Source organism: Cyrtonyx montezumae, unplaced genomic scaffold, assembly GCF_038088225.1.
Source record: "Cyrtonyx montezumae isolate F1298 unplaced genomic scaffold, pur_monq_1.0 scaffold_8, whole genome shotgun sequence".
In the NCBI taxonomy this organism is placed as follows: Eukaryota; Metazoa; Chordata; class Aves; order Galliformes; family Odontophoridae; genus Cyrtonyx; species Cyrtonyx montezumae.
The window spans coordinates 78,201,565-78,261,027 of record NW_027072089.1 but is presented as its reverse complement, the minus strand read 5'-3'; the positions used below and the strand labels follow the sequence as shown (position 1 = coordinate 78,261,027).

General features: G+C 39.3%; 2 long non-coding RNA genes across 2 annotated transcripts; both read right to left on the bottom strand.

Moving 5' to 3' along the window:
• Positions 1 to 1,852: 1,852 nt before the first annotated feature.
• On the bottom strand, positions 1,853 to 41,666 carry LOC136058695 (uncharacterized). The gene is made up of 3 exons (XR_010623157.1): positions 41,519 to 41,666; positions 40,470 to 40,633; positions 1,853 to 2,858 (listed from the first exon to the last, which is right to left on the bottom strand). It is a non-coding gene; the product is annotated as an uncharacterized LOC136058695 (long non-coding RNA).
• A 9,364-nt stretch (positions 41,667 to 51,030) lies between these two features.
• Positions 51,031 to 57,697, bottom strand: LOC136059238 (uncharacterized). Its single transcript, XR_010623205.1, has 3 exons — positions 57,383 to 57,697; positions 57,104 to 57,164; positions 51,031 to 51,173 (listed from the first exon to the last, which is right to left on the bottom strand). It is a non-coding gene; the product is annotated as an uncharacterized LOC136059238 (long non-coding RNA).
• Between the last annotated feature and the right edge of the window lie 1,766 nt (positions 57,698 to 59,463).

Sequence of the window (59,463 nt, the reverse complement as noted above, 5' to 3'; positions counted from 1 at the left end):
ATTCCCAAGATTGAGATATAAATGAATATCTCATTGTGGCATAGCCATTAGCAAATTCTATGGAAAAAAAAAAAAAAAGAATCTATCTGGAATACAAGTGCATGATAAAACCCCCAAGTGGACATATTTGACACCTGGGTTTCACATCTGATTTAGAGTTTCCATGTATTTATCACTCCAGGTGGGATTTTACATATTGACCATAGGTAGAACACACCCCATTTTATGATTCCTTTATCTTACCTAAATAGGAGACAGATAGCAACTTCTATACCTGCACATACTTTGACAATAGAAAGCAGTGATGTATTGAAATTCTCCTTATCACCTTCAGTTCCCACACAGGTGTTCTTGGTGATAAAACTACTGAATGATATAAACAACGATTTCAATTAAAGTGACTGTAAGAAAGAAAGAAAAAAGTAATTAAACATTTTCTGAGTGGGAAACTGAAAATACAGGAGTGTCTGAATTTTGTCAGCATGCCCATGAAGCACAGAATCACTGCAGTAATGCTTGCTCTTACCTCTCATTACCTGCGGGTGTTTTCACTTGAATTTTGCATGTTGATAGAGGTTCATAGATACAATAGGAAACTGTATGCAATTCCCTCTCATTTTAGTCAGTGTTATGAAAACTGTGAGAAAACTTTCATCTGTCCACTGAATCCATCTGTCTCCAATGGATTTCATCATAGAACAGATAGAACAGCCTTTCTGCAACAATTCTGAACTGTGCTAAGAAAGCAATTCTCGGAAGGAGAAAATTTCATTCTCAGTTAACTCTGCCCATTACCAGCTAAAATCTTTTTTTGTTGTTGTTGTTGTTTTTTGTTTGTTTGTTTGTTTTTTAAGATGTAATATATAACAGGTAATATCTACTTGTATTTTAACCACTTTTCTTAATGAATGAAAGAGAACTTCAGGATCTTCAAGGCTTAATCTTACAGTCTTTGCTTTGCTGCTGCCTTTGTGCAACAAATTGTACAATTCCAGATAGATAGACAGAGAATTGTGAGAACTTGCGCTCTATGTCACCTTTGAGTATTTTCATTTTAGAACTCCAAGGAATATGAATATTATCTAACCCAAAGAGACCACTAAAATTCTGAGAATAAGCAAATGCAAATCCACTGCTCTAAAAGTGCAGGGCCAAGGCATTGTTCCTCTGAAGCCCATAGCTTTCTGGCTTGCGTGCTTTCTGGCCTTTAGGGACAAAACTGGAAACCACAGCACATGAAGATGTTTTTAAAACTGCACGCTCTGTCACATTTGCACCATCTGCATTTATTATTCAATAAGAGGATTAACTAAGATCAACTAAGATTAGTAATACACAGAAACCTTAACAAAATACAGGAGAACAGAAGACTATTTTGAGAATTCAGAATTAATTTCACAATAAACATTTCAAGATTGTCTGTAGGACTTTCTCTAGAGCACCACAAGCTCATGCTCCCTTATGAGGGCAGGACTCTGTCTTTATGTTTGTTCACATGGCACTACAAGGCTGAGGTGACTGCACTGAACTAGGCTGACTTTGCAATCTAAAGGATGGCATTGCTGTTCTCTTGGCAATTCCCTGCAAAAATTCTGCTGACTTATCAGGAAAAAAAAAAAGTATTTCTAAAAAGGAAGTACTTGGGGAAGAGCTTGGGATTGAGGGGTGGTTTTTTGCTTAGCAGCTTATAGATTTCTGTCTGGCAATTTAATCCTTTCAAAGGAAAAGTCCTCTTTAGATTTTGGGGATATTTTTTTCTGAAATTTTTTTTTCTGAAAAATTTCTGAAAAATGAAAAATTGTGAGCAGCCTCAGACCTATCCATTATCCTTTTATGTCTGCCTCAGGCTTTCTGTATTTGCTTTATATCTCAGACTGTACAAGCCTTTCTGTAGCCACCTTCCTTTCACATCTAGGTGTCTCTCTACCTAATTTCTGAAACTTGGAGTGAGACATTTGGCGAACGAGTTGGTTATATAGGTGAGAGGATAGTGAAAGTAAGAGACTCTTCCCCTTTCTTTTACCAAAGGTGCTGTTTGTAGTTAACAGTTTAAAAAGCTTGAATGCTTCCATAAGGTCAAAACTTGTCTGAATAAGTCTCTTTTAGCACCTACAAGAGTAGCCATGTTAAAGGCAGAAGTTTCTAAGCCCCCAGCATGTCTTTTATTAACACTAGGATTCATTGTACCTCAGATCCCCAATACTTCCTATTTCTCCACACAATATGCACAGTACCAGTAGATAGGTGCAATGTGCCACTTACAGAACTTAACAGGAACATCCTTACAATATCTGCTTAGCAAGAATTGCTTTCTCAAACCCTCTCACAGAGGGTTCTTCATCTGAAATGGATAAGATTAGGATTTCAGATTAATAACACCATTGGCAGAACAGTTATTCCAAGAGCAACTTGTAGAGAGTATCAAATATCTCTTGACTATTCCTAAACCTTCTTGATAAGCATCAGATGTGCTTAACACTTCTCAAGCATCCTCTTCACAGAATCAGGACCCCATTGATATAACCTAACACACATTAACCAAAATGGAATAGAGCTCTTGAAGTGTTTCTGCATTATTTTTATCTGGAGTGCCACAGGCAGTTGCAAAACTAGTCTTTACCCTTGCTGCAGTTCTTGTAACATGAGTGTTGGCTGTGGGTTACTCCTCACACTCCAGCACCACCAGTATTGTCTCATGGAGTTAACTCTTCCTTGCTTTGCTCAGTCAAAGTCCAGTAGGATGCCACCATCTGTCAGAGCCTTCAAGGAGTCATGGTGTTTAAGAATGGATTCTCATGAGAAAGAAGACAATGTGAACAGGAAATAGCCCACTAGGAATCCTTTCTTGGGACAGGCTCCTGTGGAAAAGAACAAACCCTTATTGTCACTATTGCAGTTTTAACCTTATATTCCTGTGCTCATCCTTTGATTCATTCTCTCTCCCCCCACTCTATTCCCATCCTTCGGGTGGGAAACAGGATATTTTGTGAAATTCTTTCCTTCCTGTGTGGGTCTACATGACATCTTTAATTAGCAACTCTCTGCAATGGAAGTGAAAAAATAAAAACACAACTGTCCTGTCGAGGGGCTCATAATAAAGTTGCTTTTTGAGCAGGTATTTAAGGCACCATTTTCTGTCACTTACTAAGATTGTTGATATTATTGTTTAAAAATATCTCCAAAAAGACCCACAAAAATTAGAACACACTCCCCTGCAGAACTTGTGGTCAGGAAGAACTTTACAAAGAGCATCCCTCTTTGTGCCTCACTGAAGAAGAAAGAAGTGATGTGAGAGAGACCTCTGCCTGCTTCCCCAGGCAGAGCTCCAGCCAATTGGTAAAAACTAGACCTGCAGGGAACACTTATTTCATTAATTTACCCTGGGAGCTGATCAGAGTGGAGTGGCCTTCTGTGGATGACTCTTGTGGATGAAAGGTCTTTTCTGAGGGGAAGATTTCACGTTACGGAGGCACAGAGAGCAGTGCTGGCTTGAAATGAGGCCAGAACAGAATAAAATCTGGCACGTTGGGAGGACCTGGCCCTAATACTTCACTGTTTTGCTTTGTATGATGATAAGAATAAAGTTCTGTAAGATTCATCTGGAAAGGCTGTCCTTTAACACCAGAAGTCCAAGTCCCAATGATTGCTCCCAACTCCTGGATCTCTTCTAGCCCTATTCCTTTCTGCCAGACACACTGAGCTGAATTTTCCTTTTCTAAAGATCTAGACTGCTGGTAGGGCTGCACAGACGCAGGAGATATTGATATGGCTTCTGATACACACACACATATGGTTTTATTCTCTGATGTTTTACTTGGCATCTGGGAAAACTTATTTACACCACTACAGAGCAGCCTGCTCTCACTTCATGAAAACAAGCAGTAACCACACAAGGAAAAGCAGGGAAGAACCAGGTTCTGAATACCAGTGTGGCATTCCTTCTGCACCAGAAGTGCAAGGGTGTGAACCAGGAACACTGCAGTGAAATACAGGGTTGTGCTCTTGGCAACATGTTTGACATACCAAAAATGTGCCTGAAAGTTGGTGTGCAAAGCATTGGAGGATCTCACCACCAACAGATCACATCAGGGAGATGTCTCATAGAAAGAAAACAGATGAGAAATCTTCATGCCAAGTTTGTGCACCAAATCTCTCAGCTGCCCTCCCACACTGTCCCTTGGATAAGTTTGTCCACAACCATACCATAATATAAAGTAACTGGAGGCACTTCCTCCTGATTTTCATACAGATCTAATCATGAAATGAAAAAGTGCGTGTTCATATTCATACTGGAACTGCACGTACAAAGTTTGCACACCCCAATCAATTAGCTTGCAGCAGAAAATAGAAACAGCTACTGCCAAGGGCTGAACCCAGCACTCTGAGCAAAGATTACGAGTATGTGAATATTATTAATGGTATTAAGTGTCTTTATCGCATCTTGTAAAGTGTTATCAATCAAACTACAGGTGTTAAGCAGGTAAAAGCTGTAGCTTGAGGGAATAGATAAGAACTTTTTGCTTTGGATCTTAAGCACTGTTCCATAGTAGTAGTTTCCTTTGAGAATGTGTCAGGATATCAAAGTTAAAAAAACCAAAAAATTTCTTTAAAGGTTGGTGGCAGATGAGGGAGGGAATTTTGTAGATAGTTTTAGGGGAAGCATCATAAACATTTCAGAATGCCTTTCAGTGTCAATCTCCTTCCAGTCACAACCAACTGTTGCTAATATTTACAAAACAATCTGCCTTTTTCTTAAACCAAGCATTTTCTGGTGTTACTAATAACTATGTCTTGTGAATATGTGAAATATACATGGAAAGATGGGCAAGGACATGTAAGCCATGAGAGCTTGTCATACCATAGGCACCCAAAGTAAACATGCAACAACATCACACTCAGACTTGTTTGCTAAGCTAGGACCTACACATTGCACATTGTTTGGCTTGCATCAGTCCTATTCCACAGCATTATAGATATAGGTTCATAGGTACATTAGGTTGGAAAGGACCTACAAGATCATCTAGTCCAACCATCCTCCTATCACCATCCCTACCCACTGAACTACTAAATCAAATCCCTTAGTACCTCATCTAAACGCTTCTTGAACAGCACTAGGGATGGTGCCTCAACCACCTCCCTAGGCAGGCCATTCCAGTGCCTGACCACTCTTTCAGAGAAAAAAATTTTCCTCAAATCTAATCTAAATCTTCCCCGGCACAACTTGTGGCCATTCCCTCTCGTCCTGTCATTATTTATCAGGAAGAAGAGGCCCACCCCCTCCTCTCCACAACCCCCCTTCAGGAAGTGGTAGAGTGCAATAAAGTCTCCTCTGAGCCTCCTCTTCTCCAGACTAAACAATCCCAGCTCCCTCAGCCGCTCCTCATAAGACTCGTGCTCCAGACCCCTCACCAGTTTTGTTGCCATTCTCTGAACACGCTCCAGGGCCTCAATGTCCTTCTTGTAGTGAGGGGCCCAAAACTGAACACAGTACTCGAGGTGCGGCCGTACCAGAGCTGAGTACAGGGGGATGGTCACCTCCCTGCTCCTGCTGGCTACACTATTTCTAATACAGGCCAGGATGCTGTTGGCCTTCTTAGCCACCTGGGCACACTGCCGGCTCATGTTAAGCCGAGCATCAGCCAACACCCCCAGGTCCTTTTCCTCTCTACATTCTTCAAGCCATTCTGCCCCAAGCCTATAGCATTGCATGGGGTTATTGTGGCCAAAGTGCAGGACCCGGCACTTGGCCTTATTGAACCTCATCCCATTGAGCTCAGCCCAGCTATTCAGCCTATCCAGATCCCTCTGAAGGGCCTCCCTACCCTCAGGCAGTTTGACACATCCTCCCAACTTGGTGTCATCTGCAAACTTACTGAGGGTATACTCAATCCCCTCATCTAGGTCATCAATTAAGATATTAAACAAGATGGGCCCCAATACCGACCCTTGGGGGACACCACTCGTAACAGGACACCAGCTGGACTTAACTCCATTAACTTCTACCCTCTGGGCACGGCCCTCCAGCCAGTTCTCCACCCAGAGAAGAGTGAACCTGTCCACACCACGGGCTGCCAGTTTCCTTAGGAGAATACTGTGGGAGACTGTGTCAAAGGCCTTGCTGAAGTCCAGGTAGACTACATCAACAGCCTTTCCCTCATCTACCAGTCTGGTCACCCAGTCATACAAGGAGATGAGGTTGGACAAGCACGACCTGCCCTTTGTGAACCCATGCTGGCTGGGTCTGATCCCCTGATTGCCATGGACGTGTCGTGTGATCTCCCTCAAGATCATCTGCTCCATAACTTTCCCTGATACCGAGGTCAGGCTGATAGGCCTGTAGTTCCCCGGATCATCCTTACAGCCTTTCTTGTAGATGGGAGTCACATCGGCAAGCCTCCAATCTTGTGGGACCTCTCCAGATAACCAGGAATGCTGATAGATGGCAGAAAGCGGCTCGGCAATCACCTCTGCTAGCTCCCTCAGCACCCTTGGGTGGATCCCATTTGGTCCCATGGACTTGTGGCAGTTCAGATGGAGGAGCAAGAAATCAATTTCAATGCTAAAACTGAAACCCACCATAAAGTTCCACTAATGCTGCTATGCTATAACTAGACTTTATTGATTCCTCTGGCCTCTTTTACAAGTAAGGTGACTTGGTGTGTTAGGGTCTCAACCTTTTATCTGGGAGTGAAATTATACCTTACCCTATTCCCTATTTGGATACAGGGATCATTGCTCCTGTAACAGCAGCCTCTGCCCAAGGCTGACATATTCCACAGAGTGGTATGATGAAACTCACTAAGCTAGGCCCATTTTCTCTACTATAATGTTTCTTTCTCTCTGCAAGACCTGAAGCAGATGTGCACAACAAGGAAAGACAAGATACCTATACCCATTTCAATCTGAACAACAGGTTTGTGTTTTGGGGCTAAAAATCTGTAATTTGGAGCAAAACATTTTTGTTGTTGTTTTTTGTTTTGTTGTCATTTTTTTCTTAAGTAGCTTACTTTATATTTCTTTCTTGCACTAAGAAGGAGAAGAAATTACCCAAAGACAGGCATAAGAGGTACAGGTACTAAGCAGCGTCAACCGAGATGGAGAAGTAAAAGTTACTTTCAATTCTGCAGTCAGTCAAAGGTTTCAACTCAGTTTTAAGATGGACAAAAGCTGTGCTTGTTGTTTTACAGCCAGGAAGAAGGGCAGAGCTGTACTGAAGGACGTTGTTTGAGGCAGGCATCAGGAAGCAGAGACCAGAAATCTGGCACTGCTTCTCCGGTCATGAATTCCTACTGAACTATTCTGAAATCATGGGAAGTGCAAGCAAAAACCAGTCAGAACAAAGCAAGAAATTTGCTCTGCTAGAAAAAAAGCTCTGCAAAATTTTCTACATATAAACTGGTATCAGAACTACCTGCCTCCTGAAACAAACCACTCCAGATGAACTTCCTCATACACAGGTGCATCTTTAAATGAGTTGATTTTGTCAGCCTTTCAGCTGGCACCTGACTATACTGTTGGTTCAGTTAAAATCTTTTTAATTACTGTATTTTATTACAGTGAACCTCTCCTGCAGTGTCTCAGCTGTCATGAAGAGTATTACGCTATTTTCTTTTTTAAATCTAATTGTATAAATCTATTTGCAAAAGCAATGCCCCTGCAAAGGTGAGAAGTGCTCTGGGTCCCACTGATGATGGGTTGAAACTCAGTTTCTGACTGAGCCCTTCGGATACTGGAGACAACAGCCCTGGAACTGTCAGCCCATGTCGTAGCTATCTCTGTAATCTAGATATGGAGAAGCTAGCTGTCTAGGTTAGCCACAGCAATGAGAAATAAGTGAGTTGACTTATCCCACTCACTAGTCTAATCTAACGGATCAGTCCCTCACCTGAATGCCCAATTCCAGTTACTAAGATCGACTGATTTGAGTAATTAACATGATCTTAACATTTACCTTAAGTGATCTGGCAGTCTGATTCAGATAAAATTTCAGTCTCTGTGCTTTTGATCTCAAATAGACTTCAAAACTAACACAGGCTTTGCTCAGAGTCCAAAATCTCTGTAGTATACTCAGTACTATAACCATGCTCAAGCTCCCTTCCTGATTCCATCAGCTTGACTAAATCTTGCCTTGACCCATCACATCTCTATTGTAAAGCAGGGTCTGAGCTGCAGGACAATGCTAAGGAGCTGAGAGGAGGAGCAACACAGCACTTTCAGAAACTCCTGTGGCTGAAAAGGGGAGAGAGGAAGGATGGAGTTTGCTCTGCCTCCTTCTTTCAAATGCTGCGATTTGATGGATGCTTTCTTATCTCCTGATACATAAAATACTGCCTGTGAGCAATAAGATCAAGAGCCAACATGTTCTTTCACCACAAGTGACAATTACTTTATATAAGACACCAGGTAAAAAATATTTCTACAAGTGATAGCTCAAAGCAACTTGAAGCCTTTAAAAGCTTTCCTTCTCCCTTTTGCTGACTTCACAGCACTGATACAGAGAGAAGAGCTTCTAACACCTGAGGGCACTACACAAGGCACACCACTTCTTTCAACATAAAAAGCCCTCCTTAGCTGTATTTGCTTTTAACAGCTCTGTTTTCGTTTAACAGGTACAACACAGGTACTTCAGAGCAACTCAAAGTACAGACTTTTCAACAGTGACTTAGGACCCTAACTGCAGGTGTGGAGTGCTGAGCTCACTGGTTTTCTGAACTGTGCCAGCTAAGTACACAGACAAATGCCTGGGGAGAATATTTCAAGTTAATTCTGCAACTAACCTCATACAAAAAACTCCAGGCACTTTATTTACAACCTGATGTAACAATATACCTTTGAAAATTGCTTTCTAAAGATATTTCAGCTCACATTTCTACGTTCATGTTTAGGCTATTTTTCTTGCCATTAATTCCCAGTTTTAAAAGGAAGAGAGCTTCAGTGCAAATAGCTGCACACACGCAGCCAGGCTCCTGAGGCCTATTAAAATCATTACCTGTAATTTGCATCTCTCTTTATCATTTACTCTTTACTACTGTTGAAAGGAGTAATGCATAAACACTTTCAAAAATCTGGTCCTAAGAAGTGAAGTAATTTCAGAAGGTGAAACTGAGGTTCTCAACTCCCTTAGAAATGATACTTTTTTTTTTACCTCAAGTCTACAGAAATGCTTGTATATTACCTAAAACCACAAAGTCTGATTTTTATTAGGCTGTGGGTAACACCGGTAGGTTATTATTCTAAGATACCATCGTGGAAAAGCTTCAGTTATAACTTAATTAATTTAAACGCTGTCATTACATTTGAATGGAAGCATTTTACCCAAGCAAAGGATCATTCCTGAGTGGCTATATTTGTACTGCAAAATAAGTGTGGTTCTAGGGTTCAGCTAAGGTCAGCAGTCAGTTATTGTATTAACACTTATGTTATACTGCTGCCTACAGGTCCATATTTAAAGTTAGGGTGTAATGCTACCCTGTGTTTAAACAAGGCTCCTGTCCCAAGCCTTATAAAACAAGCAAGATAAGAAAGGTATGGGAGAAAGTGCCTAGCTGAACCCATTTTAATTTTTTAATGCATTTTAATGCAATCATGTTTGTGAATGTAACTGAATGCATCTCTTCAACTACCTTGTAGCTGTGACAGAAGTGGCTGTGTACAGGAAAGCAATTCAAAAGGAAAAGTATTATTCTGTTGCTTGTGTTAGGGGTACTATGGAAATACTGTGAATAGCAGCCTTCCACACAACAGGCAAGTATCCACTGATCATTGTAGCAAACTCTGATTTACATTTGTGGACAAACGCAAACTTTCTAAAGCAAACATGGGTATACTTTGTAATTTTCATATATGTAAGTTGTACACAGAATTTATGAAATTTATTTCCCTAATTTGTAGTCTACATATTCCCTACATGTTGCCCATGGACATCTAGGGCTTCTCACATAGCTTACTAGTATTTTGAGAAGTGTAATGTACTTACCACCCATTTCATCAAATTAAAAAATAATAATTCTTGGGAATGCCGGGGTAAAGAGAAGAGAGTTCTCATCCTCAGATCATGTTCACAGCTCTTCTTTGTGCCAGTGCCTCTAATTGCCACAGACACATTTTGGATTTTAAAACACTGTCTGAATACTAGAAGATTTCAGTGTAGTGCCTGTAGAGGCACAAGCACATCTACAGGCACTGCCCGTCCTCTTTACACAACTGATTTTGACAACCCACAGTGCCACTGACTAAAGGTAACGCTAATGGCAGCTGAAATGGTGCTCCTCCATGTGCCACAGTACAGTATTTTTCTGTAAAAGGAGATCCCTTTATTTAAACTATTAGCAAACTGCCATCACATAAAGATCATATAAACTAATTGGAATTTTAACATTTCACACTCAACATCCTTTGCACCCTGGAGGTATTCGTCATCTCTAATTAACATTGTCTAATGGTAGGAAGTGATTGCCACTATACAATTTTCTATGTAATGATTGGTCAATTTGTTGTAATATATCATCGGGATTACTGAATTATTAGCTGTAATTACAACCACAGAGTCAATAGCAATGTCACAGCAAGGGTAAGTAAACACTACAGAATTATAAGGGATGGGAATATCTTTCTAACAGCTATAGCATATTAGTATTACAGAGACCACCCACTGCAACAGTTAGGCATGATGATAAATTCCTACTCGGAGAAGGTGGAATTGAGTATTTCCCCATAATGGACTGAAGTCATCTTGGTGACATCCCTTTAAAGCTCCTCTCTGGTTTCTGTCCAGCATCTGTGGAGCATGCATGTTGGGTGGTATAAACTAGGTAAAGACCATGCATCTTGCCAGACTCAATTTTACAGCTTCCTCTGTGAAATCATTCACAAAGATCATACCTGAGGATGTATCTTTCTCACTTCCAAAAGTCTACAGCCTGCTTTCCTACAGCACTTCCATTACCCCAATTCCTGTTTTCAGAAGTGGTATGAAAACTTCCCACAGCTTGTCAGGCAGAGACAGACACTTCATTCTCCAAGGCCCAGATCCTCAAATAGTATTTAGACATTTGTTTCCTGGTATCACTGACATATTATATGATCTCTTGGAGAATTCATCTTAGTTATTTCTGAGAATAGCTCCACAAGGTCCTCTATGGGAGAAAGGCTTGATGGAAGTGAGTACTGCTTTTCATTATACTTTTCAAATAACAGAATATTTGCCCTTAGATGCTAACAGTGGACCCCATTTTTCAAACTTATTTACAATTTTAAAGAATGCTAAAATTTAGGAAAAAAAAATCCAGATCAAGTGTAGTACTTTCAAGGAACCCAAAGAAAGACTATTTTGAGATATTTCAGATTTCAATCCAATTTTCAAGGTGTGTTGGGAAATCACAGAATCACAGAACTGTAGGGGTTGGAAAGGACCTCTAGAGATTATCTAGTCCAACCCCCCTTGCAAAGTAGGCTCCATTATGTTGGTCAGAGTTCAGTGGATTGAAACATGACCAGTAAAGACCAGCATAGACTGCAAGATTCAAAGTCCAATTTAGAGGATCGCTCAGACTTCTAGGTTATTTAGCTGATGTCCAATCAGAGCCTCACAGGTTGAAAATGTGACTTCATCTTTTAAACCAAGAAACAGATCATTAAAATTCAGTCAGCACAATTAACATTACAGCCTAATCTTGCTGAACCAGCTATGGGTTTCAGTCAAGTCACTCTTTTGGAGGAATTTGTAGCCAAACATTTATAATTATTTTACATTTTTACAGCTGCCACAAAAGCCAGAATTCTGGGTAGGCTGTAGCTCCACCAAAACCCAGGGTAGGCCACAACACTACCGGAGGTGAAAACAGCTGGACTACAGCAGCCAACAAGAGCCATCCATCGAGTCACTGCCTGGCTGTGTGCACCTGTTGCCTGTTCCAATAGCCCTTACTTAGCCTGCTTCAGTGGAAAAGAAAAAGGGTGCTCAAGCTTCAGCTACAGTGAAAACAATTTCTGAGGAACAAAGCTGTGGCTGTAGCCCTGCACCCTTTTTTGGAAATTTGGCACAGATGTTTGTTGAAGAAGAGGTCGTGATCCAAGCTGGCTGGGTGACAGTGGAGTATGTTCATTCCAAAACTCTGCAGGTATTCCAATTTGTCTATGATCTTGAAATGAAAACAAAAGCTTTTCGTCTGGATGAGTGTTGAAACATTTATTTCTGGGTTAGTGAAATCGACTTTTCAATTGGGCTTTCAGATCAGATGTGACTGGAAACCTCATCCTGGGGTACTGAAAACTCCCCATTCATCAACACAAGGGCTCTCTGCAAAATGTTTTGGCATCCGAGCAGCAGTATATTTCAGTTAAAATATATTTCATCAAACATGTTCTGACCAATTCTATTCTTGAGATGACATCGTGACACAAGTCTATGGAAAGATCTGTATTAAAAGAAAAAAAAGAAAAAGCCCTCATAAAAATAGAAGACTGGAAAGGAAGCAGAGTAACCATCAATTGGTCAAAACCCATTTGTCAGCAAAATTAAATATAAGTGCAGGCATATTCTGTTTCATCACATACTGTTCCTTCTAGGGGTGAAGGGCACTTAAAGTAATTTCTCTATTTTGGAATGAGACTCTAAGACAAACAGTTTATCTTCAGCTTGGCAAAAGAAAGTTACATTAATGTCCATCAAGACAAAAGTGGTGTGAAACAAAACATTTTACAATTTAAATAGTGTTTCTTCTTCAGCTGAGTATAAACTATTATTTTTCACAGGATGCAATTAAATGTCAGTGCCATGATAGAATAATTCCTGGGAATCTGGAAAACACAAACCCATGTGCACACACAAACATAGGTATGTATATACGAACACACCACGTAGGATCTATACATAGATACATTGGTTTGCACACACAAACCACATCAAGAGTTCCATTCAATTATTCCTCCTGCCTCCTTAATAACCATAGCTACAGTAATCAATTTCCTTAGATGGAACATAACAGGACTAAGCTCTGCAGTCTCTGATCACCAGCATTTTTACAAGGTAATTTTACGTTTCATTTGCACTAGTGATGACAATCAATTTTTCCCCGTAAGAATTTTTCTAGTAGAAAGAACGTTTGAAATGTTGAAAGATTTCCCCAGAGAAAGGTTCTGAAAACAAATGGGAACTTATTTATCTTTTTCAAGATCTTAGCAAGTTGGAAAAAAGGGGGGAAATCTTGAGTATCTCTCCTCACACCGTCACGTTATCAGACTACAAGGAAGTCTGTACTGCATTACATCTGATGAAGTGAAAATTGGAAAAAAAAATAAAACAGAGTAAGTACAATGTTTAAAAGCCAACTCCCTATGTGGTGAAAGCATAACCATTTTTCATTCTAACAGTCTTACCACCTTTTAAGAGGAAGATGAACTGAAACACGATGCACATTTTCCATCAAATTTGAAACAATATTTTAAAAACACATTTCTTCTCATGAGACTTCATAGTTTGCTTTTTTATTTATTTTGAAACAAATTTCAGCATATTCTACTTTGCATTTTGGATTATCTGAAAATTCAAACTGAGAACTTCAAAGCAAGCCATCTCCACAGCCATTACTTTTGCATGATTTTGATCAAAGCCATGGAAATTCCTGGTTCCACCCTGGAATAATGAACTGGTCCAGGTTTCACTTGAAACCCAGCTCTGAGGAGCTGACTTACCTATCTGGCTTGCAAGAATCCTGCTGTCTTCACCTGACCCGAGAGCATCTCCTCAGAACAAAGCTCTCCTCCAACTGGAGTGCATCCATGCAACAGTCTTCATCCTTACTATGTGGGGGGGCATCAATGTTTCGCTGTCAACCTCCAGTTTACCAATCTCCTCCAAGTTCAGAAAGCTCCTTCCTTCTGTGTCTTGAAGATCAAGGTTTTTTAACAATTCACTCACTAGCTGTGTTTGCCTGAAGAGACCCTCCCACTGCTCTTTTATCCTCTGAACACAGGCCAATTTTCAACTACAGCCTGATGGTTGCCTGGGTTAACCTCTGCCTTGTTTCATGAGGTTTAGAAGCCCCAATACACATTTTGAGTAGCGTGTCTGATCACACTCCTCTGGCAGATAACCAGAAAATTAGGAAAGTACCAGCATGAAGCTCCTATCATCTTCTGGGGGAATGCCCAGCAGGCAAGCAGGCAATCCTTATTGCACACTGAATTCTAGATCATCTGCCATGGAGATGCAGAAAAGGCAGCACTGCAACAGTACTGTAAAAACATTATTTCAATGCACATGCAAGGCCAAGCTATGGCGTTCCATTAATGCCATGTTTTCTCCTACAGTGACTTTGAGATGAGCATCCTGATAGAACTTTTTAGTCCTGAAATATGCATATGATGCTAAGATGGCTGTTCAAGATGAAGACCACCCCTAAATTGATCCAGATAATTTATATTCAAGTATTCTGGATTTGAGTTTTCATTTTTCAGTTCAAGGTCTTTTAGCCCATAGATAGTCTTACTATTTTTAAGATACTTTTCCATCACACTGGAGGCCTCTTCTCTCATCAACAGTGACTGCATCTTAAAGCTCTACGTAATAACTCACACAACAAGATATATTTTACTTCAACTTAAGAGTGTCCATCTTTCACTTAAGAGTGTGGGGGTGTGTTATCTGAAAGCAGGTCCAGGTTCTAACGCAAACTTTACACAGGAAAATCCAGGTTGCGTTGTTGGTCAAACCTTCAGTCAGCATAAAACTGTCCCCCTGTATGAGTGAAGCCCTGCAGACTCCTCTAGCTGACTCCGGGGAGCTAATACATTCTATGGACACCCAGAATGCTTGGGGCATAAGTTATCCTTCCTAAACGTGGATGTTGCCAAAACGAGTGGAATTCAAATGAATATATTTTTTGCCTTAATGTTGTATTTATTTATTTATTTATTTATTTATTAGAAAAAAACTAAGCAGGTCAGAATTCACAATTAAATACTCGCTGCTTAGGACTCCATTCTCCCTTAGATATATCATTGTTTTGTCCCAAATCCAAAACATACATTTAACCACCTCCTGCTAAGGTCAGTAGGATTTATTTAAATCCCTGTCCTCCCTGAAACACAGAGAAACCCAGCTCCCCTGTGCTTATATTACCTAAGCTTCTCAGATTTGTTCCACAGCATGGCCTGGGAAAGAAATTATTTCAAGGTGTACAAAGCATCTGCTGTTGACGGCAGAGTAAAACCACTGAGGAGCTGTTGCCAGGGGAATAAAAAAAAATCCCCCAGGGTAAAATGGAACACACAGGAGGAGAAAAGAAACAGGGCTGGAGGTGTAGGGTCCGCCTCGGACTCAGCCCTTCTTCCAGATTTACTGAGTTTAGCATGGGCACAGGGTCTGGCCAAGCTTGCTTATTATCTGTTTGAGACCTCACAAACCTGTTCTAAAAACATCTGCTTTGACTCTATTTCCTGGCAATTTATTACCTGTATCGTGTCAGCTGAGGGCACCCAAAGCTGCTCACTGCTTAGAAATGTGTTTGCCTGTGCAACATCCTCCTGAAGACACCTGCATGGCTGCAGGGAGGAAGGGGTAAGAGGCAAAGGTGTGCCATTTCTTCACAACTTGGAAACACACTGAAATGTTTTCTCACCCACATTGATTTGTTGATCTCCATTTACAGTGCGAGAAATTGGACTACAGACCTGGAGGCAACAATGTTAAAATCTATAAACCCCTCCATGAAGCCAAATCTCCCTGGAAAGCTGCAAGAGATTTAAAAGGAAGGGAAGACAGGCACAGGAGGGGAAGTGTGAGATTGAGGGCAAAAGCAAAGGGAAAGTCCTGGAGCCTGTTAGTCCTTCTGTTGATCCTTAGTCTTAAACCTACTCTTACGTGTTCCGCCTCCCCAGAACCATTTTCTCAGGTTAACATAGCAAGCATGTCCATGCTCTCACTAAGCAACATGACTTGTTAACAGCAATCAGATTAGAATCCATATTTTAGAGCTAGACATGCAATCCTACTTTTCCTCACCTATTCTGGGGTCATGCGTATACGAAACTTTCTCTCCTGCAACTTTTTTCCTGGTCTCCAGCAGAGTCTTCCTTCACACAATTTCAATGATAACAATTTTCTCCCTGTGGAATGACACTGCCAACCTTTGACTCGGTGCTTAAAACTGCTGTTTAGTTTCTTAATTTGTCTTTTTTTTTTTCATTCACCATGACTTGCAGACACATTACACCTACCAAAGAAAGGAACTGAATATTTGAAATGGATATTCCTTAGCATAAGATTTCACAGTTCAGTTCAGTACATGGTGGATAATAAATAATGGTCTTTCACATCCATTGTATTTCACAGATTTTTTCAAACTATTTCAATGGAGGACTTTCCTCGGAACAACTGTTAGATCTAAACCATAGTTTTATGCAACAAAACTCACCAGAAGACAGAGCAAATAACATTAAAGCAGTGGCTTGTCCATATACTAGGCTTATTTTCCAACTAAATTCTGTCTCATCTAATAAAGCTTTGTTTTGAAGCAAGTTCTACTACTACTCAAAAAACCTTTCCCCAATATCACTGTGAGAGTATATTTCTCAAATACTAATTCACGGCATTTCTTTTTTTTAAAGACATGTTTATAGAGGTTGGAAGGAAGTTCAGATAAAGTTGACGCATTGTGGCAATACATATATATGAAATGAATTGTTTTAATAGGAAAGAAGTTCAAGATAATCTCTCAACTCTGTTTCCTTTACTGCTTAAAACCCTTTTGCTCATCTCTGTGAAAGTAATGTTGGCCAATTCTGTTTATTTTCCTTTAACTGAAAGATTTGAACAGTGAAAGCTGAAAATAAAGAAGAGGAATCATGCTAAGCCAGCATATATCCTTGTTTCCGGCTGCAGTTGCCTCAGTATGCAAGTGAATAGGTGATTTTTGCCTTTCTACCTGAGTCTGTGTTCTATTTGCAGTAGCCACCATCTGTAGAGAACAGTTTGGATTTGCTTTGTGCCAATTCCAGATACACTAAGGAGCTGCATGGAAAGAGAATATAACTGTAGACAGCTGAAAAATTTGTAAAGTTGGTGGAAACAGAACAGACTCTGACACGCAGAGGGGAACTCCTCAGAGGTGTCTTATAAGACAGAAAACTGGGCACGTTGATATTATACAACATAAACGCAGTACAACCTCCTGAATCCTAGCATAAAACATGAGATTTTGGTGGTGAAATCTGAGTGGAGATCTGAAATCTGGAGGCTCCCCTTGCCAACATTTCTGTGATCCTGAGGCCTTACTCAGATAAGAAAAAAAAAATTCCATTCCTGGCTGGTTGTCCAAGTTGTCCTTCTACTCTAGTTTCTTGTTCTATTTCCTTTTTTTAGTTTATTTTCTTTGCAAAGAGGGCTAAACAATTAGACATATAGGTAAGAATTTCTGACATGTATTTGAAGGAAAAGAGAGAGACTAGACAGAAAAACTCAAGTTTCTACTGTTCTTTTGTGCAACAGACTAGAAACAGGAGACTTTATTTAAGGAGACTTGGGTATGTTGCTCCAGATCTTATCTTACCTCATGTGCAGGGCACAGACTTGGATCCAAGGTCCTGTGTCCCATTGCAATATCCTATGAAGCAGTACTGAGGACTCCAAGAATGAGCCTAATACAGCCTTACTGCATCCCATCTGGGGTCTGAGTTAGTGTTTCATTTTGTTGAGCAGTTTTACCAGCAGACTTGGAGCTTGTTCCTCTAGGTCAATGATTGGTGTAGACATGCCAGGCTTTTTCCTAACATTTCTGTACTAGGTAGCTTCAGCCAGGCCAATCACACTGACAGCCATCAACCACAAAGCCTGCAACTCATGGTGCACTTGAGCATGACAAAAGCCTTGTAAGATAGGATTAATTATGTTCATCAGGCTCAGCAATTCTTGCAGACTTCATTGGTCTCTTATAGGTTTGGAGTACTGCAGCAGCAAAACAAAAAAATGATCCATGGCTCCATTTCCTAACATCAACAAGAAGTCTTACTAAGAACATACAATCAAGCCATTGCAAGGAAACATGTTCATTTCTGCATTGCACTTGGAGCACTCCCGAGGTGCTCCAAGAGCCCAACTTTGGTCATTCATGAATTGAAATGCTAGCTTGTTTTTATACCCCCCCTGGAAATGTTACAAACTTGAACATTTGGTGAAGCCTTGTACATTTGTGAGCATTTAAATTCACAGTTACTGTTCAGATACAATCCAAACTGCTTTTCTCAGGGCTGCAGATGTGTCCAGTTCTGCAATTTAATTGATTTTAATGTAAGTTAAAAAAAAACAAACGGTACAAAGATACAACAGAATACAAAATGTACTCCTTTGCCAAACAAAAAGACAGTTTGTGTCCTCAAATGTGGGAGTGACTATTCTGCAGTGCATGTCCTTACAGCTTGTATGTGTGAAAAGGGTACCTCAGTTGGGGCTAGGCAGCTCTCAGGGATAGCTATGCTGCACCCCCTAGCACCTTTCTAGCTCATTTTTGAATGCACTGCAGACACAAAGTGGGGTTGGAATCTTTAACGTTCAAGAAGACATTTTTTGCAAGGGCATAATTTCCTTGTTTAAGCTATCTGAGCAGTAGGAAGGTGGAGCACCTTAATAATTTGTTTTTCTCTTGTATTACTGAAATAAAACGCTCAAAATATCGGAGGGTGCTGGAGGAGCGGTCACTCTTATTGCATTCCTTTGCAGGCAGGCATTGCTTTTGCAGGACACCTGTCTGCATGAAACTCTGTAAACGCTTCTTAACAGGTCCCCAGGTAGCAGAAAGAACACAGCTGCTAAAGAGCGTTAATGGCAGGACAGCTGCTTGGCTGACAGAATTGGAACCAGCACGTGCATGTGCTGGGACTGTAAACAGGAATGAATTTTCCTAAAAGCTTTATAAGTAAAAATGTTTATTTTTGGAATATTAGCAAAATAAAAGAGTTACAATGTTCCTTTAATTTTAAGTCAAAACGTAACGACATACAGCTTTTAAGAAGGCTTATTTTATAGAAAAATCTTAAATTGAAACAAGGTGGCTTAGAAACAACTCCAGAAATACCAAGGATTTCTTCTAGATGTGTATATAAAACACACTTAGGCTTTTTTTTTTTTTTTTTCCTTAATGTGTATTAAAATTGGTCATGAAATCCTTCTTTGCATAAACCACACATCAGGTACTGGGGAACCCATTTCTAGCTGCCAAGACTGCCATAGATAAAAAATGCTTGGAGTGTGGTGCGTGGAGATGTTATAAGGTAGGTGGAACAGGCTGTTCACATGCTAAGAAGACAAATCCTGTGATCCTTGTGGATACCTTCCAGCTCAGGATATTCTATGATTCTAAGAAACAGATTTTCTATTTCAAGGACCAGCTCTGAAACGAAGACATCTGATTCCTAGTCTAAGCCACAGCCTTCCTCTAAATCAAATAATTCATTCAGTGCCAAAGTGCCCTTTTTTGGTGGACATAAGCTAGACTTGGGCTCACAATGGGAATTATGAGCCCAGTGAAATACTCAGCATGAAACTGGTTGCAAACAACTGGCATCCTTTTGGAACCTCATGCACCTTTTGCTCATGCATCTTTGTTGCCTTATGTACCTTAGCTTTCACAGCTGTGAAATGGAGATAGCACTACCTACAAAATTTGCTTCACCAGCTGCTGCAGTGATTCAACCAGGAGTGTTTAGAAAGTCTTCAAGCGCCTTTGAAGGAAGCCAAAGCATAATTTGTGTTGGTAAAGAACTCTATTTGGTTTGGAAGGTTCATTCCAGGACAGCAGAACTCAAACCCCAACCTACTTTCCTCACAGTACTTGCAACACAGCACTCCAGACTTTGTCATATGAGCAAGCTCACCTTGTCCTCTTGAAATGTCACTAGCCATCACTACCTAGTTAGAATCCACAGAAACCTTTAACAACCTTCAGATTTCATCCTGTTTCTCAGAGTCTCTCAAAGGCATTTCCCACCATCCCTACTACGGTCAGGGTCACAAAGCAATTGATGTGCTGCATGAAGGGGTGGAAATAGCAGCCCTGTTACCTGCACATAGCTGTTCACAGCTTCTCATCCTGAGCCTGGAGCCGGGCTTAGTTTAAAGTTATTAATTGCCTTTTTCACAGCTGGCACCACAAGCCTCGCATGTTGGCTCAAAGCGTGATGTGATAATTAGGCAGGGTGAGGAATCTTTATAGGTTTTGTTCTTTGGCAGTATTTTGCCTTTGATCTTCTTTGCCCTCCTTTCCAGGAGAGTTATAGCATGCCAGCAGGAGCCGGTCTGAGTCTTTCATCAACCTGGGGGGAAAACTTCTTCCCATGCCCCACAGCACTCTGCTCTAAGTCTTAAATTTTCCATTCAGTTGACTGCTATGTGCTAGCTGTGAGGTGCCTATCATCAGAGAAGCATATATGGTGCACCTTCTACCACAACACAGATCAAATCAACATTTTAAAAGAGCAGCAGGAACAAAGTTCAGTAACTAAATATACAAATAAGCAGGCTTTTGCTAATGCCTTTTCTACAATAATTTGTTAAAAACATTGTCTTTTCTCTGTAAATCTGACAACTGTTTCACATTGGGGCTCCAGAACTTCCCATATTTCCAAAGTCAAACAGATATTTATCTTACTCATTTTGCAGTACTTACTGAATAATTACCAACCAGTTAACAGATGATGCAGAAATAGTTATACAAACGAAAGAATAAGTCTGAGAGCATTTACAGTTCTCTGAATTAACTGTTTCTCTAAAATGATCATTCTTGGGCTTTTGTCACTTATCCCCTCATCCAGATCTGGTCTTTCTATTTGATGCATTCTATCCCTTCTGTCCTAGACTGACATGAAACACAGAGGCAGCAGGCAGGTCTGAATTTAATGAATGTTGCTCTACCATGCTGTTCACCATACCGGGGTTTTAGAAACAGCATAGCAAACAGAAGAAAAATATCTAGGCCCTGGGAAGTCTAAGTAGTGGGAGTTGCTATCGAAGCATATGTAAGTTAAGAAGTGATCAACTGTATGATATGCTATACATAATAAGTAGCTCTCTAAAGCTGCTTTCCAAGATAATTCCCTCCCAGTTTAACCTTGTCCTCTGAAATGAGGGAGACTGCATGACAGCCTGCTAACAGTTTTTGCTTACTGCCATGACTGATTTAATTGTAGTAAATACAGGAACTGCACATCTCCTCAAGTTTCTTCTAGGTAAATGCGCAGAAAATCCCATATGAGATTCCATGTGAGTGTTCAGGAGCTGAAGCTGGTACAGGGGCAGATATCTCACTATTACATCTCTTATCTGATGGCTAACATGTTGCTACTGTTAAAGTAGTTCAAAAGAGTGAGCCCCTGTAAGTATATTAAACCTCCCCTTTGCAAACAACAGGCTGAGCTGTGGCACCTTTTGCCCTCTTGTAGTGCTCTGCCTTCCCTCACCTCCAAACTCCACGCTGTGCCCCCCACAGCAGCTGGCTGAGGTTGACAAGAAGGAGCAAGGACACAAAGCAGCAGCCCACAAGCTGTTGCTCAACAGCAATAGAACAGCAGCACTAAGGTGGGAAAAGGGCAAACAAAGCCAGTTTTACCTAAGAATTATGTAGGAAATCAAATTTACCAAGGAGATATTCCAATTTCAAGATTCAAAGGAAATAAGAGAGTGTTCTTCCATGTAAGTACTAGAATGTCTATAGACTGTAACAAGTCAGCCCTTCTCATTCTTTCATGGATTAAGCTTCAGCAGGAATTTTTAAAATCCACTGCATACTTAAGGATGCTTCCTACAGTCTCTTCCACATAGGCAGGAAACAGTCACAGGAGTGAAATGAGCAATTAACTGAGCTATGTAATTCACTCACAGAATAGTGAAGAAAATGAAGAGAAACAGTGGATGAATATCATCAGATCCTCACAAAAACTTGAAAAGAAACAAAAACCAACAGATGTGCTACAGCTAGGTGGACAATAACAAGAAGAAGTTACTGTAAGGGAAGTATAACATCTACAGCTATAAAAAAAAATAATAATAATAATAAAGAAAAAGGTAGGACATCAGCTACTTCAGCTTAGTACCACATCTATAGGTTTCTTGAATATTTCCATAGACAGTGATGCAGCTAGCTCCCTGGGCAGCCCATTCAGTACCTGGCTACTCTTTTGGAGAATAAATTCTTCCTACAATCAAACCAGAACTTCCCCCAGTGCAGCTCAAGGCCATTCCCTCTCTTCCTACTACTGTTACCTGGCAGAACAGACTGACCACACTTTTCAGGCAGTAGTAGAGGACAATAGGTCTCCCCTGAGCCTCCTCTTCTCCACACTAAACAATCCCAGTTCCCTCAGCCACTCTTTTAAGACTTGTGCCCCAGTCCCCTCAACTGCTTTGTTGCCTTTCTATGAATGTACTCCAGAGCCTCAATGTTTTTCTTATAGTAAGGGGCCAAAGACTGAACACATTACTTAAGATAGAACCACGCCAGAGCTGAGTACAGAGGGACATCATCTCCCTGCTCCTGCTGGCAACACAAGTCAGGATGCCATTGGCCTTCTTGGCCACCTGGGCACACTGCTGCCTCATGTTCAGACAAGCATCATGCCATTGAAGGACATCAAAACAACCAGCAGATGGATTGGGCAGCTAGGATTAAGGTGGATCAGGCAGATCTGGATTGGCAATATAAGGATGAGTTATTTCTAGCGTGGTGGGACCATCATACCTCAGGACATCGGGAAGAGATGCAACATATAGATGGGCTCAAAATCTAGGGGTGGACGTGATCATGGATGCTATCGCACAGGTTATCCATGAATGTAAAACATGTGCTGCAATTAAACAAGTCAAACAGATAGCCTCTGTGGTATGGAGGACAATATATATAGGGAGACCTGGCAGATTGATTATATAATACTCCCACATAATGTCAGGAAACATATCTCATGACACACGTCACCACCTGATATACTATCCTGGACCTTAAAATGCATGACATGGCACCCCAGAAAGAATTCAGTCAGACAACATTATTTATTTCTTAAATAACCTCATAGACACCCGAGCCAAGCATATAATTACCAGGTAAATCACATCCTTTATCATGAACCAACCTCTGGGAAAATTGAATGATACAATGGACTGTTAAAGATCTCACTGAGAGCAATGGGCACTGCGATATTCAAACACTGGGACACATATTTAGCAAAGGCCACCTGGTTTATAAACATTCATGCATCTGCCAATAGATCCGGTCCTGCCAAATTTGACTTGCATACTGCAGAAGGAGATAGAGTCCCTGTAGTACACATGAGAAACATGCTGATTTCAACTGTCAAGGTTATTCCTGCCTAGGCAAGACTATTCATTGGATTGCTTTTGCTCGAGGTCCTGGTTGCACTTTGTGGGTAATACGGGAGCCTAGAGAAATTTGGTGTGTAACCCAAGGGGATTTGCCATTGGCTGAGAATAGCCAATAATTTGAATTATATAATACTGCATGTTATCACTACTAGGGGTGCTCATGCTGTCAACTGTGTTACAGTAAGAATCACAGAAGTTAAAGAAGAATGCATTCTGACCTTTTTTTTTTTTTTTTTTTTTTTCCAAACCAGAGCTTGTTCTAGAAACAATCCAGCACCATGCAAAATCTCTCCTGCCCTGAAGGACTGAGATCTTTAACAGCCTACAGATTTTATCCTGTTTCTCAAAGTGTCTCAAAGGCATTTCCCACCATCCCAAATCCTTCTCCCCAGGGCTTCATCTCAAGCCATTCTCTGCCTAAACTGTATCTGTGCTTGAGATTGCCCTGACCCAGGTTCAGGACCTTGCACTTGGGCTTGCTGAACTTTATGAGGTTAGCACGGGCCAGGTCCCTCTGGATAGCATCCCTTTTCTCTAGTATGTTGACTGCACAACTCAGCTTGGTGTTGTCTGCAAACTTGCTGAGTGTGTACTTGATTCAACTGGCCATATCACCTACAAAGACATTAAATAGCATTGGTCACAGCGACAATCCCTAATGGACGCCACTCATCACTGGTCTCCACTTGGACACTGAGCTGTTGGCTGCAAATCTCTGAGTACAACCTTCCACACAATTCCTTATCCAGCAAGTGGTCCATCTATCAAATCCATTTTTTCTCCAATTCCGTGATTGGCAAGTCTTGTAGGACAGTGTCCACAAGTTCAGGTAGGTGACATCAACTCCTCTTCCTTTATCACTGTCACTGTAATTCTATCATAAGAGGCCACCAAGCTTGTCAGGCATGACTTGCCCTTGGTGCAGCCATGTTGGTTACCACCCCTTATATATATTTATAAGTATTAAGTTTTATTTCTATTTTTCTTTTCTGTTGTAAATAGTTTTGTTTTTTTCTTAACCCACAAGTTCTATTTTGTTTCCAGTTCTCTCCCTCATACCCTCTGGGGAGGACTGAGCAAATGATTGCATTGTGCTGACTGCTTGCCAGGTTAAGCCACAACATTCATCTAGTGGATTGGGAACAATGTAAAAAAGATGAGTACTAAAGAAATTAAAGATGGCCCAGAACTGCATATAAATCAGAAAGTGTAACATTTAAATCATCCAAGAAAGTTGATTTTTCTGGATCTGATAACAAAATCCAGCCACAATTGACAATCTGCAGATTGAGAAGGGCTCCAGGAGCAAAAGAGGACAGCTTTGCATAGAAAAGGTTTCTTACTCTTACCAGTAAGACACTATATCAGCTTCAGTTTGACTATCAACTCTTTTCCAAAAACAGCTTGGTGAAAAATCTGAAAAAAAGTCAATATTATTTTTTCCAAGCTACCAAATATACGATCAGCAAACCAAATTTAACCAAAGTTGATGCTGCAGGAATACAAATTTCAGCCTTCAAAGGAAGTCTAGGATAACAAACTAAATCTGGTAGAAGACATCTGATTTTAAAAGCCCTGTCCAGATGAAATATGGACCATGAAATTTCTTCTTCCTGGAACAAATGCCTAGGATGTGACCTCACAGAGAGAGTGTAGCAGTCTGTAGTTAGTGTTACGGTGATTGGGTTGCTGGTTTTTAAGCACTATTTCTTGATCAAAAAGAAAAAAAGACAAAAAAAAAAGTCCTGAGAACTGTGCCTTAAAGGAAGGTTTAAGCAACTCAGAGACTCTAAAGCTATTATCAGCTTTAAGCACTGTCATTTGGGACAGCATGCAGGAGAATGTTCTACAAAAGCACTAGGTGATCCCTGAATACCATGCTGCTCCCTCTGAAGCAATGTGTTATTATCAAGCTCCAGCGGTTCTCCAACTAAAGCAGCAGTAAGCACTGGACTTATTAACAGACTTGTAAACGCATCAGCACTTAGTATATCCTAAGTTCCTACTTACCACTGGAATCACAAATGCAAAAATCATGAACATCACGAATATTACAACTGTCCAGTCTATACATTCTGTCCTGTTCTCTGAAGACCAATGTTTAGTGATGAGATGCAGCTGTTGCTCAGCATCACATTACTGACATGTTCTTGGGAAGTCTCTTCACCTTTTGTCTGCTTCAGATTCAGCATCTATAAACCTGATAGAATGCACTGAGTTCAACAGAAATCCTTTGTAAAACTACTATGTATTAAAATAAATAAATAAATAAAAACCAGTAAACAAATTGTTTTGTTTCTAATGTAAAGCCCTTTAAACACAAAAAGTGGCTGACTACAGTAAGTTTGGTATCAGACTTCAGTGGAAAGCTCAATTACTACTGATTGAATAGATGAATTTTCTAAAGCCTGAAGAGGAGGCATTTGGGAATTTATTGATGAATTTTTCCTAGTTTGAAAACATCAATTTGTCAAGAAACTATAACAAAATATTTTTTTCTCCAGAAAAGAATCCCTTCACATAGATCTCCCAATTAGAAAAACATTAATAAAAAAGCTTTCAAGATGGCAAAATACATCTTTTTCATATTTGAAAAAGTTCATTCAGGCAACAACTTCAATTCAAAGTTAGTTTTGTTTGATTTTTTTTCTAGTAGTACTACTTCCTAGTAGTTACAGTGAAGCAGTAACAGCTTCTTCAGAAGAGGCCAAGTTAAAGAAAAATGAAAACAAATTTGTTTGCAATTGAGATGAAAGTCACAATTCTGAAACCTTGTGCTATTGGTCAAGGATGCTGTTTCTTGCCCACCTCTAGCCATTTTAACATCAGGTACCCAGCTAGACAAGCACTGAAGCACCACTTCTGACTCTTCCCCTGCTGTGGTCAGAAAGATCACAGGTATTCATGTTGGGAAACTGAAGATGTGTCTTGAGATGCTCTGGTATGGCACAGGTAAGCTGAAGGTATTAATTCTTGTAAAGTTAAAGCATCTACCAGCAAGTTCATAGGATCACAGAACGGCTTAGACTGGAAGGGACCTCAAGGATCAAGTTCCAATCTCCTTACCACAAGCAGTGTTGCTAGCTGGTAGATCAAGTACTAGATTAGACTGCCCAGGGCTCCATCCAACCTTGCCTTGAACATCTTCAGGGATTGGGCATCTACAACTTCACTGGGCAACCTGTTCCAGCACCTCACCACTCCCTCAGCTTCTCCCATTATCTAATCTAAATCTCCCCACCCCTCTTTTAGTTTAAAACTACTCCCCCTTGTCCTATCACTATGTATCCTAGTAAAAGTTGACTTCCCTCACATTTATAAACTCTTTAAATACTGGAAGGCTACAATGAGATCTCCCTGAATCCTTCAGTTAAAGTCAAAGCAAAAAAAAAAAAAAGATTAAAAAAAATCATGAACCCATAACTGCTTTCAGTATTGATTTTTTTTTTTTAAGAGCTTGAATGGGACAAAGGGAGGAAAGTTACATACTGCTGTGGGTAACAAAGCAGGCAGGAAATATGGCTTAGCAGTCAAAAGAACACACACGATAAAGCTCACCCAAGTTCACACACAAGAACAATATTTATCTCCTCTTCCCACCACTATTAGAAAAATACAGAGTCCAATAAAGTGTCTCCATGAGCAAAGTGCTCAGATAGAAAGGGATTAGAAAAAGTAAGACAGGAAATAAAAAAAAAATGAGGAATCAGAGGCAGAAGAATGCAGTATCAAGAATTCACGTGAGAACATGAACCAGAGATGAAAAAGAAAATGAGCTTTATCTTGTGATATATAGAGACGGGTACAAAATCAAACAATATTTCAGATACCTATACTCAACTACAGGCTCAGCTTAGCAGTTATAATGACAAATGTTAGACTTTACTCCTTGAGTTTGAATGTAATGTATGTGTATTTATATTCAGGCAATCTCTGAGCCCTGGTTTTACCTAGAAGATGCTCTCCTGTGTTGATCTTTTAAGGTACTTCTGTGCTTCCAGATTCTGCTGTACTCAGGTTTAACTTTGCCTTCATCTTATGGAAAATGTAATGCAAGTGGAGATCTCAAATAGCCTCAAGGTTTAAAAACATTTAGGGGAAGGGATTTGGTTTGCGTCCCAATACAGTACGTGATGATGAAACGAGGTTGCAAAGAAAGAGTAACCAGCCTGAGTCTTCATTCATATCACAGGTTGCTTGAAACCCACATCACTTTTTCAAATAAGCAGCCTACTGTGTTGGTTACTGTAGCTTTGCAGTCAGTTTTCTGTCCCTTTCTTTAAAAAAAGAAAATAATATTATTATTCCTGCACTTCTTGTCTTTAATGCTAACAAAGAACAAAAAATCCAAAAAAAATTTCAAAATGTCTCCAATGAAGCTAAAAGCTGTCCATACCAGAAACCTTTCAAGAAAATCTGTTCTCATCCTATTTCCAGCTTGACTACATCCAAATCCAAAAGGATTTGTGTTGATGGTGCAAGAGAAGTATCTGGATATGATATTTACTTGAATTGAGCCTCTGAATTTTGGATTCTGGATACAAGCAACATTAGAAACACCAGAACTGTGTGGTAAGAAGCCATGCTGAGGACAATAACAGAAGGGAAAGGTGAGATGAGGTAGCTCCAGTAGCTCCCTCTTCTGAATCACTGGTCCTACTTCTTCCCTCACCTCTATTCTTTTCACTGTCAAAGTCAGCAGCTCATAACCCCAGCCCCCCTACCCACTTTCTAGATGTTTCATTCACACACACTTATCTCTTCTCTTCTGCTTTTGAAAGAGTTGTCTATAAACACCAGTGCAGTTCTCCTCTATATTCCACAAAATACCCTGTAAAGCATTCCTCTGTCATGACACCTATAAGAGATTGCAGAGGTACTGGCATCTAAGCCAGGCTGCTACACAGCATAAATACTGATAGGCACAGTCACAATGTTTTCCCACGTTTCCTCATCTCTTGGTTTTGGTGAGCCTCAAGGAGGCTGTCTTTTTGCTCTCTGTTTATACAACACAGAGTTTCTTATCTGTGGCTAGGACTCCTTGATCCTATCATCACACAAATAACAACAGGTAGTGATTCAAAAGAAAAGCCAAGCAAAACATGAGGTTGAGTTCTTTGAATTGCTTTCATACAGTGTTGGGGGGTGGGGGGGGAAACATTATTTGATAGTAGCAGAAGTGACTGAATCATGTGTGTTTTTTTTGTTGTTCTGTTTTTAAATGCTGTGCTGTTCCAAGGTTTTTGTCAACAATCATTGTCAGTTCTAATTTTCTAAACAGGCAAAAAATCTCAGTGGAAATCCTGGCTCCACTGAAGCCAAGTGCCAAATTTCCATTGGCTTACACAGGCCTGGAATTCACCCGGTCACAACCTAGAGGAAGAATATTTGTAGTAGCAAACCAAATAAATATACCCATGTTTTTCTATGAAAAATCATATTGAGACCTTTTTTTTTTCTTGGCACGACTAGCCATGAGTTGCACACAGTGATATAACATGAGATACGGCAGTACTTAAAACAGGAAATGACTGTGGACACATTGTCAGGGCAGTGCTATGCTATCCCAATGGCTGAAGCAGAGAAAACTCCTAAGAACTTTCAATGCTCCGGGAAATAAAATAAAGTGAAATAAAAAACAAACCCAGAAATAAAATAGAACACACAATGAAAATACCGCAGCCGAAATTGCTGTGAAATTGAGATGAAACAAAGAGATAGCAGACTGTATTGAAAGAAAAATAGCATTGCATGGTGATTGCTGATAAGGTGCCAGATGTTGCCGTGTGCAAGAGAGAGAAATCGTTCTGAGAGAGCTTTCCAAGGAATACAGTAGCAACACAGCAGAGTACCTAAGGGAGCAGATACACATCCAAATAGACATCTTGATAAAGAAATTCAAGACAGGATGGAACTACTTTGTTACACATCCAAAGAGTGACTTGCCTATTCAATAGAATTAACATTAACTGACACATGCATATATGCACTCAACAGATCACAAGGAAATGAAAATGGCTCTTTCATGGATTATTAACAATGTATGTACTGTCTAAATAAGAATAATTAATCCTTAAAAACTAGGATATCTATGCAGAAGCAGTGGAAAGACATAAGGACACGAAATATGTTCTCTACACCAGATATCAATGACACTTTTAAATATTTAATAATTTTGCTTATTTTGCTGACTCATTGCATTAAGCCAGAGCACTCCATATCAGCAGGTGTAGTTATTCAGTGAAGTAAGAGATAGATGAGAAATGCTGAAACAATCTGCATGAGAAGTCAGTCAATAATTTAATAATAAAATTTAAGGGAATTACTTCTGTAACACCAACTTACAAAAGTAACTCTGAATTCCCATTATGATTTAAAGTCATTACTGGAACACAAGTCACATTTTTTTGGAACATAATCTGCAGCAATATATTTGATATGATATAATAAGGTGTTTTTTTTGTTTGTTTGTTTGTTTTAATGCAAGCATTAGGACATCATCAGAATCAAGGATTTCATCAAAAGCTTAACTGGCAAAACCCCAAACTGCATCAAAACTGGTGATCTTTTAAAATACATCAGCCACATTTTGCTTGTAACATGTTTCTTCACAGCAGTGCACATTGCACAACTCAAATACACTCACCCCAACACACTGCGTAATCAATTTCCATTTTTAATATTTCCTTACTTGTTCTCAATGAGGTACTACTATGTGTTTCCTACATCTATACTTTTAAATTTTAAAATAATTTTTCGGGTGCGTTTGATGTGTATTTTATACGAACATCCAGCAGAGGGTTTTGCTGACAAGAATATGGTCTCTGGGCACACAGATGTATATTATAAGCGGGTGCAGACCTGTTCTGTGAGGGAAATAGATAGCACACAAGTGCCCTACACTGATCTACTACAGCTGACAACAGACCTGCTCATATACAGACAGAAGGATGTCTTTATTAGTAGAACTTTGATTGCAAATCAGTACCTTTTCACTGCAGTTCTGCTCCATGTCTCAGTTTCTAGCTCATACATTTACATCGTTATTGCTGCTTGAAACACAGAAGATGCAAACTTTCTTCCTACCCAAACGGTCACTTCTGCTTTCTTTAGCTTTTGAATTACGTTTTGAGCTACAATTATTTTTTCTTCAAAATATTTTGTAGTGATGCAAAAGACGTTGTGAAAATGGCCACTTCTGAGGCAGGAGAACATACTCTACTATAATGATATGAGAGCTTCTCTTTAGCTCCTTTCTTACTCGCATGAACAGTACCCTGCAGCCCCTCTCATAGTCCCCAGCTCTCAGGATTGTTTAAGAGGAAGATGGCTGGATCTCAGCACAACTTTCACATTACAGATTAACATGTATTATCCATTTTATGCTAGTTTTCTATAGTTTTAATAATATTTTAAATGTTCATTTTCCTAATATTCTTTTTCTCCTATCCTTAACTAGACCAAAGGGGAGGAGGATGAACAACCACAAAGGGGCTATTTTTAAATTTTAATATTAGGAAAAATAATAAAAAATGAAAAAAATGAAATAATGACTTTCTTTTTATTCTAACTTCAGGCCAGTTTTCTTTACCAGGATTGTGTGTCAAACTTACCTGACATCTTGATAACAACAGAAGTTGTGAGGTGATACAAACAATGATATAGTTCTGCTAACACTTGTATGACACAGAAGCAGTTTTATCTGGAAATTCTGTTTTTCCTCCCTTCAGTTTAGCAGAGGAAAGAGGAGCAAAAATAAATGACACAAAAAAAATCCTGCTTTGCTACTATGTATTATGTCATATCAGCAAGAAAGGCTCCTCCGGTAATGAAATTCTCAAGATTATTTCAGATCAGGCTGAAAGTTGACCTTAGACAGCAAATGTAATATCTTTATATTAAATGCACCTGTTGCTTATTTTCTACCTAAAAAAAATGTAATACTGCACATTAACTATAGTGTGCACACAGTGGGAGGAGGGTTGCAGTGAAGAAGTAATTCCACATCCAGAAGTTATAAGCACATGCTCCTAGCTTTCATATTACTGTTCCACAGTGCATGTAATTGGAAGTTAATTCATCACTGAAAGCAACAAAGCTGAACTGAGGTCTCACAGCAATGATCTGCATTATATTCACTGAGATACAACACCAGCACAGCTCTAACTGAAATGAGAAAAGATGAAAGAATACCTCTGAACTGCAAGACCAAACCAACAGAGGCAGGAGTGAGCTTATTTCACGAGAACAAACCTTGTGGTACTGACATACTTTGGCACCTTCTGCGTTTGGTATAAAATTGGCACAGTTCTTTTGCACAAGGAAGTTATTTGAGGAACTGTGCCAGTTATGTCGTAGAAACAGGACATATGTCAAAACAGCTTTGTTGGAGCAAACAATTCACATTGTGCAAGTGTGCAAAGGAAGATGTGACTTTGCAAGTCTAGAAAGCAAAATAAAGGAGAACACAATGGTGAGTACGATGGTTAGAAGCCAGATATCTCACAGGCAAGAAGTTTTAGTTTGGTTGAGGGAAAGAGAAGTTTAAATGGCCCACCACACAACATCTTGGACACTCAGGTGCGGAAATAGTTTGTTTCAGAGAGCAGAATAGAAAACAGAAGTGAAGTGGGAGCTAGCAGGGAATAGATGAATTCAAAAACCCCACTGTCTGAGACTATAATAGTCTGACAGTAGAAAAAAAAACAACATTCTTTTAGAAGAACAAACTTGAAAAAGTTTCTTCTTAATTTGCTTAGGTTTCTTACGCTCAGTTCAGATGGTTTCTTTACCTTTATTCTTCCTTAGGGAAGGATGAAAGCATATCCCTGGCAATTGATTTATTTTTCAGGATAAATAGATGAATAAAGCTATTTCCTTGGGGAATCCTAACCATCCTTGATACAAGCTTTCTTAGATACTGTTCACAAGAAACTATTTATAGCAGAAACAAATTCTTAAGTGACAAGAAAATACTCACATTAACATTCCTGTCACTGAAGTGCCCCAGCCCTATGTACACCATCAAAATGTTTACAGTCATCACATTACCTATTTTAACTTACGTACTGTCTTTCTAAGCTTACATATCATAAGAGAAGAAAGTTGTAAGATACAGCTATGCAGAACCCCTTTCTTATACCAAGAGCAGCATCAGAATATGCCCAGCAAAGTCCAACCACGTGCAAAGTCTGTGTTACAAAGACTAAGAGAAATTATCTTAAGCTAACACGCTGTTTTTGAACTGAGCTCAGGAAGTGTGTTAAAAATACATCCATCGGTTTTCTCGTATATTTAAATAGGGTGACTCATTTTCAACAGTGACTTTGTCATTGCTGCATAAACAGAATACAACGAAATAGTACATGAATCTCAAACACACACGACAATGAGAAAAAAAATAAATAAATAAAGCCAGAGAACTGCTGACCAAACAGTGCTTTGAGAACATTTTTCAATATCAGATAAAATAATAATAAGCAGGTTAACTATATATGAAGAGAAGATAGCTAATGTTTTAGAAGCATCAATATTATATTAAGGCATAGATTAGATAACAGCCTGTATGCAATTGGTTTGTTAGCAAAACCTGGTTTGCTCCTAGCATCATCACCTGCAAGTCACGGCAGTGGGAGCACAAGACCTTGTAAAAAACCTAGTGACCCAACTATTATATTGCTGCACACCAAACAATAATTGTCATCTCTGTTTGGTTGGTTTTGTCTTTTTATTTTCTCTGTTGGATAAAAATGCCACACAACAACTCGTCTAAGACATAACTTCTTTTAAAAGGTGTCTTTTACATAGTCTTATTTTGTTTGTTTGTTTTTGTGGAAATCCTTTGATTTTAGGCATCAGTATTACCTGTCATTACATTTTAATCTCTAATCAGGTACAAGCTCATTACTAGCAGAATATACTGGAAACATACAAGGAGATTTATAGTGGAAAGTGAAATACAAAAGACCTCTTATTGAGGTATGTTGAATGAGAATCCTGTAGCTAGTACAAATTAACGTCAAAGTTCCTCATTCATGAACAAGAAGAGAGGAGAAACAGACTACAGAGATACTTATGTTAGTGTGTCATCTTGTTAATACTGCTGTCGGTGTGTACACAAACACATCTGTCTTCTTTATTTATTCAGTCATCAAAATTCCAAGTCTGCAAGCTAGTCATAATTATGCCTTCCAAAGAGGCAGGCACCTGCCATTTACTGTACCTTTTTCAATTACAACTAATTGACGACTTGAGCTCAAATAGAGGAAGGGAGACAAGAGTTCTTCAAACTGTCTAAACACTTTCTGCTGAACAGGAAGAAAAAAGTAGTCTCCTAGTACTCCAGCTCAAAATAAGCACTCCAACATGACTGGCATTACAAAGAACTGGGATAAGAGACACCTTTCCTTCCTATAAGCATCCCACCCCATGTCGATGCTTTCTGCTTGGTTGATGGCTCACAGCCAGAAGAAAAGTCCCCTTGCCTTCCCAGTCACTGTTGAAGCTAAGCTATGAGTGCATATTTTGGGTATAAGAAGTTGTCCTGTCTGCTCCAGTAACCTCCTCCTCTGAAAAGCACCCAAATGATGGAGGGTAGCAAGTTAGAAATGGAAAAAAAAAAAAAAAAGAAAAAAACCCACAAATTTACCAGTGATCTTAGAGAAGAGATGATTGATCATAGATTATCTTCTCAGAGTACAGCTGCAAACTCCTTGACAACAGCAACCTAATAGGCACTGAGCTAGAGTAACCTTCTAGGTATTGAAGAATAATCTCAGCTGGCTCCACTTACATGAGAGATGTAATTAGACTTAAAAGAGAGGCTGATTTTAGCCTGAGTGATCTGCATCAAGTCGCTTTCTGAAAGCACTTTTGAGAAGGCGCTTCTGGTACATGTATATGTGCACATGTGTTGGGATTTTCCCTTTCCTCAGGCAGTACTGCAGAAGTTTCTATCAAACGACAGTAGGAGGGTATCATTTGGAGACAATGGGACAAGTTAGAGAAACTCTTGTGCCAAGTGATGTGATGCCAAGTGAAGCTGACCACAAAAATCATAGGTAACAAACAAACAAATATTTTTAGCAAACTAGACTTATGCTAAAAGCAAAACAGCCAAATGGAAAATGTCTCACATCCACCAAGGGAAGATCCACTGTTACGCTGTAGAACACATGCACAAGAGAATCTGGATAGCTGAAAACACAATAAATCATCATCATATTAGTGACACAACCAAAAAGAAGCCACAGCATAATCCTTCAGTCATCTTATAATCAAAGCTAAGATGATATTTTTAATCTGAATAAGTGACATTACTAAACCAGCATTTTCTAGCCTCACTACTAGCTTCCTATGTGCAGAAGAAACCTATAGTGTTTATGTCTTATTTTAAGATAATGGATGATAAGTGCCATTTAACCATTTAGAATCTTTTTTTTCTACAATCTAAGCTTGAGGAATAAAATATAAATGCTAAAATGGCGCTGTCCTAGTTGTCATAATGCCTAAAGGATTTAATGCTTTTGACTAAAAAAGTCAAGGTCAGCAATCTTTCACCATTTGTACTAGCATCCGGAGAATGCAAACAGCTCTATCAAAGGCGGAAGAATGTGGGATCCCCTTTTCCTGCACATTTTGTGTTTTCTACAGGGAACTGTGGGCTCATCACCAAGGCCAAGGTGACTCTTTCAGATTTCCTTGGACAGAACTGCCCAAACAATTGTATGGGTGCTTCCTCACTGGAGACCATGCTGCTCCACCAATACCAGCCCATAAATAGCTAAGCTGTGTTTATCTACACCATCTTTTTTTCGAGGAGTTAAAAACTACAGCAGAGAACAATTCATTTTGTACTCTAGTCAGATACTGTAGAAGAAAATACATTTGTCAGGTCACAGGAGCATAACAGGAAAACAAGATATATTCTGTGGGTTGTAATGAATGAGTACTGTTTATGTTATCATGGATCCTTTCTCATAATAAATAAAGACAAGAAGAGCTTGATTTGTGAGTCTATATTGGAGAACAGCTTTTCCTATGTTCATCTCTATTTTATTTATTTATTTATTTATTGTAGCACTGAAAGTTTCTGATGCTTATTTTTCCTGTGGTCTCAATATTTCATTAGTACTTACAGTCAGTTCCTGAACAGATGACACTGTCTGTCAGAATAGAGAGCTGACATTCAACTTGGTATTTTCAGATTTAATGTGTTTTCCTGCAAGGATACATGTTGACAGTGATAAGGAGTGCCAGATCTGATGATACAAAACATGCAGAACTTCAAGTATGCGAAGAATCATGCTGAATTCCTTGGGATTACTTGCATGCTTAACCAAAATCAGGTGTGGTAATCTTTGCAAGAACAAGGTCTTATTTTTTAAATAAGATAGTAGGTCAAACTAACTTCAGAAATTGCTCCACTGCCCAGAAAACTGTAAAACTGGTGAACTTAGTGCAGTGACTTAAAAGATTTCTTTGGCTTACAGTCTTCTCTGTCTATTCTTTCTTCAACTCACTCATTCATTTAGCAATCCACCTGGGAAACTAGTGCAATTTCACTGAATATGTTTCAGAATTTATTTGAAGGTGTGCAGGAATATAAGCACACTATATGCAGGCACATTTTCTTTCATTTACCTTAGTAGTATCATCCCCACTTTCTGTTGCAGTTGATAAGCCTGGCATTAGTAATAAAGCACTCCATTGGCTTCTCTTTCACCATGAGCAAAGAAGTCTCATTGTTTGACAGCATGGATTATGGGTTCATGACGGTCACTAAGTTCAGAGGGAGATTGAGAAACAACTTTCAAGTCTTTCTTTCTCCACCTTAGCACTGAGCACTAATTCAGTTTAAGATCTGGAAAGGGAAGTAAAAACAAGTCAAGCCCAATTGTGCTTAGAAAGATGACAAGTGATCCAGGGGAGGAAAGCCACACAAAGTGGCACATCACTACCCTGCTAGAAGGGAAACATGAACTTACTGTGGCAGGTTCAGGCTTCGACCATGTAATTCTCTCACAGCACTGAGAACAGATTTCAGAATGGTATGCACAGATACAAAGCAAAGCATATTCTTAAATTCACAATGAGGTGCTAAGGGTAAATTATCTCTTATGACTGACTACGTCTTTTATTAGACCACGCACAGCAAAGGCAGCACCTAACAGAACATGCTGGTAATGAAAATAAGAAGTTCCTTTATATCTTTAGTATTATTATATTAAACACACTGTTACCTACTGCACCTTATCCTAAAGTAGCATTCCCTCCTTTGCTGTTCCTTTCATTTCACAGTCACTGTTATTTATCGTCTGTGTAGTTCCTTGTTCACTGCTTCAGAAAATGAAGATAATGAACAACATTTGTGGTTTGCCTTCTGTGCTGCTGTTTTTTTTTTAAATTGCTTATTCCCAAAAGAGCTACCCTGTTCATTCTTTATACACATACGTGATGGATAGCTCCAATTTTCTTCTTCAACATAACACAATTAACAAGGCTTTTTAAAAACACCCAATAGCCTCTGAGTTTCTAAACAGAGAAGCAGCGAGTGAGATTACATTTACTACAGCACAAACAGTAATAATAAAATGTAGGCAGGGTAGATTGAACTTCAGTCTCCAAAGCATCCTTTTAAACCCTGAACTGAACAAATTCTGCTCATACATACAAAGGGATGAAAGGAAAGCGGGGTCCATTTCTAAGTGCAATATGATGGGGTTTGGGAGCCACACCTGAGCTCAGTGGGACACCTCCTGATGAGGCCTGACCTCAGACAGAGCTGGGGCTTGGGGGCAGCTGCTTCTCCTGGGCACAAGAGCTTCATGACATACGCAGCATGAACACGTCCCTTCCCACTGAAAGTAGACATGAGTGCATCCTAAAAGAAAGATATGGCAGGGTAACTCCATTGCAGGCACTGAGTGAACTGCACTGACTATGCCACCAAGCTCTGACAAGCAAGCATGGGTAGTATTTTAAGCTACCTAACATAGCTATGTCCACCTATACAATGTTGCTCAGGAATACAGCATTGGCTCCACAGCACTGTGCTAGGTTAACATAATCTTAATTTTCCCTTGCTAGATGGATTGCCTCTTCCCTCTCTTTACCCTTTTACCCCGTCCTCACATTGCTTCGGATTTAATTTGTTTCCTGAGCATTGGTTTCAAGGTTAGCACGAATCAGGGTGACACAAACTTTGCCAAGACGCTGTTGACATTCCAAGTGTGGTGCAATAGCAAGAGACAAGATTGCAGATATTCAATAAAACAAAAAGGCAGGTTTGTTTTTTCTAGAAAAGTTTCATTTGTTCTGGCAGGTGTGTCTGATACCTTTTGCATAATGATAAACCCACACACATTCTTCATGCAAATAGTGACCCAACAGTTGCTCTTAGTTGCTTCAGGTAAGTGCATGTAACAACCTGCACTTACATATACACACATGTTTACAAAGCATTCGTACAGTGTAAAGTAAACAGAGCCCATTGTGCTGAGGGAGGGACGCAAAGCATTGCTGGAGCAGAGGTGCTGTACCATGGCCAGCATGGTTCAAATCAACTGAAACTGTCCAAATTCTTCAGAAATACAGGGATATTCTGATAAAGCTTATCTTTCTTCTAGTGTCTACTACCAGATAATATTTTTCTGCCGTATGTGTTATGTGAAATGCCTCACTTATCTCAACTATTCTGTTTCACTAATGCTGTGGGAGCAGTGCACTGGAGCTACTGGAGATGTAAAATATGAACAGCTGTGAGCACGGGTACGTCACCAAACTTTCACCTGAAGAATGAGTGTCATAATGTCCAGTGTGACTGCTGAGGCTCAAAATGTGGACCTTTCTGAAGGGATAAGACTAGCCCTCAATCGGGTATCAACATGTGTTTTATACAACTGCCTTGCAAACTCAGGCTTGGCCAGTAGCCTTCATGTCCTTTGTCACATCCTCTGCTAACTTTCTTCTTTAGATTCTCCAGTGCTGAGCCTTGGAGGTCTGCTGAGTATTCTTTGTACCAGCCCTCACTATTAACTAGATCAGATTATTACTAAAAGCTTCGTTCTTGTTGCTAGTGTTTTCACTTCACAACTGAACCTAATCTTGATAGATTGCTGAACGGTTTCTCAATAGAAACAATAAATAACACTTTTCATCAATATGGTTGTTTTGGTAAACTTGTACCTTTAAAATGGAAAATAAAGAAGTATTTCTGTATATGTGGTAATATCTGTACATATCTAAATCTACTTTCTTAACCCAGAATTATAATTTCAATGTGCAACTCTGTTACAGCAAAGGTACATTCTTACAATTAGTATAGTTGAACTTTCTGCCGACAGAAATTTGACTGCAGGTCAAATTAGTACCTTTGTTTGACATGGAGACAACTGGAACACCTGACAATGAGCTTGGAAGGACAGATTTACTACATATAAGAGGAAAACACGGCTTTGCTTCATTGTTGTTCTTACTGGTGTGAGCACACTATGGTGTCTGTGGTGAGCAACAAATAGTTTAACTTTACCCTTTTGACACTGCACCAGTAAGGACTGGCACTGTAATCACTTAAAGACCAAGTTAAGAATTCACTTTTCAGATCCAGTAGCTCACCTATGTGTTTCAAATGCTTTCAGGCCAGCCATAAGCACAGCTTTTAGCCACGCAACCCACCTACAGGAGTACTTCCCATTTCCAGGCTTGATTTTGCATTGAAATACCCCAGGAGCATCCAATAGCTAGAAACATGTTTGCAAAAGCCAGTGGCTCTGCACAGGGACACAGTGCCTGAGAACCCAGCCTGGCAGTAGCAGTCCTGCTCCGCTCTGTCCATGCTCATTTATTCATTCATTATTTCAACAACATGAGCAGCACAGTCACTTCAGTGGCAATGGAAAGCAAATTAGAGTTTGACCACCACTGAGAATGCTCAAACTACTCAAATAGCCACAGCATAAGTCACAACTAAAGTTGCTTTATGCTGCAAGGAGTCAGCATAAACATGGGCAACAAGATGTACAGAGAGTATTTCAGGAGGCTGTAAATGTAAGGCGGAAATGTTCCCTACCAGGACTGAGGTACTGTCCTTTGGCAGTTTTACTTTGAATTCAATGGAGTCAGGATTTCATCTTGTCATACATTTAATATTCTAAAAGAAGCAAAACTACACAGACTTTGATAACCAGATGACTAATTGTGGTCCATACAGAGAGGTCCTGTGAGACATACCACTACCACTGTAACACAGTAAATGTTTTATGCCTGTTTGGGTGTAACAGCTGCAACATGCCATAGGAAGTAGACCAAATAAAGCCAAAAATTGAGATAGGTTTCTGATGCTTTCTAGGAGACACGTTGACCTTTATATCTTTCAATATGTCAAATATATTATGAGTTTTGTCTTTCCCTGTGAGCAAATTCATTCATTTCATATTATGTTTAGTTTAAGAAAAAAAAAAACCACTAGAATCTGTTTCAATGTGACTAAGAAAATACCTAATAATTGTCATCAAGCTTATCTGATTGGCATTTTAGCTTGAGTTCCTACTAATAAAAAATTATTTGAGACTTTAACAGAAGTGTAAATGTTGAAGTTTCACAGGTCATTGAGTTTTATAATATTGAGTCATTGGCCTATTATGCATTGATCGAGCAAATAGCAAACAGTGTGACTTGCCAAAGAGCATTACACAAATATTGACTAGGAATTCGTGACAGTTGGCTACTCAACAAAGGCTGCAAAAGTTAACAGGAAATTTTTACCTGGGGCAACTGCAAGCTTCTGCCTTATGACAGACACTTACAGTGGTTCCTTTTTGTAACCATCTTTTCTAATCCAGGCAATCTTATCGTAAACAGATACACACTTGAAGAAAATGCTTCTATTCACGTCAGTTTCCTTGCTTATCTCTCAGTCAACTCATAATTTCAGCAATCTCTACTGCTCTCCTTAATTAATCATATGAATTAAGCAAGCAGGAGTACAAATATATGCAACATATTGCTCCATTCCTAAATTTGATTGGTATGAAGTATAATGCATTTTATCTTGAACAAAGAACATTAAATTAAAAGCTTCTAGCATGGCTATTCCCAAACTTACCTCTCCATCATAGGAAGGAGTTTGATCCCCGCACTCATTTGCAGAGGGCCACATTTCAGATGAGAAAAGATGTCACTATGCCCTTCTCAGAGCTTCTCCCAGAGCAAAGGCCTCTTCTGGTTCAAAAACATCTGAATATCTTCATCATAGAACCACAGAATATCCTGAGTTGGAAGAGAGGCCACAAAACCTCCCCTCAGCCTACTCTCCTCTGGACTGAACAAACCTAGGGCCCTCAGCTGCTCCTCATACACCTTGCCCTCCAGACTCTTCCCCATCTTAGTAACCCTCATTTGGATGCAATAGTTCTATGTCCTTCTTATACTGTGGCACCCAAACCTACACCCAGAGCTCCAGGTGAGGCACACAGTGCAGAACACAGCAGGACAGTCCTTTCTCTCACTCAATTGGCAGTGCTGGGCCTGTTGCACTCCAGGCTAGGCCTTCCATGAAACAGAAAACACTGTTGAAAATATTCTATATTAAATCCAACCTTTTCCTAGGACACAGGGCACACTACAGGGATTTCAGACCCTGCTCCACAATCAGAGGCATGAACATGCTTCATTGTTCTCAAAGCACGGCTGAAGGAGGTTACTCCTAATTTATACACCTGGCTCAAAGCCAGAGACCTCACCCTCATCCACAGGGGAACTGGCTTAATTTCCCCCTCACCACAAAAGAATTCAAATCAATTCTCTTGAAGAGACTACAAGGCAGTTTGGGATTAATAACCTCCATTCCTGAGGAAGCTGTTCCACACTACTTGGAATAATCAGATATTTTCTTAGCCAGGGAGCATATATAGTCTCTTAGACATTCAGCTGGAAGAAAACAGTGTCAGTCCTTGTTCTGCTGCCTATTTCACACTTCTGTGCTGTACATTTAATAAAACAGGAACTGACATCAGTGCCTTCTGTCCCAGGTGAGCGGTTAACAGAAGATCTCAGAATCACACTCAATCTCCTTCGTTTTTCATCTACTGGATGCTGAACTAGTTCCTGAAAATCAGCCCCACTTCTTCAGGAGAACATTAGGTCAAGTCATACCTCTGTCAGAACAAGATGCATCTTCAATGTCTCCTGCCACAGAAGAGGAATCTGAGCCCAAGCATCCCATTTTTGTACAACAGGTTCGTGCACTAAACATATGCATGTAAATATAGATGACTCTCCACACCAAGCTGTGTGCAGGCTGTGGCATTTTTATATCAAGCTGCTGGATCAGGTCCTGGAGACAGTGAGATAAGGAGAGCACCTTATTCATGAACCTTGTGCTGCTTATGCATGAGGCAACTACCAAGTGGGCAGCTACTCTGTTCTGGAGGACCTCAGTCCACACCAACCCAATCTGCAGCTGCATAGTCCTGCCTTCAAGACCACAGCACAGCCATACTAGCATGGCACAGTAGGTCAACTCACTCAGCTTTCAGCAAGCTAGCACAGCAGCCATGACAGGATAGTGTCCTCAGCACACTGAGGATGGTGACTGAGCTGTCTCCAGGCTTCTCAAGAGACAGAGAAAGGGCAGCTTGCTGCCCTTCCCAGCCACTGCAACACCATCAGGTGAACAAAAGAAGCAACTCCATGATCAGCTGTGTTGACAATCCTCAAGAGGCTTTCAGTCAGTCACCACCTAACAGACAGAGTCATAGAAAAATTACAAGTAACACAAAAGCTTTTCTTTGGATTTCAAGATATTTGCATTTGGTCATTATTTTTCAGCTTTCCTTAGAGCTCCAAGCCAAAGACTGGAACGGGATTCTGTTCTGCATCTGGTTTAGGAGCAGAAGTATCCCAGAAACAGCTTTTGCAGTTTCCTGCCAGCCAAGTACATCCAGGAACAAACCTTCCCATAGCCCTGAATGTGGATCCTGCTTTAAGGATGCAGCCACTCACTTCTACCATCTGTGTACTGGGAGCACACAACATCCATCACCTCACTTTACTCATCCCTAAAATTCTTTAAAAATACATAAACCTACTTTTGAAACTACCATTTTTGTCCAGTCTTGCAGTACTTTCCAGCAGGTAGAACTTCAGCACTGCTGATCTTTGAGCAGCAGTGATTTGGAGACAGCTGAAATAGAACTGCTGCACCTTGCCAAGAACATTTCTCTTGTCACAAGCTCATGATGGATAGATCAATAGCTTCTTGAATCCTCATATCCTTTTCAAATTACTACTCCTGATATATACCTGAGTAGGCCATCTTATCTGATAACTAAAACAAGCAACCTGTCTACACTTTAATTGTTATTGAGGATTAATGTTGTTTATAAAATGAAATCAATACAATCTCTATTGCTTATTAACAGAAACATTCTGGGCTCTGCTTTGTTTGCTTTGCTTTTCAATTAGTTTCTATTATTTTCCCTATTAGCTTTTAACAAATAGCTGTAGAAATAAACTTAATGGTTGTGAAACTGTTATCAGAGTCAACAAAGCCCCTTAATGGAAAGTCTTGTATATTTAAATGTAAAAAAAAAAATCCACTGTTTAATCATTTGACATTATGAGATAAGTTTATTACTATACATCTGTTCCGTGCTGGGCATAGACTTTTTTCTAAGCTGAGCAATTAACAGTTCTTAAGAGTTCTCAAAAGTTCAGGTGTCAGAACAGTTAAGCTCTTCATTACATGTAAGGTGAATAAACTCTGCAGTCTCTATTAAAAAATAGCAAAACTGAGAGTGGGCAGAAAACAATGGGATTGCCAGGCACCTAATAAATATTGTCCTATTACACTGTAAAAGTGTTCTCAGCACTGTGCAGCCGTTAAGTATCTCAAATATCTTCCAGACACTACCCATGCTGCCTCTGTCATCCCAATTCACGTCAGCCTCTTCAACTGCTGCAACTGCGAGAGTTTGTTCCTCCCTAGCAGAAAGGAAGAGAAGAAAGATAGGCTAAAGCTCCTTAGCTCCAGATGCACTTTTTAGTATGAATCATATAGTAATTAACGTTGGAAAAGACCACTAAGATCATCTAGTCCAACAGTCAACCCATTATAATCATGTCTGGTAAATCATGTCCTTCAGTGCCACATCCAAATGACTCTTGAACACCTCCAGGGACGGTCACCTCCTTAGATCCGGAGGAAGAATAGATGACTGTGAGGGCTAACAGCTACATAGCAGGGAGGAATAGGTTTGAAGATGCTGAAAAGCAATAATCTTGGCAACAAATCTCAGTATATAGTGTGGTAGCAGTGCTTCATGCTCCAGCTAGCATCGAGATAGTACAAATCTGTTTTCTCAGCCTTTCTCTTCATTGCTGCTCTTCAAATAAAGTCAACTTTGGTTCCATATTATTCACCATGTAGAAGGAACTGTGTGTGACTGAGATTGCAATGGAAACTTTCTATCCATGAAAATACAGTTCTACCAAACTTGCTGAAAGCTATGCTTTTATGTGTCTTTTTTGTGCAATGTCTTCATCCATCAGTACTCATAGCCAGAGATTACCTGTAGTTTTAACACTCTTGGACACTCTTTGTGCAGTCTTGGTAACTTAGCTGGACTTAGTCATTAAGCAAGCAAATCTCCAACACACAGTTACAGAGCTGAGTGGTTGTGCAGTGTCTGCTGCCACTCAAACTGAAGGCACTAAAGCAGTGGAATGATTCCTGCATCACTATGCAAAACGAGCCTGACAGGGAAGCATTGTCTTGCTTCTTCCTTCACTGACATAAGTAGAGACCTGGTGTAAGTACAAGACACTGTTGAATAGGCCCAGGAAATAGAGAAATGTTTGGATGCAAGTATATAACTCCTACACAGATGGGGAGGACACAGCCCAGGCCCATTGCCATTTTGTTTCTTGACACATAAGTTCATAAGTTCATAAGTTCATAAGTTCATAAGGTTGGAAAGGACCTATAAGATCATCTAGTCCAACCATCCTCCTATCACTATCTCTACCCAACTACTAAATTAAGTCCTTTAGCACCTCATCTAAACGCTTCTTGAACAGCGCTAGGGATGGTGCCTCAACCACCTCCCTAGGCAGGCCATTCCAGTGCCTGACCACTCTTTCAGAAAAGAAATGCTTCCTGAGGTCTAATCTAAATCTTCCCTGGCGCAACTTGTGGCCATTCCCTCTCGTCCTGTCATTACTTATCAGGGAGAAGAGGCCTATTCAGAACATATTCAGAACAGCGCATAACTAAATAGGTCCAAAAGCCACTGGACATGGCAGACAGGCTGGCTGTCAGAACCCATTTCCAGATGGCTCCGCACTCTCTTGGTTTGAAATAATTCAGTTTGCAAGTGAAAGAAACATTCCTAGCCTTCAAGCAGCGCTGATGCATTCCAAGGTGGGGCGAGGCAAAAGGTTATGAAACTTGCTCAGGTGTCATTTATTTCATGAAAGTTTGCTGGTTATTATAATCAGATGTCAATTGTCTGTAATCGCTGTATGCAGTGGAAAATCCCTACTTAGGACATGTTCTGCCACTAGCTGTTAAAGTATGCTAACCCTCAACAATGAAGCAATATTTTTAAAATAGTTTTGACATGTAAGCAGGCCCAGGAGTATAATTAAAATGTTTATTTTGATTTATTTTTTTCTTATGGTTTTTCCTGTAAGGAAACCACCCTATATTTCAAAAGAAGGGTTCAGTGCAGAATGAAAGACCCAGTTTAATTCAGTGCAGTTATCTAATTACTAATTGACAACACATTTAGCTTTTATCGTCTTTGTCTTAGCATTACAAGCATGGATGAATCTTGCAGTAGTCTCACAAGATATGACTGCATTGGTGGCTTACATAGTAAGGATCAGATCATGGAGCACAACTGGAAGTCATCTCAAATGCAGTTATGAGACAATATTCTCTGATAGCAAAGTGACAGTAAGGGACACAAAATAAAGTGAAAACTGTTGCAATACAGAGCAATTATTACTCTATGATTCTATTTAGGGACACAGTGGTGATGAATTGATGGTTGGACATGATGGCCTCATAGGTTTTTTACAACCTTAACAATTCTATGACTCTTTGATTCTATGATACTTGAAAACAGAGAAGTAAGATTTGGTACAAGAACTTGGACTGGGCAGATGTGGCAGGGAACACCATTTAATCTTCTTGTGTTTTTACCTTTTCTTGTAAATGAAATGAATTAATGGATTAGATATAGATACAATAACTGGATTCTGGGAGGGGGGGGGGTGTCAAGGTTGGAAGGAGAGAGTACAGAAATGTGGAAATGGGGTGAAAATGTTTAAACTGGTGGAAAAAAAAAATTAGAAATTTTCCATTAGCCAAGATCTTCTTAGTCTGTGGGAAAAAAAAAAAAAAAGAAGAAGAAGCAGCAGCATTATGACAGCTTACATTCTGGAGCTGAGAAATTCAGATCAGAACCCCATGCCAGGGTCAGTTCATAGACAGATGCTGTAGACTTGCTGTCACTTGCAGCTTAAAGTTGCAGCTGGATTTCTGAGAAGGTGCTAGGATTCTAATAGTTGCTCTGGGCTTGATGCAGAAATTGCGCTGTGCCACTCCATGGCTTGTTCTATGCATATGGGAAAACATGATTCATATCTAGCCTTAAAATCTTTGGCTCTCTGGAAAGAAAAGACATTAACAGTATTCCAATAGTCAAGCAATCAGAGTAGTTTACAATGAGGTGTACTTGAAAATTTAAGAGGGGAGAAGAAAGAGCCAGAGGATTTCATTAGCATGCCAAGTTGGTCTAATGTTCTTCATCGGTGACTGCACTGTTTGTCTTATATTTTTGTTAGAGCTGGGCCACTGTAGGTGAAAATAAGTGTAAAAATCTGCAAAATTTCCCTCAGCCTGTGCCTGAGTAATTCTTATATTTGAAATTATTCATATTAATTTTAACTGGCAAGTAGAAGATAAATACCTGGACTATATGCAGATACATACAAAAGCTGAATTAGGTTGATCTGTAATAGTCACTCCAATGATCCCTTTAGCACTTTTAAATACATACATTTTCATTCTTCACAATGAAAAATGATATGAATATGAGACTCAGTGGGAATTCTTGTTTACATGTGTATATGCAAGGAAGAATGGAAATTATAGAACAAACACAAATAAAGGCACTCTTTAAAAATTGTATTCAAGTACGCACCTATGTAAAAAATATAATTATGCATGCTGGTCATTTGAGTATTTAGTAAAATGACAAAATTTTGGTTATTTTAAAGATTAACACAACAGGACTTAATATTATGTATATTAGTATAGTGATGCACTTCTTCATATTTTCTTCCAGAACTGTGCAAACAATATTCCTAGAGTTAACATTTTCACAGCTTGAAACGCGATGAATTTACCTGCCGTGCTACAGCTCTCCTCTTTTGCATCTGCATCTATTCATTCTTTTGGACTCCTGTGACTTCAGTTTAAACAATCTTGATCTTCATTAAATGACTTGGTTAAGGCTGATTTAGAGGGACAGCTTTATTCCTGTTAATATGCATGCCTGTAAGAAAATTGGAGAAGTTGTGTGCAAAACAGTATTCAATTTAGTAGAGACAAGAAAAAAAATACTACAGTTTTGGCACAAATGTACCACTTTACAGTCATATGATGCAGAATAATTGGTTAGCAGTTCTTCAAAAAAGGATTATGGAGTTATAATAAACTGCAGGCTGAACTTGAAATAACAGTGCTGGAACTCTGAGCAAGACTAACCACAGGCTGAAATTTTCAGAGAGAAGAAATTTCAGGAAAGCACCTTGTAATAATATATTGTATAAGCAGAACATGAAAGCGGCTGAAGTTCTACACCCAGTTTGAAAACAGCAGATCATTTCCAGAGACTAATAATGGCTACAGTTAACAGCACTGCAAATGTATAGGAATAACCTGAGCACTCAAGAGAACATACACCTAAGGGTGGCAAGAGGAGAGAGAGGCACTACATGGCTGTAAAAGTATGGCATGCTAACAACCATACATGAAAATGGTCCCAATAGGAACACTTGTGTTGGCTTGCATGGAACTATGAAGATCCAAACCTGGTTGGCATCCTTGTGGGGCAGATCCCATCCTGTGAACATTTGTTCCACCTCCACAAACACCAAGTGCTCACTGTATTATATAACACTGGGACAGCAACTGCAGGGAACATGAGTAGCAGAAAATATCCTTGAGATGCTTAGAGAGGAAACATGAAAATCGAATGTGTATTTTACAAGCTTATTCTCCTATCACTGGCTATACATTATAATTCTTTCTTATATTATAAGGATAGGTGTATATACAACTCTCTATATGGAAAGAAGCCCAAAGAAGCCAACAAAGTTTAGAAAAGTTGGCTGATGTTTAGGCTGACAACTCAAGTTTCACACACTCCCTGTGGGTCCAATTTTGCTCAAACAATGCTGTCAGTATTGTTTTATTTGCATTAATTTCTATCCAAATCTCATAAAGAAACAAAACTAAAATTGGATGCCACAATGCACGCTCATAGACACCCGGATCAGACGTCTACAGTTAGCATCCATCCCTTTGAAACAGCAGAAGTGCCTGCTAATAGTTAACCAAAGAAATTGCATAAAAAGCCAGTATGCATAATTAAAAGCACTAACGAATGCTTGGCAAAACAGTGGTCATTTCTCACAGAAAGTTATAAATAGAAGGAATATTGAACAAAGCCTGGCTGGAGGGTTTTTTCTAATGCCTATACTTTTTTTTTTTTTTAATGAAGCTTCATTTATTTGTTTGAAAAAGTAGGATAAAAGATACACCTTGCAAAGCTGATTAAACTTCACCACAGGTCATGCACCCAAATTGAAGGGTTTTTTGCTCCTCAGATCAGTTTATATGATTCTTTCCTTGCCATAACTCTGGAAGTGATCTGGCAATACCTGGGAGCCAAAGCACCCTGCAGCAGGAATGGAAACAGCAATATCCTCTCCCAGCAGACCTGAGCAGGCCTGGTGAGATGCCAGCTTTCTGGTGGAAAGTACCCACATTTTTTCTGGAGCGAGCTGTTCCTCCAGCCATTCTCTCTTCCTGCCCTCTGGCTCAGCAATCACCTTCTCTCCTGTCTTCCCTCCACCACACCACCTGCGTCAATGCTGCTCCAGGGAGAGAAATTTTGGCTGAGCTCAGAAGGCTCTGTATCAAGAGGTTTAATTCCACCCTGCAAAGAGCCCTGTGAAAGAAAGCTGCTCCTTCTTGCAGCATACTCTCACGTGGGACTGGATTCTAACAGAGGGAGGATGCAACTCATGAACAGCCAATGGAAAAAATCTGGATATTATGCACATTGTCAGAACTGGTCTGGAAGGAACACTGAAATAGATGAGGTGCACTGAATACAAAAAAATGAACACAGCGAAGCTACAAGAGGCTGAAAGGAAAATTACAACCATCAACAGAAAAAGAGAGCTTGAAGTGAGAGAAGACAATTACTCATGCATTTGCAAAAAGATGTGACTTCGAGGAAAATTTATAAGAACAACCAAACAAAAACAGCCCAGCACAGTTTTATGGTGTGCCTGCTGGCACTGACATCATGGAACATACAGCAAACAGTCTGGGCACAAGAGCATCACTTGGGGATTATATTTACCTAGAAATTGCTGTCTGGGAAAAAATAAGAATGAACAGGGAGAAGTTAAGAGGAACTAACATGACCTGGGTCTGCCTGTCTCACAATGTGAACAACTGAATACAAAATCAAATTCCAAGACCTGCCTAGCTCCAAACACAGCTAAAGTACGCACAAACATATGCTTATTTTCAAGTTTTTCTCTGATCTCGCTGGGACTTATACAGTCAAGGTCAAACATGCACTGCTGTGTTCTGCTGGGGCAGGGCCCAAATCACACAGAAAAGACAAGGGAGTTTTCAGGAAAAAATATATGAGACCATTACTGTGACCAAAGAAATTTTTTCCACCTTCTGGATTTCTTTTCCAACGCCTCCAGCTAAATTAAAAGCAGAAAGCAAACAAATTTTCATTGACTCTTTCAGCACATTGTAATTAGAGCCCATTTCATCATGTTAAACATCCAAATAAATGATGATTTGATATGCAGCATCATCAACAACAGTGAACTGACAATATATAGCAATCCATATGCACTTTGCTTCTAGTTTACATTGTTCACATTCACATCAGCAAAACTACAGCTGTGACTGAGGAGCTCAGGCTGCCATCCCAGCACCTACAGTGCCCACTGCCTGGGTCACTGTCCTTCCCACAGCTGTCACTCATTAATGATCTCAAAGTTCTGCACCAAGTAAGTCCCATATAAACCTCTGAGTCCTGACAAAAAGAATCACAGAAACTTCTCCTTAACTCTTCTTTTTTTATTTGATGCTCTAATAACATTTGCATAGTAAGCTGTTAAAGGCATGCTATTTCCAGTTTGTTGACACAGTGTGCAATTTACAGATGCCAAGACCACAGCAAATAACATATCCCAACATCTAAGTCTCTCTGTTTTGTATGTTATTAAAATAAAACTTGGACAGACAAATCCTTGCTGTCTTTGTGTAGAGAAGTATTATTGAATAAAAATAGCACAGTGGTGCAATCACTAGTTTGATAGACTATTTATGTCTGATGTGATCCTGTGAAGGGCTTGTGCAACAAGTTCTTTCTGATTACTCTAAAAGTTCTCACAAAGAACTCCTTCAGGATGTTTGCTATCCTGGATTTTCACTCTTACATTCCTCTACCATACAGTAGGTACAATACATGATCAGAGAAGCACAGGCATTATGGCTATAGTTAAGAAACTTGAAAGGTGGAATTTTATGGCCATCACAGACCTGTAAGTCTGACCACTGTTGTATGAAAACACATGGAAGCAGACAGAAAATAGCATAAAACACAGCTTGAGTTGATTAAAAAGGTGCAGCAAAAGATAGACTGCTAATCTTTCCCTAAAAATTGATTATTTTGTCTTCTTGAAATGTGGCAGGTTTGTGTCAAGTCCTCTGAAGCATCTGCTGTAAGTTTACTTTTTTAAACTAGAGAATATAGGGATTAGCAGAAGATATAAGGCAGGAAAGGAGCCAGTAAAAATGGGAAGTAGTGGCATATAGTGCTAAATTCATAGAAATATAGAATCATAGAATCACTAAGGTTGGAAAACACCATTAAGATCTTCTAGTCCAACTGCCAACCTATCACCACCATGCCCTCAGTGACACATCTGCACCGTTCTTGAACAACTCCAGGGAAAGTGACTCCACCTCCTCCCTTGGCAGCCTGTTCCAACACCTCACCACTCTTTCTGGGAATAAATTTTTCCTAATATCTAGCCTGAACCTCCCCTGGCACAACTCAAGGCTGCTACCTTCTATCTCTGTTACCACCTGGGAGAAGAGGACACTTTGATACAGCCCCTTTTCAATACCTTTCAATTTCAAAATAGGGAGAGATCATCAGCTTAAACAAAATTTGAGAATATAAAGAGGGAAGAATATGTGTGTAATTTATACAGAGAAAACTAGACAGCCTTCAGTACTAGAATTACAGTAGAAGGACAGTATTTAGTAGCACAACACAGAAGAATTTCCCTTTGTCAGCTAACAACATATATTTCTGCTGTAAAATCAGCCAGCTGAAATGGGATAAAAAAAGACAAATTTACTTGACTATGCACCTATGCTGTGAGTCAGGAGATCACCACGCACCATCACTTAGTTGTGGTTCTCCCACATCCGCTGCTCCCTTCTGGCCTACAAACCTGGATTTCTGCTCTGAAGAAACAAGTGAAAAGCACTACAGAAGTGAAAGCATATACTTTTGTGTGCCTCTGGACACTGAAGTAAAAGCTTTGTTTGGATCAAACAGCTGAGAAGCACTTCTGCATCTCTACACATACAGAATGGTGGTGGACTGCCAACAGTAATGCACCATGCACTACTGCTAGTATATGAACATGACTTTCTGGTTGATCAAAACTGATTATTGTCTTTACAGTAACTTGCAGCTGCTTCACTTGGAAATGATGTACATAAAAGCCTACTGGGGTGGAAATATCCCGAATTTTGAGCCGCACATTGTAAATCCTAAGAGCAGTTTCAAAGAACTGGAATCATCCAACAAGTCACTGTTTTGAAAAGACTCTGAAGACATTCAGCTCAAATGTCCACAAACTGTTTGCTCAAAGCACTGGGGGCTCATTTTTGGACCAGATCTGATGTTGAACTTCTATCTTTAGGATTTTCTATGTAAAGAGTTGTTGTACAAACAAAGCAAGATTGCCGAAGCACTTAACATTTTCTGCCATGCAAGCTCCCTGGGTGTACAGCCATGAGATGTTATCCAAGCACTGCTGGCATGCACAGTTGGCTATGCAAATCTAGAGATTTTATGGTGTTCAGCTAAACATAGAGTTCTAATTGCTTGCTGAGTCCTAGAAAAGATACACTGCTTAACACAGTGCAATCCTAGATGGAACAGTACTATTTCTTTTCATTTGCTGATGAAGCAAATAAATCTTCAGTTAATACAGAAATAAAGAAATGTAACCAGAAAAAAAAAACAAAAAACGTGAGAGACAATGCAAGACTGCAGAAAATTTCTTAATCTATTTATTCCCAAGCTCATGTTTGATAGTTATCTACAGATGGGACACATGCCAGAATGGACTACATTGTGAAAGACACATATTTTACATACGCTGCATTGCTACGTATAGAAAGTTTCCTGCCTGGCTACAAGAGTCAGGAAAACACTTTTCCCTTTCCTAAAAATTCATGAAAGTTAAGAAAATTGATCAGATTTTGTAGCAGGGAAGAAAAAAATACAAAAAAACCAAAAACCACCAGTTGTTCTTCTGAGTTGATGAGACACATAAAAGGAGCTTAAAAACAAAACAACAAAAACAAAAAGTAAAAACAAAGCACCTCCCTGCAAATTCAATTCAACCAACGTATTTATATTTCCTCGCTTCAATTTTGAATTATGGGAGGGAGACGGTCAGTTTAAATTCACCAATGAAATGATTTCCTGAAAATATTCTAAAGGGGCATTTTGATGACCTCAGAGCTTTTCCAAATTATTCTTTAATTAGGAAATAAACTAAAATCAAATATTTCTCAAAAGTTATTCTGATGTTTAGTGTTTGGTTTGTTTGTCTGTTTGTTTTGTTTGTTTTTTTATTTTTTATTTTTTTGACAAATCAGAGGTTGTTTTCCTCTTCCCCGAGGCAGTTTGTTGAAAAAATTCCAGCCCACGTTATCAATTACGAAAGTCCTGCGCTTTTGCAATAACCAGCTCAGTAGCCTGCATCTAGGTGGAGAATAACTAGTGACACGCAGTCTTGACCTAATGAGCTTGTCTCCATTAGAAACTATACATCCAACTACACATGTAAACATCACTTCAGTCTATTAATACCATCTGAAAGAGTTCATTGGATGAACTGAATAAATTGCTGTCATTATTTCTTTGCCTGAAACCCTCTTCTGAAAACAAAATGAAATTACTAAATAAAACACATCCAATTAGATTTTTTTCTCTTCTAATCTGTCTCACTGTGATTAAGCTAGAGCTTGCCCACAAAGGTTAGCCTTAGGCTCTGTTGTACAGTAACCTCTTCCATGTTCCAACACGTTATTGAGGGTTTTTTTTCAAACTAGAAAAAAAAGCAAAATATTGAGCTAGGTGTAGTTACCAGGGTTACAGTTTCTTGGCTACTGTTGATATGAAAAAGAGACATGATTTTTAGGGTGAAACTATTCACAGTAACAAGGAAGAATATGTGGATATGCTGATCTAATCCTGCCTCTGTAGGAGAGTTTGAATTTATTACTGATTTTCTGTGCCTGGTTTCCCCTGCATATCATAAGCATTTAATTAAAAGTTTCATCCAAAGTATAATGAAAAGGTCAGTTCTATTTGCATAATAGAATACTTTTCTCAGAAAAAAAATAATAATCTAATGGCCAGCACCATAAAGCTTTTTTTCAAATATCAAAACTTTTGAAGAACTTGTGGGTATTCTTGGACTCTCATCATTTTTCCAATTCTTCCTTTTCTTTCCCCAGCCCCTTCTCTTTTATGTCTTTTTATCCCTCTAAGGTCACTTGCTCCTTCTCAGCCTATTGTCAGACACACATTGTCCTCTTATCTGAATTTCTAGATAGACCTTTACCTTCTGATCTTCCCTTCTATCCCTTCTAAAATGAAAATTTCCTGTGAAAGTGAGCAAATCTGGTTATATGCTAACCCTGGAACATCAAAACTTACCTAAACGTACAAAAAGCAGTATTCATTAGTAGAATGTTGTTCTTAAGACAGAGAACAAGACATCCTTCTAGTATTAAATTATTTTTTGCATATTCAGGGAGGAGGCAGAAAGGGTTGGATTGCGTGATCAAAACAGTTAAGTTACATGGACTATATGCCACACTAATCACAACCAACTGTATGGTGGTGTGCTCAACAAGCACTCCAGGTCAGAAATTCACTAAAACTGACCAGTGTCTGGTTTTTTTGTTCGTTTGTTTTTGAGTATTTTCCATTTACCTGTGACAGCACTGGACTATATCATCTGATAAATTCAGAAACTTGAGAAACTGAAGCTTGTTATGTGAAATCTTTCCCGGGCAGAAATAAAGTCAGTCTTCATTATCATTTAGTACATGAAATAGTATTTTGCAAAAGTGTATTTGTTCCTGGGTTTTATGTTAAACTTTAATGTGGGTGTGGATGTATACCAGGATCTCAAGGAAAGAATGAAAGGGTATTGCTGCAGACAGGTTAGAAAGGATGATCAAGCAGTTTATGGGAGTGAAATATTTTGCTGGCCACTTGTACGCTTTCATTATCACCTCAAAGAGGCCTGCAGGTCTACAGCTGTTACCAAAGGCTTCAGTGGAAATTCATCTGATTATGTCAATTGCTGTTCATTAATGTAAGAAGGAGAGGATGAAAGGCGTCAGATACTCTGGCACAGCCATGCTGATCTTGCTAGCTGCTGGTACATACATAACAGTATGAAGACATCCCATATTTATGTGTCTATGCTTTAAGCAAACAATGCATCCTGATAGTAACAAGAGCTGCCATCATATCCTTCTTACTTTGGTCCAGTCCACCAGACCTCTTTCTGTATCTATTTATGTGGCTACTTTTTAGTAGAAGAGCTCTGGGAACTAGGCATTGACTTAATTTTTGGAAAATAATTTTATAATAATACCTCAATAATTAAGGTCAGAGCTCAGCTAATAGCTGTAGCAAGCATTTTAATGTATTCAATCTGCTTTTAAATGTCAGCAGTGACTGTATATTTGAAGTTTTGTTGGGCAGCTGATTCCATAACCTCCAGCTACAATTAACCTGTAATCAGGTTAAGACACGTTAAGTAACATACCAAGGTGGATCTTAATATATGGTTATAAATATAAAGCAAAATAACTCTGGCTAGCAATGCCCACTCAAGTCCTCAGGACAAAAAACTTCAAGACACATGCAAGCTGGCCAGTTTCACTATGGCTTTACTCTTTGGTAGTTAGCTTTTACTGTGCAGAATATATTTGAAGCGATGCTTAGAGTCAGCATGAGCCAAACGTCACAAATTAGCTAGCAGGATTTTGAAACTAAAATCAGCAACAGGCAGAAACCAAGAATATCAACTCCTTGGCCCCAGGAATGCAAGAGTGCCTTCTTTTACATTTCCCATCTAGTATAAAACTAAGAACAACAAGCAAACAAAGGAAAAACAAACCAAAAGACTCATGAAGTAGTTCAGGTGATCATGGAATCATTTGAATTGGAAGGGAAGGTATTTAAAGGCCATCTAATCCAACTACCCTACAGTGAATATCTACAGCTACACCATGTTGGTCAGAGGAACTGATCCAGGCTTTGATGGATGGGGCTATTTGCAGTACAGAAGAGCTTTGAGGAAAATAAGAGAAAAACAATAATTTTCATGTGCCTTTCACAGGTAAATCATCTTGATGACCTCCCTTTCGGTGTGTTGTTGCTTATTTTAGCTTCCTATAAAGCAAGATGTCTGGAGTTCTTTGAAGGTCTTCAAGCACCTGAAGGGTACTCTCCTGTTAATTGTATCTACCCTGATTTAAACACCGGGGCTTCATTTTCTCCCAAAGGGTAAACAATTGAATTTTTAGTTTGATCTTGACTCACAGTGGAGAACCACCTTCTGGCAACACATGACTCTTCCTGGCAAGTCTCCAATTTCCATACTCAATTGAGCATCCCAGTATGGAATCACTCATCTAACACTAGTGGGCAGAGAGATCAGCTTGCTGAAGAGAAATGAATCCAATAAAGCAAGAAGCAGGAAAAATTATCACTGTTCATAATAAACACATTAAAATAAGATGTTACTGTGCGCGTGGGAATAGTGTATCTAAAAGATTTCAATTTCAGAAACCAGAGCATGGGAATAAGAAAATTTCTAAGATAATATAAGAATCTGGCAAGCTTTCCTGTGCTCTGCCTCCTCCTGGAATTAACATAGAGAATGGTCAACCTAAAAGGGGCAAGAAATTTCCTCTATTGGTTCTCTTCTATTTATTCTGCATCACACGTACACTTTCACATAAATATGAAGAAAACTTCATTCTTTCAGTCCAATGAAATACCTAGTATTTTCTTTCAAGCAGGAACAGATGGGATTTTCATAGAAATTCATCTGTCACAATACTTAATTACCACAACATATAAATGTTGAACAAAGCCAGCTGGAAAATGTAGAGGTTTCCACTTAATCTACTAAACAGAAACAAACAAACAAAACAAGCCCCACCAAAACTGGCTCAAATTTGTCTCCATTTTTATTACAACAGCCTATGTTTGCTCCTTTTTATACATCCAATTTCAGCTTTACCTCTGGAGAACTTCCAAAAAAATTTTTTTCTTCAAAATTTGTATTTCTTGGTAATGCCCAAATTCACTGATTAAAAACAGTGATAAAAATTTAGGAAGTGATTACACTATTAAGAGACACATAATGCTGAACCCTGGGAAAAAATGTACACCAGATCCTAAACTGTTTGTACATTCTCCTCTAATGAAATGCATAGAACTAAAGCCCTCTTAGGGGTCTTGTGCCTTTCAGAAGAACTGAAAGGACTAAGATGCTGTGATGTTCCAGTGACTGCAATACAGCCATGCCAGTGCAAAAACACTTTTAACCTTTGTAAGGATTAGAGACTTAGGATTCCTACGGCTTGATGAGTCAGAGACTAGCATGGGAGATCAGATTTCATACATGACTGTTCAGCTAAACAGTGGTTTAGATTAAAGTGTTCTTGTTCAACCACAAATCAGTGGACCTACTGCAGGAAATCTTTAGGTGACATACTTTGCGCTGGAGGTCAGACTAGAATATCACAAAGTTTCCTTCCAGCCCCCTCTATACACAGTAATCTCTGAATCCAGGGTTGGCCCAATTCAGTAAGCTTTGCACACTGTTTCCTGCTGAATCATTATTCCAAATCTGTCTTGGCAAGGTGTGCTGAGATTTCAGTGATACTGCATGAAGAACTCATGCAAACATTTGGCTGGCTAGAGAGACAGGTGGTAAGAAGAAACCAGAGGATGCAAGACTATGCATCATGAAAATGCATAGTGAAAATGAAACATGATTTTGAAATGAACAAATAGCATGGAAAAGAATGAAAATATTAATCTATAAAATTATACGTACCATTGCAGCCACTTGTTTTCTTCCTGTTCTCTCTCCCCTTTTCCAGTCGTTCACTTCCCTCCTGTAGAGAAGAGAATAATACCACTATCTTTCCCTCTAATGTTTTCCCTCATAGTCTTAATTATTTTAATACACATCTAAATTCAGAGGGAAACTTTGTTGTTTCAATTTTGTCGATAGACTCCATTTCTGTATCTGCTAATTTGAACTTATCTCTACGTGATCTAAGTCTATTTGATGTGACAGTTTCTCACAAAGACTTTTCCTATAAAAAAGTACCTCTGTTTGTAGACATTCTTTCTCATCCTTTTTCTGCAGTTACTTCCCTCATAGTCAAATTCTGCAAGATGTTTCTTCCACCTGGGCCTGGTATTTATTTCTCTCTTTCAGAGGTGGAAATTACTTCATCAGCCTTGAATTCACAACACCAGACATACGTAGTCAAAAGAGCCATGCTACTTCTTACAGTATCCCAGATTGCTGACTTAGTCCCATGGGCCTCTCTAACAGAGATTAATGCAGCCAGTATGCTGAAATCATAATGATTCTTCAATAGTTTTTGTGTCACTTGAATTCTTCTGAAAGACACATTCTTACCCTAAAAGAAGAAAAAAAAATGTCAGTCCCAAGGATGGAGAGACAGAATTTCCATCAGCCCCACACACCATTGTGTCATTCAGAAAGATCTTTTCTGGTACCACAGATGTTACGTGCTTTAATATAAAACAGTAGACTAATCTCCACAAGACTGGAACAGTGGCTCCTTTTATTTTTAGCATGTGTGGGTATCACATTTGTCTGAGAAGAACTGCTGGGGAATTACTTTTTCAGAGGTTCATTCATAGCAGGATTGGGGCAGGGACAATGCAATCTAGACGTAAGTCAGCACAGAAGAATTGACTCTGCTTCACTGTCTAGCTTATGGCTTCCATACATTGCCCAAAGGACTGCATGGCTATGGAGGATAAACCAGCTTTCCCACAGAGTTCAGTTCACTGCTGGGCACCTCAACCACAAACACTACATAAAATATTAGATGCCAACCGGCTGCAATAGGACCAGCTAACCAATTACAGCAAAAATCACAGAGATCAGTACACTGCTGTGCTGCCAGATATATTCCACAGAGATGTATGACTGCTGCTCTGAAAGTAATGCCTCCTATTTTATTATGTTATTTATGTTTATTATGGCCTACAATATCGGAGGCAGATGCTGGTGGTATGGCAGTAGCAGCTGAACCTTCCCTCTAACATGACTATGTGGAAAAACAGGGTTTTGTAGCTGAGAATTTGCTCTATCTTTATTGTACTCTTCATACCTATTGTAATTTCCATGGGAAAAATAAATAAATAAATAAAAGTCTTTAAACCACCTATGTAAGCTGCATGCTAGAAATGTAAGTTTAAATCAGGATATCTGGGAAAAAGTCTGAACAGATCTCCCATGCTGAATAAGTTGTTAATTTCAAAAGCAGATAATTGTTTTTCTTTGGGAAATTATGCTTTGTGATACTTTCTTACACAGAAGATATATAGTATTCTAACCCAATGCTGGTTACAGAAAGTCACCCTTATGGAACAGTTTCAGAAGAGCACATTAAATGTTTCTGGCAACTACATGTCAACAGTACTGGGCAAGAATAACTTCATTAAATTCAATCAAGCAGCCTCATGGGAGCAACCAGGTTGAAGACTCTTCTAGTGTGCTCACCTAGCCACATAAACATTTTACAAATGCTTTTTAATATAAAGGATAAAGCCTTTTCCCTCCTTTTAGCCCTTTCCCATGGCCAGTGCTTGTGTCCTGTAATACTCATCTCTGAGTAAGAAAGTAAACATTACAAAATAATTTCTGAAGCTAAATATCTGATAAAGATGATTAATGCCTCATGAAATATCCAAGTCATATTTGTAATAATTGCAATATTTGAGATGGATAACAGAAGAGAATTATAGGATTTGTTGTAAGGCTGAATTATCTACAGGAAGTTCAGGTGAATGTCACATTATCTTCTAACTCGCTGGTACCTGCCAGGCACGCTCCTTTAACAGCTAGTTTATTTGTTTTCAGGGTTCTAGAAATGGAAAAATTAAAGTTTTGATACAGACTTTGTAAAAATACTGTCAAAAGTAAGCTCATTCTTGAAAGAAATTGTATCAGCCTAGAAACATCTGCAGAAACATACAAACCTCCTCTCATAAAGTATTTTGGGGAAAATAGTATCAAATCATTGCTCAAAACAAAATTTCACAATGTTTGTTCAAGACAAATGTTGCCAACAATTAAGACTCTCCTTCAGTGAAAAAAAAATATTTCTTTTTCAAAGTACATTTCCAAACACAGACTCAAATCTTTAA